Raw genomic sequence first — 72,089 nt, 5'->3', positions numbered from 1 at the left:
ATGACAGCCCAATCAAAAACAGACTGAACAACATGTCTTGTTTGGAAGGGTTTCCATGAGAAAGCCTCTTCTCTCTAAAGAGAACATGGCAGCACAGTGTAGGTCTGCAAAGTTGCATCTGAATAAACCACCAGACTTGTGGAACAATGACCTTTGGACAGACGAGACCAAACTCAGCACATCAGCACAAACACCTCATAGCAAACTGACAGCCACAGCGGTGGAGGGGTGATGATCTGGGATTGTTCTGCAGCCACAGGACCTGGTCAACCATGAACTCCTCTGCTTATCAAAGCACTCTAGAGTCAAATGTGAGACCGTCTGTCTGACAACTACAGCTTGGCCCAAAATGGGTCATGCAACAGGACAATGATCCCAAGCTCATCAGCAAATCTACAACAGAACGTCTGAAAAAGAAAAGAATTGCGGTGCTGCAACAGCCCAAGGTCCAGACTGAAATGCTGCGGTGTGACCTTCAGAGAGCTGTGCATTAACGAATCCACAGCTTGATTAACTGAAGCAACACTGTAAATAAGGGCGGGCCAAAAATCCTCCACAAGCATCGTGTGAGAGACTGATAGTCACAAAAACCATGACTTCAAGTTACTGCTGCTAAAGGTGGTTCAACAAGCTACTGAATCATGGGCTGAACTTAGTTTTTCACACACTGCTTCTGCAGTTTGGATGTGTTTGTGTTAAATAAATAATGACACAGTGTAATATGTCATGTGTCGTTCAGGTTGTATTTAAATAACCTGGTAAGGACCAGATGGTTTTTATTACGTCCTGATCTATAAAACCTGAGTACTGACAGCGTGTTGAGGTTCTTTTTACTATGGGTGTATTTATTTTGTGAGAATAAACCACAAAGCAAATCTGAGCTCTCTCTCACTGAGTTTCTCATCACACTGACAGACAAACTCCACAGTGTTGAACTGCAGTTTGTGATGGTAGCTGTTGTTCTGCTCTGCAGCCTCTGTGAGGTTGGTGCAGCAGCACATGAAGCAGCTCTCCACCTTCTGCAGCTTCTGCTTCGAGTGACCCTAAAGCTTGAAGCAGATCTTCAGAGCAGAACAAGGACCACCAGCTGCAGTCCAACACAGTGGAGCTGGAGTGTGGTGAACAACGGGATGAGAGACTCTGGGGATCACCACAACAGCAACGGGAACAGCTACTGGGACAGCATTTCCAAACCAGTAAGAACTGGAATCAAAATGTTTGAAAAAAAATGACATCTAATGAGAATATGAAATGTGGAATTATAACAGTAATGAAGATGACATTACAGATCAAATACTGTTCAACAAAAATGATGTACTGTATGATAAATTGTGGGTTTGAGCTGAATCTTGATTATTAAGATCTGAGTAGAATTCATCACAAAACCTTTGGTAAATGCCTTCCTGATGTTTTTTTGTGCTATGCATGGTTTTTCTCCAAAGTACACAGATTCTTGAGGAATATTAAACCAGGTCTGTGAAAAAGAAATCTCAGTCAACGAGACAAAAACAAAAAAGGGCAACACAGTCCAAAACACAAAACAGCTCAGGAAGTCGCTGGCCCATGGAAACAAAACAAAAAACAGTGGCACATAGCCAGAAAAAAATAAAACATCCAAAAAAAGAAAACAAAGGACGAGGCACTACAGGAGGCCGAAAGAAGTCCACGGCACAACAAAACAGTTCTGGAGGCCGACCGCGGTCCCAGTGGCGTCGGCGACAATGAGGCGGAGCAGGAGGCCGACCGTGGTCCCAGCAGCGGCGGAGGCAGACTGGCTCAGGGCACTCGGAAGGCTCAGGGTACTTAAAAGGCCCACTATGAGCAGCATGGCATGCAGCTGTCTCCTCTGACGACTGGGGCTGCTGAGTCCTAGGATACTCGAAAAGGGCTGGGGAACTCGAAAGAGCCAGGGAACTCAAAAGGTTTATGCTGCTGAGCAGGGCGCACAGCCATCTCCTCCAACAACTGGGGCTGAGGTGTGGGCAGCTTTATGGCAAGTTCTGGCAGGGGTGGCTCTGAGGTGGCTGAGGGACTGAAGCAGAGGGACCAGAGGGGACCGAGGCAGAGGAACCAGAGGGACCAGAGGGGACCAGAGCAGAGGGACCAGAGGGGACTGAGGGAACCAAAGGGATCGAAACAGAGGGGCGTTGGGAAGCTAAAGGGACTGAAGGGAGTGAACCTAAAGGGACTGAGACCACTGAAGCTGCAGGGAGAACCAAAACTAAAGGAGCTGAGGGAGCAGAAGCGGGAGCTAAGGGGACTAAGGGGACCCGAGGGACCGAGACTAAGGGGACCGAAGGGACCTGAGGGACTAAAGCGGGAGCTGAGGGGAACGACAGGGCTAAAGAGCTAACTGATGGGACTGAGGAAACTGAAGGAGCTGAGAGAGCAGAGGGGACCAAAGGAGTTGAGGAACCAGAGGCTAAAGGGGCTGAAGCTGACAGCACTAAAGGGACCAAAGCTAAGGGAACTGGAGCTGAGGGCACTAAAGGGACCAAAGCTAAGGGAACTGGAGCTGAGGGCGCTAAAGGGACAGATACTGAGGGGACCAATACTGAGGGCACTAAAGCTAAGGGAGCTGAGGGAACTGAAACTTGGGAAGCTAAGGGTGCAGAGGGAACAGAGCTGAAAGAGCTGAAGGAGCAAAGGGGACTGAGGGGCTCGAAGGAACTGGAGATAGAGGGACTGAAGGGACCGGAGTGGAAGGGACTAAAGGGCAAACCGAGGGGACAGGAGCTGAGGCTACGGAGGGAGCTGAGGAGACCAGAGGGAGCAAGGCTAGTAAGGGAGCTAAATCTGGCACTGAGGGGACTAAAGCTAAAGGGGCCGAAGGTGCTGAGGGAGCTGAAGCTGAAAGAACTAATGGAACTGGGGCTAGGGGAACTGAAGGGACCGAAGCTGCAGCTGGGGGGACCAACTGAGGCTGAAGGGGAACTAAAGGGAAAGAGGGAGCTGGGTGGACTGAGGGAGCTGGAGCAGAGGGACCTGGAGGGACTGAAGGAGCTGAAGAGCTAACAGAGGGTACAGAGGGAACTGAAGGAGCTAAGGTGATTGAAGGGATTGAGGGAACTAAAGGGACCTGAGCAGAGGGGAGCGAAGCTACAGGGGGACCTGAGGGAACTAAAGGGACCAAAACTGAAGGGCCTGAAGAGGATGGAGCACTAGGGACTGACACTGAGGGCACTGAAGGCACTAAAGCACTAAATGGGCTGAGGGCACTGAAGGCACTAAAGGGGCCGAGGGCACTGAGGGGACCTGAGTGACTAAAGGGGCTGAGGGCACTGAGGAGACCTGAGTGACTAAAGGGACCAGAGGAACTGAAGCTGAGGAAGGTGAAGGTACAGAGGGAGCAGGGGCTTAAGGAGCTGAGGGTGCAGAGGGCTCAGAAGTGCTGACTGAAGGCGAGGCTGAGGGAACCTGGGGCTCTAAAGCAGGTGGACTTGAAGCTGAGGGAGCTAAGGGGGCAAAGGGAACTGGGTGGACTGAGGGAGCAGGAGCTGTGGGCACTGAGGGGACCGGACCGGGGACTGAGGCTAAAGGGCAGGCAGAGGGAGCTGGAGCTGGGGCTAAGGGGACTGAGAACGCTGAGGCGGGGGGCGAAGCTGAAGGCTCTGAAGCAGGGGCTGCAGCGGGTGAAGCTGAAGGCTCGGAAGCTGGGGCTGCAGTGGGCGAAGCTGAAGGCTTGGAAGCGCTGGCTGAAGAGGCTGTGGTGCAGACTGAAGACGGGGGCTGGGTGCTCCTCACTCGAGGAGCAGGGACGGGTGCCGGAGAGAGCTTGTCTCTGGCTACTCTCACCCGTGGAGCAGGAATGAGTGCAGGTTCTGGGTATCCAACAGGAGTGTTGCACAAAGTCTTGTAGTCCAGAGCAGCAGACTCAGGAAGACCATTAGCAAGAGGTTCACAATAATTAAGCTGTCCAACAGTCTTAACAGGGGGAGCCAACAAATCAGGGAGAATTATTCCAAAAACAAAATCCTTGATTAACCCAGGCAAGTAAGCCAAAAAAACCAGGGTGTTTCGAAACCAGTCTATGAACAATGTGCTTCACTGTTTCCTGCTCCTCCACATTGGACAGCTCAAGCCACTACTCAAAAACAAGGTGACTGAATCAATGAAATCCTGCCTCGTTTTCTTGTCAGTACAGTCAGTCCTAGAAGTATTCACAATGTTGTTGTCTTTAGCTGCCTTTGCAGCAGAAAAGGTATAATTTGAATATTCAGCTTGTTTGGAAAACTCAGTGGCCACTTTATTGGGTACAGAGTCTGGAAACATTGTCTCTGAGTTAACTGACATAGCGAAAACGTCACTCACTACACTCCCGGTGCTGGCACACATGGGCGAGAAAGCAATGGTGATCTATGGCTGCACCAATCGTGCAGCGGCACCAGGCCTGGGCTGTGTAGAATCCAAAAAGGTGGCTGGTGATGGCTGTCGTTCTTGCCACTGAGAGCCACGCTTCCATCTGCCAGAAAAGACAGGAAGCGCCGCGGTGTCACGCTCTTCATCCACATCCCATTGTCGAGCCAAGCATGTGGCGGGCGAAGAGCAGGCTGGTGGTGGTGATGTAGGCAGCGTATTCCACTGCGGTGGGGAGGAGAAATACCCGCTCACTCGGATCTCTGTAACGTCAGAAGGAGAGGTGGCAGCTGTCATAGCAGGCAGCCGCTGTGGCAAAGCTTGAGCTCGTGACGGAGGTGGGGAGCGGCGATGCCGAGGCTTGTTCCTCCAGCCGGGCCCTCCCAGGGCGAGGTGCATGCCGACATATTGTGACTGGCATTCAGGGATGAGCCAGGGCTTCCACCTCATTCTTTTACTCAGGTAATAGTCCGTTACCTCTTGTCGTTCACGACAATCATAGTTTGCTGGGTCCATTTCCGGTTGCGTCGTACTGTCACCGTCAGGGGCTGTGTGGAGGAAGGTGTGGACCCAAACCCAGGACGTGGGAGACAGAATAAACTAAAGACTGCTTTATTCACAGGAGACTTAATTAACACAAAAGCAAAAACCCGAAATCTCCACCAGGGCAGTAATGAACATGAAGCCTGGGAGAAAGTAGAAAACAAAAACCAAACTAGAAAACACACAGCTAGGGGAAACACTGAAGGTAACAAAGATGATGACGCAACAAAGAACAGAGAAAAACTAAGGGCTTAAATACACACAAGGAAATCAGGGAGAGTGGACACAACAGGAAACAACAGGTGAAACAAATGAACCTAATAACAAAGGGGAAGCAAAACTAAACACAAAGCACAGGGAACACGAGACTGTCAAAATAAAACAGGAAGTGACTCAAGGGAACAGATGCAGACCTGACACTGAACACCAGGAAACCCAAGGAACTAGAAAATCAAACATAACCAAACCCCACAACAAAAGAAAAACCCAGAACAGATAAATAAAATCAAAACCAAAAACACACAGGGTCCAACGGACCCCTGACCATGACAAGTGCATCTGGAAGACGACCTGACCTGGAGTACCAACACCACCAGCATTGACAAAAAGGTGAAGGAGAGACTGCATTTCCTGAGGGTTCTCAGGAGCAACCACCGACCCAGAATATGCTGGTGTCCTTCTACTGTTGCTCTGTAGAGAGCATTTTGACCTACAGTCTGTGTGTAAGCAGCAGACAGAAAAACACTCCAGAGAGTCATTAATACATCTCAAAATGTCATAGGCTGTCCTCTGCCCTCCCTGCAGGAATAATTCAATGCTCGCTAGCAGAGGAGGGCACAGAACATCCTCCAGACGCCGCCCAGACGCATCAGGACAATGACGGCCAAAACAAATAGACTGATAGACTATGCCAGAACCATCTGTGAACTGAAATCTGTACTGTTAAATGGAACATGATGTGGGGTGGTAGTGTTGTGTGTGTGTTGGGGCTGGTCTCTTATGATTTTATCATGCATTTTGTTATAGCTATTTTATTACTCATACTTTCTATTGTTTATTGTTGAGGCTTCTGGAAGGACTGCATTTTGAATTTCATTGTGTAACTTGTGTACAATGACAATAAAGATTCTATTCTATTCAGGGAGATTCTTCCCTGTAGGAACATTTGTGTGATACTTCCAAATGCAGTGAATGTGAAAGGCAGTCTTGGAGCTCCAAGTTCTTTGTCATATCTCCAGTGTTTTGTTCAAAAAAAAAAAACTTTCAAAATGTACTTTCAAATTGAAGTGTTATCTACTGCTGGTGTGTATATGTTAAGTAAAGAGCATTTGTATGATTTTTTTTTTTCACCAAAACGTCTTAGCTTGCAACTTACTGTAATTTTTCAGGTCTGAAACTGTAGGTTTTATACCCTATTCACATGAATGGTTTAATGAGCAAGTTCAGAAAATAAATACAAAGGTAAGGTGTAGAAGACAGGCATGTGAATATGTGTACATTAATATAGTTTACATTGCTGAAACTTGTTTTTCATGTAGAACGCTATTGGAGTTAATTTAAACTACAGAAACATCCAGTTTACTCTTACAGTATAAATAAATCATTAAATAAATTGATCAAAATGATTTTTTTTTTATATTTTACATTTTCTTGTGCTTCCACAGATACAATATACTGACATGAAAAATGTTCTGAACGACAGTTGAAAACATTTGATTATGTGAAATGCAAAGTATTTTGTGCATTGGGCAGCACGGTGGCATGGTTTTTAGCACTGCTGCCCCACAGCTAGAATGACATCTAGAAGGTCTGGGTTTGATTCCACCTTGGCTCGGGCCTCCCGCTGTGTGAAGTTTGTTCTTCCCTTGTCTGTGTGGGTTTCCTCCCACAGTCCAAAGACATGTAGTTACTTGGGTCAGATTAATTGGTCACTCTAAATTGCCCATAGGTGTGAATGTGAGTATGAATGGTTGTTTGTCTCTCTAAGTTGGCCTTGCAACAGGCTGGCAACCTGTACAGGGTGTACCCTGCCTCTTGCCCTATGACAGCTGATATAGGCTCCAGCCCCCGCCTTGAATAATTGCAACTTAATATTCAGCTTTAGTACAAGAAATTGTTTTGGCCTGAGAAAGAAGCCTTTTTAGGTGTTTAGAAATCTTCCTCATTTTGAGCCCATATATAAATGGATTAAACAAAGGATGATAGAGAACTACTTGTAAAGTCATTATTATACGTGCAGTTTTTGGAAAATCTGATTCCACTCGAGCCATGATTATATCATATACAAAAAACACAGTGAGACTGATTAAAACTAATAGGTGGGGTAAACAGGTCTCTGCAGCTTTCTTCCTAATTTCTCTACAACTTTGATAAGAAACTATAAATATTTTTGTGTATGTGAAAACTATGAAGAGCATAGGAAGTATTGCAAGATCGAGTAAAGCAACCACACCAAATACAGTAATTAATCTTGATCTTACACACTGGAGAGTGTAAACTGCATTGTTACAAAATATTCCTTTTACATTTAAGTCACACAGTTTAGCTTCAGCACTCGCTATTGTTTGGACTGCAGTATGGCAAGAAGGTACAAGCCAAGCTATGACCAGGAAAATACTCACAGTGGTTTTTGTCATGATGGTTTGATATTGCAGAGGTTTGCATATAGCCACATATCTGTCATAGGCCATACCTGCCAAGAGAAAAAACTCTGAACTGCCTAGAGTGTAAAACATAAAAAACTGAAAGAGACAGGCTGAATATGATGTGACTTGTTTTTCAGATAAAAAGTCAATCAGAAGTTTGGGGTAAATATTTGTACTGTAAAGAATACAGTTCAATAGCAAAGCTGCAATGAAAATGTACATAGGCTCATGAAGGTTTTTATGAATCCAAATGAGATAAACAATCGTAGAATTACTGCAAATTATTAGAATATATAATATACACATAACAAAAAAATAAATATATCTGTACTTGTGAACTTCTACATACCAGTCCAGAGTTACATATGTAACATTTAACTCTTTCTCCATTATTGTTTTTAAAGACAAAACATTTGATCATAAAACAAACTGCATAACCAGTATAAATAAAAACAACAAAAAAAACAAACAAAATTATACCAACATGCAGCCTATGCTGTGTTTCCTATTCCTAAAGTTCTCTGAACTTGAAGTCTATCTTGGAGTACATTCATCAACCAAATGCACACAGTGAATCTGAGTCTGTCAAAGGTTTTTATCAAGTTTCTTCCTCCTCCAGGGAGGAGGAGGTCTGAAACAGCATTGTTCAGCTTCTTGTAACTGAGGCTTTAGGACTCTATAATTATTCCTTTGTGGTCACCATGTTTTGTCATAACTTCTGTTATATTTCAACACTGAAATTTCAGTTGCCTGGGAAAATTATATTGTTTGAGTGTGGTTCCATAATGTCTTGAGTGTATTCAGGTTTTATTCCCATGAGGAGCTCTTCTCTTTGATTATGTCAGTTTATTGTCCATTACAGGTTGTGTGGCCTTGTGCCTTGGGTACTTTCTTTTCAAAGTACAGTAGATACACTTGATCCTCAAAACATTTTTTCTCTTTCAAAATTTTACAAGTGCATGCATGCATTCAACACATAATTTCTACTTCTTAATGGTGTCATTGCTGGTTATCAAATCAAGTTCCTGTTTCTCATAATTTTGAAAATAACTTAGTAAATAATTTAGTAAATATTTTACAGTATTTTTTTTTTTGATCCATCAGTTTCCTAGCCCAAACTGATTTTCACCTGTGGGAGATAATAAAGCAATTTTCTGTTAAAATCTGTATTCTGTACTCTCTTTGGGCTTTTTCCTTTTCATTATAAAGGTGAACTGCAGGTCAAGCTTGATTTAGGCTATTTATGGAAGAATTCAAAGTATATATAAAATGTCCCAGCCTGAGTGAATGAAGATTTATACGTACTTGATCAATGTCACAACTGAATTGATCAATCTGTCTTTATTAGTTGGCTATGTACCAAAGGCCTTCAAGGTGGCAGTAATTAAACTGTTACTTAAAAAGCCATCACTTAACTAATTATAGGCCAATCTTCAACCTTCCTTTTCTCTCAAAAAATCTTGAAAGAGTAGTTGTAAAAGAGCTAAATGATCATCTGCAGCCTTCAACTGATCCAAAATGCTGCAGCTAGAGTACTGACAGGGACTATAAAGAGAGCATATTTCGCCCATATTGGCTTTTCTTCACTGGCTCCCTGTTAAATAAAAAATAGAATTTAAAATTCTTATTCTCACATACAAAGTCTTGAATAATCAGTGAGTGTTTCTTTTCACTGACCTCTTTTTACTTTGGTTATACAGTCATCCTTCACTATATCGCAGTTTACTTATTGTGGCTTCATTTGATCTTATTTAATGAATAGTGCAAATTGTATTCTTACAAAATACTGATTTCAATTTAAAGTCAGTTTAGCTTCAGAACTGGCTCAGATTCCAGTATTAGAAGCAGATAAAATACCCACTTTGGATTTTCTATTGATGGTTGGATATTGCAGAGGTTTATCTGCATATCTGTCACAGGCCAAGGCTGCCATAAAAAAATAAATAAATAAATAAAAATAAAAAACACACAAAGAGACATGATGAATAAGACGGGCCTTTTTTAAAAAGGTCTGAAGCTTTGGGTAAATAGTTGTAGTGTAAATAAAACCATTCAATAGCAAAGCTACAATAAAAATGTACATAGGCTCATGAAGGTTTTAAGAACCAAAATGATGTACATTAGTAGAATAATGAAGAATATTGGAATATACTCTGAACATAATATAAAAATAAACATACCTGTACTTTTTAATTTCTACATGTCCATCAAGGGTTATACTGAGGTTATTCACCTAACATCATTTGTACTTTGCTTGGCATGATACAGCCAGGAGATAGGAGATAGTTTGTATTTGTTGACTAGTTGACCATAGTTCCTGGAGGATGTTTCCTCCAGATTCAAATCAGATTCAAAGAAGGTACTCATCAACTTGCCAATTGGTAGAACTTGAAAAAGTGCGACACAAAGTAGAAATGGAGAAAGTTCACCTTTAAAGTTAATGTTGTGCCCCAACACTCCAGCCACCATGTTTCATAGGACATAACTTTTACTTTGAAAGCGGACCTTCACCATTTCCAGTTCATGTCACACTTGTCACAGTTTCATTACAGCTGAGAGAATAGTTGGACAATGTTTGTAATCAAGTCCATCACTTGATTACATCACTCCATCACAATATGCTGGTGACCAAAGCAATCACAAGGAGGTTTTTGCCAGTGGTTTGGGAATACACATTTTTTTTCCTACTGAGCTAAGTAGTCAATTCAAAAGTAGTCAATAAAGGCCAACTGCCCCCTCGACCCCAGAGAGCTAACTGGATTCTATATATCAATAAATCATGTTGTGTTTCTCCTAGATGTAATAATCTCTTCTTATTGAAATGTGTGCATGCAGCACTCTCTTGGGAAGTTTTCGCAAAACTGTCCACACACCCACAATCTTACATACAATTATGTGTACAGTGATCAGTTGAAAAACAATGCCAGTCTGTGTCACCGTGGTAGTGTTGCAATTGCAACATCTCCAGTGTAACTCAGATGTTAACCAGAAGGGCCTCTATCAATGATTCTCGTGCTTGAAACATAACATAAGTGGTCTCACTGTGCTTTATATGCCCACCTTCCCAACAATCTTGAACCCAGCTTGTTGACAAAGAAATATTTACAAAACCTTAAACAGATTTTTAAAACTGCAGCATTTTGCTTAACAGAATTGGATCTACCAGCTATTCTAGCATGTAAATAAACTCTTACAATTAAGATTAGATAATGTTTTATTTGTCACATGCACAGTTATACACAGTACAATGCACAGTGAAATGTATTTTTAATACCTTATGAAGATCATAACATGTTATTATCAGAAATGACAACATTAAGATAGTAAATGTGACGTTACTTATAATACATTAAAAAAAACCTTGGGCTTGACAGAAAAACCTCTGCAGGTGCTTAGTGATTTCTTTCATTTTAAGTCCATATATAAGTGGATTGAATAGGGGATGATACAAAACAGCTAGTAAAGTTATTATTGGAAAATCTGGAAAATCTGATCTAATTCGAACTATAATGATGTCATATGCACAAAAACAGGAGAAGCTAATTAAAACCAACAGGTGTGGTAAACATGTCTGAGTGGCTTTATTCCTAACATCTTTACAACTTTTATAGGATATTATGAGGATTCTGGTGTATGTAAAAAGTATAAACAGCAGAGGGAAAAGTGCAAATGTTATCAGAGCAATAATACCATAAATAGACTGCACTCTTGAATTAGCACATTGGAGCGTGTAAATTAGATTATTGCAAACAATTCCATTTAAAGTCAATTTACATAGTCCCATATCAGCACTTAGTATTACTGGAACTGCAGTCTGACAAGCAGGCACAAACCACGCTAAACCAAGGGAAATAGTCACAGTAGTTTTTGTCATAATGGTTGGATATTGCAGAGGTTTACATATAGACACATATCTGTCATAAGCCATGGCTGACAAAAGTAAGAATTCTGAAACGCTTAACGAGTAGTATAGAAAAAATTGGAAGAGACAGGCAGAATATGATATGATTTGTTTTTCCAACAACATGTCTGTTAATAACTTTGGATGGATAGCAGTACTAAAAAAAACAGAGTTCAGAAGTAAAGCAGCAATCAAAATGTACATGGGCTCATGGTTGTCTTTGTGTATCCAAATAAGGCACACAATAGTGGAATTGAAACAGATTATCAAAATATATACAGTAAAGAATATTAAAAAATATAGATATCTGAACTTGTGGACTTCCACGTACCCTCCAAGAGTTACATATGTCATATTAATTTCACCATCCATTGGTTTTGTCTAAAGGTTCAGTAGTAAAATGGGCAGAATACATAATCAACATGGATAAAAGTTTTAACTTGAATTTTCCACTTTTACATGACTAATACACAACCTGTTCTCAGTGTCCTTTTTGTTCACAGACAGTAGGTCTTAAAATGTTCTTGCTGTTCATCTGCAACATTCAGAAAGTAGGTTGAGCCTGTGGAAGGTCTTTATTTGATTGCTTTATTCTCTATGGGACTAATTTAACTGGTGACCAAAACAAATTCTAAGGTGGAAACAACTACATGACACCCTGGATGCCTGAAGTGACTGTGTCACATTATCTATCATTAAACTTTATTATACCATTTTCATCATAGGATGGGATGATACTTTCTGCACCAGTGTCTTCTTTTTTTCAATCATATTGGTTAGCCTGTGGTCCCAACAACCTGCTGAGTATTCTTGGTTTCTGGTTACTGAGTGTTTAATTTTTCTTTTTCTGCTCTCCTGCATCTGCAATGTTTAATGCAGACGGTTGCCTAACCAGGGTCTGATTCTGTCAGACATCTTTCTCCAGGGTGTTTTTCTCTGCTGTTACCAGGAATGAGGAATAATTCATTAATTCTTTCATTTTTTTATAGTTGTGTAGATATTATTGTAAAGGTGCATGTACAGTGGTATGAGGGAGCTGCCTCCTGGGCGCCTCTTGGGTGAGGTGTTCTGAGCATGTCCTACTTGGAGGAGGGGGGTAGACCCAGGACATGCTGGAGAGATTATATCTCTCAGCTGGCCTGGGAACACTTTGGGGTCCCCCCGGATGAACTGGTGGAGGTGGCGGGGGAGGGGGAGTTCTGGGCTTCTCTGTTTAGGCTGCTGCCCCCATGAACCGGCCCCGGATAAGCAGAAGAAAATGGATGGATAGATAGATCATATGATTTGTCTGATGATCCTTAATGATCCTGGAAAACAGATGGAAATGAATTTATGAAATTTCTGCACATCTGAGAAGAATGAATAATAATTCCAATACAGATATTGGTAAGACAATGGTGTATATTAGTATGTATATATATAATATATATTCATACATTTTTTTTTTTTTTTTGGCCACAGCGGCTTTATTAACAGTAAAGAGTGACAGGAAATTGGGATGAGAGATACAAGGGAAGATATGCGTGAAACACCAACAGGCTGGGACACAAAGCCTGCGATGTCCACGCCGCTATGCGGCCTATGTATGTGGTCACCTGCTCAACCTCTGAGCCACACCAGCGCCCCATCTGTGTTCAAAATATAAGTCTTATTCTCTTCTTTTCTAGGTTGTCACATGAAACTTGTGCACGGAAATCATTACAACCAATGACAGCAGAAACATTTACTTGACTCATTAAACATTTAATACTTTTTGTTTGTTTGTTTGCTTTAATGAGCAATGTAAGTAATGTAACCAATTTTACAGACACTACTTTTATTTCTGTTTTTGAAGGGTACTCTCTAAAGATCATGTTTCTGAGAGTTAATACCAAGCAGAAGTTTATTTGCTCTCTAAGGCCTAAAGACATAATGACCTGTTGACCACCTTATAATGTTGACAGTTACATTTCAATGTACAGTGGGTACAAAAAGTATTCAGACCCCTTCACTCTTTGTTTCATTGCAGCCATTTGCTAAAATCAAAAAAGTTCATTTTATTTCTCATTAATGTACACTCAGAACCCCATCTTGACAGAAAAAAAACTGAAATGTAGAGATTTTTGCAAATTTATTAAAAAAGAAAAACTGAAGTATCACATGGTCATAAGTATTCAGACCCTTTCCTGTGACACTCATATTTAACTCACATGCTGTCCATTTCTTCTGATCCTCCTTGAGATGGTTCTACTCCTTCATTGGAGTCCAGCTGTGTTTAATTAAACTGATTGGACTTGATTAGAAAAGGCACACACCTGTCTATATAAGACCTCACAGCTCACAGTGCATGTCAAAGCAAATCGTCTCTGGAGCTTGCAAAAAGGCGACTGGACTTCTTTTTGTTTCTTGAAGACGTTTCACCTCTCATCCGAAAGGCTTCTTCAGTTCTCAACCAAATGGTGGAGAGACCCAGGTATTTAAACCCCTGTGGGCGTAGTCCCCTGGAGGTGGTTATGACCCTCTATTGATCATGTGCGTGAACACATGTGCCCAGGTGTGAAGGGGGCGTGGGTCATATTTAATCAGTGGTTTCAGTTGAAACCAATTTAGGACTCCGCTCCATTGTTTCCTGTGGCCTATTGAGGTCACTGGAACAAAGGTGTGAATGGGGGTTGAGACGTCTGGGAAGGGAGCTCAGGACAGCACTGTAAGCGGGGGAAAGTTGGTGACGTAATCCACCTCCTCTGTTCAATGATGGTTGTTCACAGTGGACATAGATGGCTTCTTTCACTCCTCTTTCAAACCATCTGTTTTCCCTGTCCAAAATGTGAACATTGGCATCCTCAAAAGAGTGCCCTTTTTCCTTCAGATGCAGATGTACTGCTGAATCTTGTCCTGTCGAGGTGGCTCTTCTATGTTGTGCCATTCGTTTGTGAAGAGGCTGTTTGGTTTCACCAATGTAGAGGTCCGAGCACTCTTCACTGCACTGAACAGCATACACTACATCGCTGATCTTGTGTTTGGCGGGTTTGTCCTTGGGATGAACCAGTTTTTGTCTTAGGGTGTGACTTGGTTTGAAGTATACTGAGATGTCATGCTTGGAGAAAATTCTTCTGAGTTTCTCTGACAAGCCTGCCACATATGGGATGACAATGTTGTTCCTCTTGTCCTTCCCATTCTCTGTAGTTTGTGTTTGGCCTTCATTCCTGTGCATCTTAGCTGATTTGATGAAGGCCCAGTTGGGGTAACCGCATGTTTTGAGGGCTTTCTTAATGTGTGTGTGTTCCTTATGCTTCCCTTCTGCCTTAGAGGGAACACTTTCCGCACGGTGTTGTAGGGTCCTGATCACCCCAAGTTTGTGTTCCAGAGGGTGGTGGGAGTCAAAGAGGAGATACTGGTCTGTGTGTGTGGGCTTCCGGTAAACTTCAATGTTGAGGCTTCCATCTTCCTCGATAAGCACCGCACAGTCCAGGAATGGTAACTTGTTATCTCTGGTGTCCTCCCTGGTAAAACGTATGTATTTATCCACTGAGTTAATGTGACGAGTGAAGGCTTCTACTTCTTGGGTTTTGATTTTGACCCAGGTGTCATCTACATATCTGTACCAGTGGCTAGGTGCCATCCCTTTGAAAGAACCAAGAGCTTTACTTTCCACTTCCTCCATGTAAAGGTTGGCTACAATGGGAGACACTGGGGAGCCCATGGCACATCCATGCTTCTGTCTGTAGAATCCATCATTGTATTTAAAATATGTTGTGGTAAGGCAGAGATCTAAAAGTGCACAAATCTGATCTGGGGTGAAGCTGGTTCTGTTCAGTAAGGAATCGTCTTCCTGTAGTCGTCTTCTGACGGTCTCCACTGCCTCAGTTGTAGGTATGCAAGTGAAAAGTGAAACCACATCAAAGGACACCATGGTTTCATCTGGATCCAGTACAAGATTCTGGACCTTGTTAGTAAAATCTGTAGAGTTTTCAATGTGGTGGGGTGTGATGCCAACAAGCGGTGATAAGATGGTGGCGAGGTGTTTGGAAATGTTGTAGGTGACCGAGTTTATACTGCTGATAATGGGTCGAAGTGGGACTCCTTCTTTGTGGATCTTTGGGAGTCCATAAATGCATGGAGTGACTTCTCCAGGGTACAGGCGGTAGTAAGTGGGGCGGTCAATGGCTTTTTCCTTTTCAAGTTGTTGCAGGCAGCAAACAACTTTTTTCTTGTAGTTGCTTGTGGGATCACGTCTCAAGACCTCATAAGTATTGTTGTCACTGAGGAGTGTAGTAATTTTGTTGTGGTAATCCGATGAATTCAGCACAACCGTGCACCTCCCCTTGTCGGCTGGCAGTATGGTGATGTTTTGATCCTTGCTTAGGGCTGTGATGGCCTTCTTCTCCTGAATGGTGAGGTTGGATGGAGGAAGTCTTGCACTGGAAAGAGTGGCTGAAACTCTTTCAGCCACTCATTTCCAAACACCTCGCCACCATCTTATCACCGCTTGTTGGCATCACACCCCACCACATTGAAAACTCTACAGATTTTACTAACAAGGTCCAGAATCTTGTACTGGATCCAGATGAAACCATGGTGTCCTTTGATGTGGTTTCACTTTTCACTTGCATACCTACAACTGAGGCAGTGGAGACCGTCAGAAGACGACTACAGGAAGACGATTCCTTACTGAACAGAACCAGCTTCACCCCAGATCAGATTTGTGCACTTTTAGATCTCTGCCTTACCACAACATATTTTAAATACAATGATGGATTCTACAGACAGAAGCATGGATGTGCCATGGGCTCCCCAGTGTCTCCCATTGTAGCCAACCTTTACATGGAGGAAGTGGAAAGTAAAGCTCTTGGTTCTTTCAAAGGGATGGCACCTAGCCACTGGTACAGATATGTAGATGACACCTGGGTCAAAATCAAAACCCAAGAAGTAGAAGCCTTCACTCGTCACATTAACTCAGTGGATAAATACATACGTTTTACCAGGGAGGACACCAGAGATAACAAGTTACCATTCCTGGACTGTGCGGTGCTTATCGAGGAAGATGGAAGCCTCAACATTGAAGTTTACCGGAAGCCCACACACACAGACCAGTATCTCCTCTTTGACTCCCACCACCCTCTGGAACACAAACTTGGGGTGATCAGGACCCTACAACACCATGCGGAAAGTGTTCCCTCTAAGGCAGAAGGGAAGCATAAGGAACACACACACATTAAGAAAGCCCTCAAAACATGCGGTTACCCCAACTGGGCCTTCATCAAATCAGCTAAGATGCACAGGAATGAAGGCCAAACACAAACTACAGAGAATGGGAAGGACAAGAGGAACAACATTGTCATCCCATATGTGGCAGGCTTGTCAGAGAAACTCAGAAGAATTTTCTCCAAGCATGACATCTCAGTATACTTCAAACCAAGTCACACCCTAAGACAAAAACTGGTTCATCCCAAGGACAAACCCGCCAAACACAAGATCAGCGATGTAGTGTATGCTGTTCAGTGCAGTGAAGAGTGCTCGGACCTCTACATTGGTGAAACCAAACAGCCTCTTCACAAACGAATGGCACAACATAGAAGAGCCACCTCGACAGGACAAGATTCAGCAGTACATCTGCATCTGAAGGAAAAAGGGCACTCTTTTGAGGATGCCAATGTTCACATTTTGGACAGGGAAAACAGATGGTTTGAAAGAGGAGTGAAAGAAGCCATCTATGTCCACTGTGAACAACCATCATTGAACAGAGGAGGTGGATTACGTCACCAACTTTCCCCCGCTTACAGTGCTGTCCTGAGCTCCCTTCCCAGACGTCTCAACCCCCATTCACACCTTTGTTCCAGTGACCTCAATAGGCCACAGGAAACAATGGAGCGGAGTCCTAAATTGGTTTCAACTGAAACCACTGATTAAATATGACCCACGCCCCCTTCACACCTGGGCACATGTGTTCACGCACATGATCAATAGAGGGTCATAACCACCTCCAGGGGACTACGCCCACAGGGGTTTAAATACCTGGGTCTCTCCACCATTTGGTTGAGAACTGAAGAAGCCTTTCGGATGAGAGGTGAAACGTCTTCAAGAAACAAAAAGAAGTCCAGTCGCCTTTTTGCAAGCTCCAGAGACTACTATGACCTGGATGACTGAGAATCTACACAGACATATTGCCTTGCACTTTGGGAGGAACACCCTTCAATTGGTGCGGGAGTATGAAAGGGACTCAAGAAAGCTAGCGGACTACAGGAACCACCTTCGTTTCAACTTGAGATGCAGACAGTCCAGACTGGTTCCCAAGAGTTTGCACCTTGGGTCCACAGTAAAAGGACATAGAGCTGACCAAATTCTATGGAGAGCACAGAACCACCTTTTAAGTGAAAGGATAAGACAGGTCCATTTCACCATAGATGCACTCCAGAACAAAATCCACCAGACGCAGCAGAAACTCTCATCACTCTTACCTCACACCATCGCAGAAGAAGTTTCTACATTTGTGGACAAAGCCCAGCTCGCACAACACATCAAAGGCAAGGAAAGACAACTACGTAAATTTCAAACTCTGCAAACCAAGGCATACCATTCATCTGTTAACAAACAGGACGACACGACAAGCAATGGAAACCAAGGAAAGTGGGTGAAGAACCTATCAGATAGGGTCCTCACCAAACCAGAAGAAAATGTGCTAGCCAAAGGACTCAACTTTGCCATAGCCCCACAACAGCTTCCTATAGTAGACCTCATCACAGCAACAGAAACCGCTATAAGAAATAACAAACTTTCTCATCCTGTAGCAGAACAGATCAGGATGAAAGTTTCAGCCACTCTTTCCAGTGCAAGACTTCCTCCATCCAACCTCACCATTCAGGAGAAGAAGGCCATCACAGCCCTAAGCAAGGATCAAAACATCACCATACTGCCAGCCGACAAGGGGAGGTGCACGGTTGTGCTGAATTCATCGGATTACCACAACAAAATTACTACACTCCTCAGTGACAACAATACTTATGAGGTCTTGAGACGTGATCCCACAAGCAACTACAAGAAAAAAGTTGTTTGCTGCCTGCAACAACTTGAAAAGGAAAAAGCCATTGACCGCCCCACTTACTACCGCCTGTACCCTGGAGAAGTCACTCCATGCATTTATGGACTCCCAAAGATCCACAAAGAAGGAGTCCCACTTCGACCCATTATCAGCAGTATAAACTCGGTCACCTACAACATTTCCAAACACCTCGCCACCATCTTATCACCGCTTGTTGGCATCACACCCCACCACATTGAAAACTCTACAGATTTTACTAACAAGGTCCAGAATCTTGTACTGGATCCAGATGAAACCATGGTGTCCTTTGATGTGGTTTCACTTTTCACTTGCATACCTACAACTGAGGCAGTGGAGACCGTCAGAAGACGACTACAGGAAGACGATTCCTTACTGAACAGAACCAGCTTCACCCCAGATCAGATTTGTGCACTTTTAGATCTCTGCCTTACCACAACATATTTTAAATACAATGATGGATTCTACAGACAGAAGCATGGATGTGCCATGGGCTCCCCAGTGTCTCCCATTGTAGCCAACCTTTACATGGAGGAAGTGGAAAGTAAAGCTCTTGGTTCTTTCAAAGGGATGGCACCTAGCCACTGGTACAGATATGTAGATGACACCTGGGTCAAAATCAAAACCCAAGAAGTAGAAGCCTTCACTCGTCACATTAACTCAGTGGATAAATACATACGTTTTACCAGGGAGGACACCAGAGATAACAAGTTACCATTCCTGGACTGTGCGGTGCTTATCGAGGAAGATGGAAGCCTCAACATTGAAGTTTACCGGAAGCCCACACACACAGACCAGTATCTCCTCTTTGACTCCCACCACCCTCTGGAACACAAACTTGGGGTGATCAGGACCCTACAACACCGTGCGGAAAGTGTTCCCTCTAAGGCAGAAGGGAAGCATAAGGAACACACACACATTAAGAAAGCCCTCAAAACATGCGGTTACCCCAACTGGGCCTTCATCAAATCAGCTAAGATGCACAGGAATGAAGGCCAAACACAAACTACAGAGAATGGGAAGGACAAGAGGAACAACATTGTCATCCCATATGTGGCAGGCTTGTCAGAGAAACTCAGAAGAATTTTCTCCAAGCATGACATCTCAGTATACTTCAAACCAAGTCACACCCTAAGACAAAAACTGGTTCATCCCAAGGACAAACCCGCCAAACACAAGATCAGCGATGTAGTGTATGCTGTTCAGTGCAGTGAAGAGTGCTCGGACCTCTACATTGGTGAAACCAAACAGCCTCTTCACAAACGAATGGCACAACATAGAAGAGCCACCTCGACAGGACAAGATTCAGCAGTACATCTGCATCTGAAGGAAAAAGGGCACTCTTTTGAGGATGCCAATGTTCACATTTTGGACAGGGAAAACAGATGGTTTGAAAGAGGAGTGAAAGAAGCCATCTATGTCCACTGTGAACAACCATCATTGAACAGAGGAGGTGGATTACGTCACCAACTTTCCCCCGCTTACAGTGCTGTCCTGAGCTCCCTTCCCAGACGTCTCAACCCCCATTCACACCTTTGTTCCAGTGACCTCAATAGGCCACAGGAAACAATGGAGCGGAGTCCTAAATTGGTTTCAACTGAAACCACTGATTAAATATGACCCACGCCCCCTTCACACCTGGGCACATGTGTTCACGCACATGATCAATAGAGGGTCATAACCACCTCCAGCGGACTACGCCCACAGGGGTTTAAATACCTGGGTCTCTCCACCATTTGGTTGAGAACTGAAGAAGCCTTTCGGATGAGAGGTGAAACGTCTTCAAGAAACAAAAAGAAGTCCAGTCGCCTTTTTGCAAGCTCCAGAGACTACTATGACCTGGATGACTGAGAATCTACACAGTCAAAGCAAATGAGAATCATGAGGTTGAAGGAACTGCCCGAGGAGCTCAGAGACAGAATTGTGGCGAGGCACAGATGTGACCAAGTTTACAAAAGAATTTTTGCAGCACTCAAGGTTCCTAAGAGCTCAGTGGCCTCCATAATCCTTAAATGGAAGAAGTTTGGGATGACCAGAACTCTTCCTAGACCTGGCCGTCCAGCCAAACTGAGCAATCGTGGGAGAAGAGCCTTGGTGAGAGAGGTAAAGAAGAACCCAAAGATCACCGTGGCTGAGCTCCAGAGATGCAGTAGAGAGATGAGAGAAAATTCCACAAAGTCAACCATCACTGCAGCCCTCCACCAGTCAGGGCTTTATGGCAGAGTGGTCCGATGGAAGGTTCTCCTCAGTGCAAGATATATGAAAGCCTGCATAGAGTTTGCCAGAAAACACATGAAGGACTCCCAGACTATGAGAAATAAGATTCTCTGGTCTGATGAGAGGAAGATTGAACTTTCTGGTGTTAATTCTAAGCAGTATGTGTGGAGAACACCACGCACTGCTCATCACCAGCCCAATATAATCCCAACAATGAAACATGGTTGTGGCAGCATCGTGCTATGGGGGTGTTTTTCAGCTGCAGGACGCCTGGTTGCAATTGAAGGAAAGATGAATGCGGCCAAGTACAGAGATATCCTGGAAGAAAACCTCTTCCAGAGTGCTCAGGACCTCAGACTGGGCCGAAGGTTCACCTTCCAACAAGACAATGACCCTAAGCACACAGCTAAAATAACAAAGGAGTGGCTTCAGAACAACTCTGTGACCATTCTTGACTGGCCCAGTCAGAGCCCTGACCTAAGCCCAATTGAGCATCTCTGGAGAGACCTGAAAATCGCTGTCCACCAACGTTCACCATCCAACCTGACAGAACTGGAGAGGACCTGCAAGGAAGAATGGCAGAGGATCCCCAAATCCAGGTGTGAAAAACTTGTTGCATCATTCCCAAGAAGACTCATGGCTGTAAGAGCTCAAACGGGTGTTTCTTTTTTTTTTTTTTTTTTTTTTTTGCCTGTCATGTCTGGCAGATCTTGCAAACAGAACTGTGATCTGAATGCATTGTTGTGCCAAACATATTTGCTATTTCAAGATGAGCTCTATAGGTTCTCTATAGGCTCCTCTTGTTACTGTGTAATCCTTTATTTTATTTGAATTATTTTTAACATGCTATTTATCAAATTGTGCCAGAAATGACAGGCTTAAGAAATAGAAAAGAGAAGAGAAAGAAAAGAGAAAGGGAAAGAGGAAGAAGAAGAAAGGGAAAAAAAAGGAGAAAAAATAGAAAAAAGAAACAGGAAAGAGTGCAAGTAAGTAAACCAAATAGTTAGCCACTTGTTAAACTTAAGATATTGACAATATCTGCAAAATTAAAGATTGTGTGGGGAAAAAAAATAAATAAATAAATAAAAATAAAAGAAGAATAGTTATACAAACCAACCATTTTGTGTCATTATGTGGGTATATGTGTTTGTGTCATGAAATGTACTTACCAATGAAGGCAGAAAGCCGCAGCCCCGCCCATCAGAACCCAGAGGCAGGCAAAGAGAATCCCAGGAAGCCCAGGCCACCAGCAGCCCATCAAGACCTACGAAGACCCGCGGCCACTCATTCCAAAGACAACCGTACACCCCTCCCAGCAGACGGAGGACGGAGGTCTCAGATGGAGTCCCAGCAGCCAAGGAGCAAGGGCACCAGAGCATTCGAGGCAACGAGAAGCCAGCCTCCCCCCAGCGGCCAGCCCCCCGCATGGCCGGCAGCAGGGCCCCAGGGCCCCCGGCACCCAAGGGCCGCCCGAGCCCCCACAGGGCCCCCCCCCACGCCGAAGAAGCCAACGCAGCCCCGCGCCGTAGCCCCCAGGGGAGCAGGTCACCACCCACATCAGAACATCCGGCCCCACCCAGGAACCAGGAGGTACCCACACCCCAGGGGGGCAGGGGGGGAGAGGCAACCAGCAAGGAGCGGTCAGGAGGCAAGCCACCGGCCCAGACCCAGGTCCAGCCAAACATACAACCACACGCACACCGGCAAGCACACCCATGTACACATTTATACACAAACACACTCTCCCACACACATATAAACATAGATACACCATATTCACTCGCCCACCCATACTCACGAAGACTGTGACAAATACAAAGACACACATTCATCCATAGCTACCCACTCTCTGAAGATGGGAGCGGAAACCACCCCAGGGCCAACAGTGACCCCAAGATGCCGCCAGCCCGGTCCCCAAGGAACCACCCGACCCCGACCCCGGGCGAGGCATAAGAAATCGGGGTGTGAGATGGCCCACCCCCCTCTCCCCCCGCCCAACTTATAAGTGTATGTGTTTATGTTGTGAATGAATGAGTTGTATAGGGTGCAGTTAAAATTGAGGGGGCAGTTGTGCCACAAGCACCAACTGCTGGACGTCAGTGCTCGCCCACACTGCCCCCCCAAAAACCCTCCATGTCTAAAATGCAAATAAAATTTGGGGACAGACAGAAATGAGGATCTGAATGGGGCCACCTCAGCGGCCGCCCCTCATCAACCTCTGTGTAACATGCCTGCCCCAAAGGTCCTATATGTATCGTGTAGTATGTGTGCATGTGTTGTGAATTATAATGTCTATAGTGCAATTAAAAAGGAGATGCAAGTGGCCGCGTGACTCTGCACGCAGCCTCTCAACCCTACACCCTATGTGTGTGTGTGTGTGTGTGGGGGGGGGTAAGACCAGGAAGGTGGAAAAAAAAAAAAAAAAAAAAACCCACCCAACCTGGAAGAAAAACGGGTGTTTCTACTCAATATTGAGCAAAAGGTCTGAATATTTATGACCATGTGATATTTCAGTTTTTCTTTTTTAATAAATTTGCAACGTCTTTATTTCTACTTTTTTCTGTCAAGATGGGGTGCTGAGTGTACATTAATGAGAAATAAAATGAACATTTTTGATTTTAGCAAATGGCTGCAATGAAACAAAGAGTGAAAAATTTAAAGTGGTCTGAATACTTTCCATACCCACTGTAGCCACTCATTATGGAAGTAAATGAAGCAAAAAAATTCTCTGGTGTCAAGACCCAAAGGTATGATGAGTATTTGCTGTAGAAACATTAGATCAGTGCCACAGATCTTTCTAATTACAGAGATAAACGGATGAACATCCCACGAGTCTTACTTATTGTAGCCACTGAATAATAATTAGCTGTTTAGAGACTGGCTGTAGTCAGGCCACTCCTCTGAGGCTTGGCCTGTTGTTAGACAGTGCAGGTGACCCAAATGCAATGCACATCATAGAGTGGGAATTTTAGGAAGAACGTTTTCATTCGTCACACACACACACACACTGAAACAGCTGAACACATTTAGGGCTTTTAAACTTCAAATTTGATCATTCCTGTGTGATATAAATCCAGCTTGCATCTTTATCTTAAGCACACATTAAAGAATACCTGAGAGAACCCTGTTCAGAAGATAAACATCCAAAAAAAAAAAGTAATGGTAATTTTTGGGCTCTGGAGAACATACAGGTGAAAAAAACCCAAGCAGCAAAATGCTTGTTGACCAGTGATATAAGAATCCAAGACTGATTAACCCTAAATAGTCATTCTAAAACACTATTGCCAAAAGTATTGGCTTGTCTGCCTTCTCACATATACAAACTTAGCAACTTCCGATGCTTAATCCATAGGGTTTAATATGCCAATTCCTTGTGCAAATTGGCATATTCCTTGTATCTGTTTCCCTGTTCAGTTATCAGGTTTCTCTTCATTCTTTATTTTAATATTTATTTACGCTTAGTTCCACTTCCCCCTCACCTAGTTTTCCCCAATTGGTTGCACCTGTGTTGTTCCTCAGCTGTGCTGCCAGATGTTTCCTCTTCCAGTGTGTACACTGCTCAAAAAAATAAAGGGAACACTTAAACAACACAATATAACAATAAAGGAGTGGTTCTGCAGGTGGGGACCACAGACCACTTCTCAGTACCTATGCTTTCTGGCTGATGTTTTGGTCACTTTTGAATGTTGGTGGTGCTTTCACACTCGTGGTAGCATGAGACGGACTCTACAACCCACACAAGTGGCTGAGGTAGTGCAGCTCATCCAGGATGGCACATCAATGCTAGCTGTAGCAAGAAGGTTTGCTGTGTCTGTCAGCGTAGTGTCCAGAGGCTGGAGGTGCTACCTGGAGACAGGCCAGTACACCAGGAGACGTGGAGGAGGCCGTACGAGGGCAACAACCCAGCAGCAGGACCGCTACCTCTGCCTTTGTGCAAGGACGAACAGGAGGAGCACTGCCAGAGCCCTGCAAAATGACCTCCAGCAGGCCACAAATGAGCATGTGTCTACACAGACGGTTAGCAACCGACTCCATGAGGATGGAGTGAGGGCCCAATGTCCACAAATGGGGGTTGTGCTCACAGCCCAACACCATGCAGGATGCTTGGTATTTGCCAGAGAACACCAGGATTGGCAAATTCGCCACTGGCATCCTGTGCTCTTCACAGATGAAAGCAGATTCACTCTGAGCACATGTAACAGACGTGACAGAGTCTGGAGACACCGTGGAGAGCGATCTGCTGCCTGCAACATTCTTCAGCATGACCGGTTTGGCAGTGGGTCAGTAATGGTGTGGGGTGGCATTTCTCTGGAGGACAGCACAGCCCTCCATGTGCTCGCCAGAGGTAGCACGACTGCCATTAGGTACCAAGATGAGATCCTCAGACCCCTTGTGAGACCATATGCTGGTCCGGTTGGCCCTGGGTTCCTCCTAATATAGGACAATGCTAGACCTCATGTGGCTGGAGTGTGTCAGCAGTTCCTGCAAGATGAAGGCATTGAAGCTATGGACTGGCCCGCCCGTTCCCCAGACCTGAATCCGATTGAGCACATCTGGGACATCATGTCTCGCTCCATCCACCAACATCACGTTGCACCACAGACTGTCCAGGAGTTGGCGGATGCTTTAGTCCAGGTCTGGGAGGAGATCCCTCAGGATACCATCTGCCACCTTATCAGGAGCATGCCCAGGCATTGTAAGGGGGTCATACAGGCACGTGGAGGCCACACACAATACTGAGCCTCATTTTGACGAGTTTTAAGGACATTACATCAAAGTTGGATCAGCCTGTAGTGTGTTTTTCCACTTTAATTTTGTGTGTGACTCCAAATCCAGGCCTCCATTGGTTAATAAATTTGATTTCCATTGATGATTTTTGTGTGATTTTGTTGTCAGCACATTCAACTTTGTACAGAACAAAGTATTCAATGAGAATATTTCATTCATTCAGATCTAGGATGTGCTATTTGAGTGTTCCCTTTATTTTTTTGAGCAGTGTATTTAAACCCTGAAATTTCTTTAGTTCTTTGTCAAGTTGTCCCTTATGCTGTATGCTTATTAGATCTGTGTGTTTCCCTAGATTCTAAGTTTTGTATTCTTGGTTCTGGCTCAGCTCATATTTATTCAATGCAATCCAATTTGTTCATGTAAATGAGGAGTCTTCTTCATGCATTAAGTTTAATTATGGATAGTGATGGTGAGATGAAGCTATATGAAGCTTTGAAGCTTTCCATCCAATCAGCAAACCCATGGGTCAAAGCTCCATGGTGCTTCATTTGCTCTATTGTGCCATCAAGTGGACAGTAAATGTAAAACAGGCACAGTGAGCGTAATCTACTAATGGTGAGATGAAGCTTCATGAAGCACTTATGCTTTCCAGTCAATTGGTGAACCCATGGGTCAAAACTGCGCCATCAAGAGGACAGTCAATGTAAAACAGACTGATTATAATCACACCAATGCTTTGGTGCCTGAAGCTTTGAACAGAATAAAAGATTTTTGTGATGACAATAAATAAATCCTGAGCTAATATGGTGTCTGTCTTTATGATATAATGTTGGGGTCAAGAGGGAAAGTGGAAATAAATTGGGGAGAGAGTTGTGATGTGAATGTGATTGTGTTACCATACTTGGTTGGTAAGTGTGCTCACTAGAGACATTTTACATATTCGTTTTTATTTAGAAATAACAGCTTTGCTGCAGTGCTGGGCGTTGTCTTTTGTTTGAAACGATTTCATCTGCTTCAGAAAATACCCTTTCACAGGGAACAGATGAAGCTGGGGTAATAATTTATTACTATGCACACACATTATTAGGAGAGATCAGCTGAAAATGTTCCCAAAGAAGGAAAATTTCCTCATTCTGGCTGGTTCCATCACCAAAAACAAAGCAGCTCAAATAGATTGCAAACCAATTCGCAACAGTCGCCAATACCACAAACTGTGAGGCAGGATCCACTGTGTTTCGCTGCCTGTTATATTTCAAATCGCACACCAAATCCATGAATCGTTTCCTGAATGACTCACGTGGTACGGCCAGCTTGCGAGGCTTCGCACTTCACGACACAAGACTCGATACGCTTTTCACAAGTCTCCCTCAATTACTCGATACACGCTTCGAAGCCTCGACACAGAAGGACACATCACTAGCTTAATGTGAAAAAAGTATTTCTTATCCAGTTACTCAAGTAATCGATGGAATAATCAATAGAATACTCGATTGCTAAAATAATCAATAGTTGCAGCCCTAATGAAATTTGCAACATACCATAAGCCAATGCATCACCTTCTCACATAGGAGCAACAGGATTCAGGTGATAGAGCGATTGTTGTAAGTAAGTAAAGTTTATTTATATAGCGCTTTACACAGACAAAAAGTCACAAAGTGCTGTACAATAATTAAAACACAATATAAAAAAACAGATAAAACACCATGTTAAAACATATTACCATATTAAAAGAAAAAGAATAAAAATAAAGTCAACAGAAAGCCTTGTTAAACAGAAAAGTTTTCAACTGTTTTTTTAAAAGATGCCACAGAGTCAGCTAAATGGCGATGGAGTGGTAAAGTTCCAGAGCTTTGGCACCACTGCCTGAAAAGCTCTGCCCCCCTGGTCCTTAGTCTTGTATGTGGGACAACTAAAAGTTTTTGTTTTTGTTTTGTGAGAGACTGTTGAATTATGTAAAATTGATCCAGGCATTTAAAAACAATTTTTAAAAATAATAATACAAAAAAGATGGGATTTGTATCATTATCGGCAGCTATCCAAATGTAAAATATCGGTATTTGTATCGGACATAAAAAAGTGGTATCGTGCCATCCCTAATATATATGAGTTAAGCCAAAAAAAAAGGTCCATTCTACAGACTTATGCAGTGACCCAAACCCTTAGACACTTTGATCATTTTATTCACAAATGTAAACAGGAAAATAAAAGGCCTCCTTTGTTTAAAAGTGTTTCTTCAGCTTTTTTCATCCCTGATGACTTTTTGCTTGTACTACTAAGCTTATAGTACCTCCATAGATTTAAAAAAAATAAAAAATATATGGGAAAATTTGTTTACATGTTACTGGAGAACTTAATGAGATCCATAGAGGATGGAAGGTTTTCTGATAAAATGAAGCCACAGACTCAGTCACTCACCTTTGTACTCCAGTGCAGCGAATAAATTACTACAATTCTCTAAGTCTTGTCTTTTCATTTCATTTATACCTGTTGTGTGATTTAATTCCATCGCTGATAAAATTTTGGTTCATTTTATGGATGTTGAATTAAACATAACATTAATAACTCTTGGTGGGTTTGTAGAATTGCACAGATACAGATATCTTTATTTTGTCATCATATTCACACTTTATATTCTGATACTCTGCTGTAATTCCACTATAGTGTGCATTATCTGGACTCACACAAACCTTCATGAGCCAATGTACATTTTCATTGCAGCTTTATTAATCAACTCTGTTCTTTACAGCACAACTATTTATCCTAAGCTTTTATCTGATGTTTTGTCTGAAAAACAGGTTATATCATATCCACTCTGTCTCTTCCAAGCTTTTTCATATTACACCTCGGCTGGTTCAGAGTTTTTACTGTTGGCAGCCATGGCCTATGACAGGTATATGTCTATATGCAAACCCCTGCAATATCCAGTTATCATGAATAAAATAACTGTACATGTCTGTTTGGTTTTAGCTTGGCTTGTATCTGCTTTTGAGACTGCAGTGTTAGCTGTGTTGTATTCTAATGTAAAACTCTGTAGGTTTACTCTGGCAGGAATTTTTTGTAACAATTCATTTTACAAGCTTCAGTGTGTTCCCTCAGTAGCAATATCTATATATGGTGTAGTCACGGTGATAAATATTGGCCTTCTGCCTCTGCTTTTCATACTTTTTTCATACATCAGGATTCTTAGGATATCTTACCAAAGTTGTAGAGAAGTGAGGAAAAAAGCTGCAAAGACTTGTTTACCCCACTTGCTGGTGTTAATCAACTTTTCCTTTTTTATTGTTTTTGATGTAATTATAGTTAGACAGGAATTCGATTTATCAACATCTCTTCCTTTGATATTAACTTTTCAGTCGATTTTATTTCGTCCTCTTTTAAATCCAATTATATATGGACTCAAAATGAGTGAAATTTCTAAACATCTCAAGATATTGTTTTGTATAGTTAAAAAACAGTGATATTACTGCATTAGTCATAGTACAATCATTTCATCTGTAATTGTATTGCAAATGAGACATGATGTATCATCTGATTTCATATGCTATGACATTTTTATAAGGTATTGTTAATGTCTGTTCCTCTTTTGATCAAGTGTGTAATGGCCATAGAGCAAAGATAAATTAACTGTTGCTGTTAATGTCTCAAGCCTAAAGGGCTTGTTTGTCTTCATTTAACAATTTCTTTCTTTGTTTCCATTTAGCACAGCTGATTATTTGTCACTGTTGATTTTTAAACACATTGAAAATGAATAAAATGAATCAAATGCCACTGATCTGTTGTTAGCAAGTTACTTTATTGATAGGGAACAGCATTGCTCATTCTGTCACTGACATGGAAATGTTAATGACAAGGAAAACAATGGATACAATCTTTATATTATAGAATAGAAAAAGAAATTCTCTATTGCACATTTACATGCAATGAAATTCTGTTAAACAGCTCTCCCTTCTTTTACAGCAGCATATAAAAAGTAAACAAGAACAAAAAACAAAACAAAAAAAACCCCAAGAACATAGAGACAAATATTAACGTAAATAAATATAAATACCAACAAAAAAAAAAAAAGAAAAGAAAATATAGGCCTAAATGTCTATAAAGTGTGAATGCAGGTAAGGTGCAGACTGTGAAGTGCAAAGTCCAGTGTAATGCAAAGTCTCAAGTCCATGCTCTGGCTTACAGCAGAGCTTTTACGACACTGAGGAGGAAGCTGTGTTTATAAGGACCTGTTTACATGAAAATGTTTTCAGATGTAAATGGCAAAGTTTTGATGCATTTCGGCCTCCTGTTTATACAGAATCTTGAAGGGGGCCTAAGCAATATTTGATTTTACTGCACTGCAGTGGTTTGAATCATATTTATCTAATAGACAAGGTTCTGTACTAGGACAATTTTATTTGCATTTTAAATGCTTCCCTTAGGCAGTATTATTTGAAAGCATTGCATAAGTTTTCATTGTTATGCAGAGGATACTCAGCTTTATCTATCCATGAAGCCAGATAACGCACATCAAATTAGTTAAACTGCAGGAATGTCTGAAAGATGTAAAGGCCTGGATGATGAAACTGAAGTTCTTGTGCTCGGCCCCACAAATCTTAGAAACATAGTGTTGAACCAGATACTTACTCTGGATGGCATTACCTTGGCTATTTATCAATAGAGTGATAAATATTGGAGTCATTTTTGACCAGGATATGTCCTTCGATGCACATATTAAACACATATGTAGGACTGCTTTTTTGCATTTGTGCAATATTTATAAAATTAGAAACATCCTGTCTCAGAGTTCAATTCAATTCAATTCAATTTTATTTATATAGCGCCAAATCACAACAAACAGCTCCCAAAGTTAATGGAGCTGGTGAGCACTCTATTTGTTGGCAACGAAACTGACCACTAAAGACTGAAAATGACAGTCTCTCTGAGTTTGTCTGACTGTGGCTCACAGCAGCCCCACTGATAACATATTCTAGTCTCTTTAATAGTGGCAGGCCCTGATCATCCTGTTCCACTACCGCGTGGCAGGTCAGGTAAGTGGTCATTCAACAAAACTCTCTTCATCGTCTCTGCCTAGCTTAATAGCACAGAGTCCTTCAATTGGTCCCAAGCTGGTAGCAATGAGGTAAGCTTCATTAGCTGTGACCTGGTGTAGGTTTTTCTTTATACTCCAGACCAGTCATCTTCTCTCGCCGGCCGACATTCTGCTTGTCTGAGACACCTGGGTTGGCAGTGCTGTACTCTGTAGGATTGTGCACCCTCTTCACTGGTTACCTCTCCTCTTGGTCAAACATTGGAACACCCCTTTGTTTCGAGAGCAGGCAGTTATAGCCCTGAATTTCAGCATCTCTGGATCAGTGCTGGCCATTCCATGAATGGCCTGCTGATCCCGGACAAGCCCCCATAATCTGTTACAGGCCCTGAGGGGTGAAGTCACCATACCAGTAATGCAGTCTGACAGAATATAGCAATTGGGAAGAGCTATGATCATGATGGAGTGCTGCCATTCATGTCCAGATTGCGACTGAGGTAAACAGGAATTCCCCAGAAAGAGCATCCTGATTGGCAACTAGTCCCACAACAAAGGTTCCACTTTGTTCTTAATAGCTCTGTACCCTTAAAAGCACATGACAATGTAACATTAAAATATCTACCATGAAAGATTACATTAAATAGTCCTTTTAAATTCAAGTGAATTCAATTTTATTTATGTAGTGCAAAATCACAACAAACCCTCACCTTAAATACAGCTACTGAATAACAAAGTAACTAAAAATATTGGGGTGACACATTTTTAGGTTCACCACAAAAACACAAGATGTAACAAATCTGTTAGATATGATGTTCTGAGCAATTATTAACTCTTCTTAATTGGCTCCTTGTTAAATCGAGAATTTAATTTAAATAATTCTTCTCACATACAAGGTCTTAATCAGGCCCCATCTTCACTTAAAGATTTCATAGTACCATGTTACCCCAGTAGAGCACGTCTCTCTCAGACTGTTGGCATACTTGTGGTTCCGTCCGTATTCAAAGTAGAATGGGAGGCAAAGAAAGAAAGAAGGAAAGCCTACATACATCAGCTTGTAATAATTTGTTTTACTTAGAGCCTGCCAGACCTAAAATGACCTTTAGTGTATATTCACAGAGCAAAGGGCTGTTATATGGTACATTCTTAGATGGCATCATCCATCAGGATGGAAGAAGTAAAAGTTCCAGTCCATGGTGGTTCAATATCTGTAAGACTGTTTTAAACAAATTTAAACTGTCAAATGATCCTTAGCATAGTAGATGGGTTACTAAAGCCTATAGCCTATAGAATATTCTGATTCTATTACTCTCCAGAGGTTGACGAAGGTCACATAAATGTCTCTTTTGGTCAGTAGTTCATTGAAATCCATGGAGGGTGTAACTGTGTTATAAAAACACATGGCAAGCTCAGACCATGCTCCAGCTGAACTGTGGATAGCAGCTCATACATGTAATTCAAAGCCAGATAACTGAGGATCATTTCAAATATAGGTAATATTCTAACACAAGCAGACTGCACTCTGTATTTATGTATTCTGATGTTTAACTCACATTTCTGACAATTCTAATGGATGATAAACTAAATTTAACTTACATAACTCTTGATGGGTATGTAGAGGTGGAGAAGTACAGATATGTATATTTTGTGATTATTTTTACACTATATGTTCTAATAGTTTGCTTTAATGCTATCATTATTTGTCTGATTGTGATTCATCAAAGCCTTCATGAGCCCATGTATATTTTTATTGCAGCTTTGCTGATTAATTCTACTTTTTACAGCACAACTATCTACCCAAAGCTTTTGCTTGATGTTTTATCTGAAAAACAGATCATATCACACACAATGTGTCACTTTCAATTTTTTTTATTTTACACTTCAGGGGGGTCACAGTTTTTACTGTTGGCAGCCATGGCCTATGACAGATATGTGTCTATATGTAAACCTTTGCAATATCCAGCTATCATGAAAAAAACTACACTCTGTGTGTTCTTGGTCTTATCTTGGATTGTGCCTGCTTGTGAAGTTGCAGGAACATCAACACTAAGTGCTACCTCAAGACTGTGTACCTTTACTCTGCAAGGAATATTTTGCAATAATTCAGTTTACAAACTTCATTGTGTGAGTTCAAGAGTTCTGTCTGTTTATGGTGTGATTGTTTTGCTCAATGTTGCATTTTTTCCTATGCTCTACATAGTTTTCACTTACACAAAAATTCTTGTAATATCCTATCAAAAGTGTGGAGAAGTCAGGAAAAAAGCTGCACAGACCTGTTTCCCTCACCTACTGGTTTTATTCAACTATTCATTGTTCTGTACATATGATATTCTTGTAGTTCGACTGGAATCTGATATTTCAAAGACTGTACGTTCAATACTGACTTTGCAAGTCGTTTTGTATCATCCACTATTTAATCCAATCATATATGGACTAAAAATGAAAGAAATTTCAAGACAACTCAAGAGGTTGTTCTGCCGAGTAAAGTGAAAAAATGATAGGTTGGTTCATCTTTGAAATAAATACTTACAGTAAAACAAATACTTAATAATGGATTTATCCCATCAGATATTCACCACATAATTATATCAAACCTCATAATACTGAGGTTTGCTACAGTATTAAATGTGAAGACATGCTATCATGTCTGTTAAATTCACTTAATAGGCCCTCGCTTTGTCGGCGTTTTGATTCCTGGGCCTATTTTGCTAACCATCAGTTTAGCAAGATGCAGTTACAAAAAATGCAAAGATGGGAGAGAAACTCCAGTTGTGATTTTGCACTATATAAATAAAACTGAATTGAATTACTATATTTAAAAAAAACAGTGGAAGCATGGGTTTTATGTTTGTGTTTCTTTCTGAAAACAGTGGCAATTCAGATCAGTGAGTGAAGGCTGAAACAGAATCACAGGCTTTTGATATGACAAATCGGTTACAAATGAGTGGAAACTGTGTTGTCTTGTAGAGTGAATTTCAGCTGGCATGCAGGATTTATCCAGAGGAGAGATGAATTATTACCGACTATTTCACTGAATGAACCTGAAATTTGTGTGTAACAGCTGATCTGTACTATATGTAGAAGAACATAAACATGTTTATCATTAAATCTGAAGCTGTCTCTGTGTTATTGATGAGAGTGTGACTGCACTGAAATGTATGCATCGCTCTTGTGTTTTCTCAGCTGTGTGAGGCTGTAGGTGCTTATCGGTCAAAGTCAAGTCAAAGCTATTTGTTGTAAGATTCAGAGAAACTCACACACTAACAGTATTTAAAGCTACATATTAACAGAAATTTCAGTCTTGTATGTAACAGTTCTGACAGAAGTACAAAAAAAATAAAATGTCTCTGACCAAATAATCGGGAACAGAAACAAATTGATGAGGGTGGTCTGAGGGCCTGGCATCCTCTAGTGGCCTCTGCACTGTGGAGCCCGATTAATATTAGCCATAGAATACCAGAGCTGGCAGGTCCACCACTGGCACCTTGTGCTTTTCACCCATGAGAGCAGGTCCAGAAAGTGTACAGAGAAGCCGTGGAATGGCATATCCACAGAAGGACGCACAGACCTCTAGAAGCTAGGCAACAGGACCCAGACTGCCATTAGGGCTCAAGTTGCAATTCTTGGACCCATTGTCAGACTCTACACTGGTGCAGCAGTTCGTGGGTTCCTCCTGGTGCATGACAGTGCCTGGGCTAAGGTGCAGCCAGTTCCTGGAGGATGAAGGAATTGATACCATTGACTGGCCCGATGCTCGCCTTTCCTAAATCCAACAGATTATCTTTGGGACATTATGTTTCCATCCATACGATGCCACCAGGCTGTACCTCAGACTGTCCAGATGATGCTCTGGTCCAGATCCCCCCGAGGACACAATCCATTGTCTCATTAGGAGCATGCCCCGACATTGTCAGGCATGCATACAACCACTTAATACCATTTTGAGTTTCTGTGATCAAAGTTTGAACAGAAGAAATGGACTTGCCTATAAACTCTGCCCGCCTACTCTCCAAGCTATAGTGATGCAAACTAGAAAGGGAGAAGGTTCACCATCAAAGGAAAAATTGTGCCTTAAACTGCATTCTGGTAACAGTGCTGGGGCACAACGCTTACTGCCAGCCTTTTTAACCACTGCCAATCAAGCAAAGAATATTCATTTTTCCCTAGTAACCAATGATATAACTCTTGATGGGCATGTAGAAATGAAGAAGTCCGGGTTTGTTTATTTTTATATTATGTTCACAGTATATTCTAATAATTTTCTATAATTCTACTATGGTACAGTACCAGTCAAAAGTTTGGACACAGATATGAATGGGTGAGTGTGTCCAAAATTTTGACTGGTACTGTATATCATCTGGGTTCATAAAAACCTTCATAAGCCTATGCACATTTTCATTGCAGCCCTGATCGTTAACTGTGTTTACTCAAAACTTCAGATCTAGTATTTCCTGGAGGGAGACAGCTGAAACTATTGGAATGATATGAGGGAATGAAAAGTGAACAAAAAAGAGCGAGGACCAAGGAGGGGGGAAACTAGCATTTTTTTTGTTTCTGTCGCCTGGCACCACATTTAAAACACCAGCACATGACCACAAGGTAATTAACACACATAATGCAGCTCACACAAGCATAAATGCTGGTAGGTTGCATACCAAGGCCTCGCATAGACCCAGCAGAGAAGTCTAATTAGTATCTAACCAAGCTAGCTCTCTGAGCAGCTCTGACAGAACCAGCAGCGCAGCCATGCCACCTTTTGGCATGGCTGCGGTTGATTCACTCGGTACAACACATATAGTATGGGATATCATGCCGTCGCATGTCCTGCTGAAGACACATCTATTCATGTCTTTAAGGCAGATGACCTGTGATGACATATATGCGGCTCCACATGCACATAATATATACTCTGTCATCACAGTCATCCCTCAGTTCCTACGCTCTTCACCTCACTAAGAACACCTCTGCTGAGGCGGCTAGCTAGCTACTGCTAGTTAGCTCTGTTGTCTGCCGGCTCGAAGTTAGCTTAACTGCCCCTGTTGGTGTTAGCCCAGTTGGTGTGTGGGCTGTCCGTGGAGTGCTAATTTTGAGTTTCTCTTGTGCATCATTTTTCACTTTGAGTTTTTGGTATCAATACCAAACCAAAGCAGGCAAAACAGAATCTTCTGTTTGCTCCTGTCCTCAGGGGTGCGGTTTCTCTTTGCACGACAAGGACCAGCACGAAACGTGCCCCCGTCTGTCTAGGAATTGTGCACGCTAGTAAAGCAATGACTGAGCCAAAAGCCTGTGTATTTTGTCACCAGCTCCGGTGCTGGACGCTGGAGAGATGGGTGACTTTCGTAGAGAAAGTGCTGGGAAGGACAGCTGTCACACAGCATGACCCTCTACCCTCCGAATCTGGTGCCCTGGCTTTGTCTGGGTCCAAAGGCGAGGAGTATCTGGTCGGTGTCCCCTAGCTGGGCAGACCACATGGATTACGGTGATGGGTTTGCCAAAAGCAAGTCAGAACAGTTCAAGAGCGCTGGCAAGCTTCAGACTGAGCTAGCTTACCAGGATGACGATGACCTGCTGGACATCGGCCTGGACTTGCATGGTCTGTCAGAGGAAGAGCAGGAGAGCCTCTCATTGACCTGGTTTGCCACTGCGCCAGCCAGCCATGACAATGTGTCTTTTTTTTTTTTCGCTGTTTCGCTTTGCAGCGGACTAGCTGCAGGTGGAATGGCCCTCTCCTTCGCCAGCTCAGAAACCATCATGGTTCGTGAGTTTTTTCCTCCTGCACGAGCCCGTGGCGGTCAAAAACTGCCTCCCAATTTTCCCAGACTTTGTCTCCGAGCTAACCGCTTCATGGAGCAAATCACTATCTACCCGTGTCACTGTGCCTGGCTATGGACAGTATCTGGAGTTCGACGGTACAGAAGAGGCCGGCTTAGCCAACCCTCCTCCAATGGAGCCATCCCTCTCGGCTTACCTGGCCCCATCCCATAACCATGATGTGTGTGGCCCATCAAATTTTGCAGATTCTTTGTATCTCACCTGGACAAGATTTATCGGGCTCAGGCGGGCACTGCCTGCAACCATGAGCTCCGTCACTATGCTCCAGACGTACCAGGCAATGTGCCTGGCAGAACTCGGGCCACTGGTTCCCCCAGACGGTACACTGGCGTCTCTCCTTCATGAGGTCAGAGTCACCACGGATTACATTCTTCATGCATCCTGCTGTGCAGTGCTCTCCATGAGCTTGAACAATAGTGGTGCAGGGGCATATGTGGCTGACACTCTCTGATGTCCCAGGTAGGGACAGGGCTGTTTATTTGCTGTTGGGCTATTTGGGCAATCACTCAAAGCCATTAAGGCTAAATTTGAACTGAGGAAGAAGCAGACAGAGGCTCTGCTCGATATCATACCCAGATGTGATACCAAACCTAAGCTAGCAGCTAGCTCTCACCGGTCCACCATTTCTCTGCCCACTGGGAAGACAGCAGCACCCACCGTTGCTTTGGGTGCGCAAGTAGCAAGAAGCCTCAGTCCTCCTAGCTGTGGGATTGAGTACAGAGGGGCTCCAGCAGCAGGGAGATATGTCTCCCCCCCATTTGCTGCTGCCCAAATGGTGTTGCCCAAGTTTTGTTCAGGTAGTCAGTCCCAGAAGGCGCTGTACTCTAGTAACACTGTCTCCCAAGCACAAACTCCCTGCACACAAAAATGTTTTTTGTTGCCTCAGGTTGTTATTCCCAGTGTGGATGTGTTAAATTTTCAGGTGACCACATCAAGTGTTCCTGCTGTGTTTCAGTGTTGTGCCCCAATAAAGGTGCCTCCAACAAACTATGTGAATGTACGTGTTCCCATCTTATGATCAATAAAAAATGCATATTCTCAAGCAATTGTAAATCCTCAACCTGCAGGCCAAATGAACCAGCTCAGGTAGCTGATCCCTTTCCCCACAGACACACCGGGGGGGGGGGGGGGGGGGGGGGACAACGCCTCAAGTGCAAGTGAGCCAACTGGCTTCTCACCTCCCTCAGTGGCACGTTTGCACCGCCTCTCTGTAGGTGGTGAGAACCATTGCGGCTGGTTACTGGTTGCAGTTCCAGGCCAGGCCACCTCACTTCCATGGTATAATAAGTCCTACCAAAATAAACAAACAGTGGCGATACTAAGGGAGGAAATAAACAGGCTGCTGCAGGAAAAAGCAGTATGAGTGGTCCCCACTTCTGAGACAGAAAGGTTAGTACAGCCTCTGAGAGAGGGGAGTCCGCTTTTTAGTCTAGCTAGATGACTGGGCTCTTGTAGTGAGCTCCAGAGACCAGGTGGCGACACGGCTCTCGCTGGTTCTGTCATACATTCAACCACAGAGATTTTCAGTGAATCTTCAAAAAGCTCACTGACACAGAGTCAGCACATCCCTTTTTTTGATCTGGAAATATGCTCACTCTCTGGCTGCGCACACTTGACGGAGCACAGAGTGGCTGCGTTTCACCACTGCCTCGCTCAGTTTCAGTTGGGACGCAGACTGCATGTCCAATCTTACAGTTGTGTGGCATGATGGCATCTATGATTGCCATAGTGCCACTTAGGCTGTTAAAGATAAGAGCATTTCAGAGGTGGACACTCTCTCACTGCCTGTGTGCCTCGTATTGCGGCACCTCCGGAAGAGGCTGACAATAACTCCATCTTTCATCTTAGCGTTTCGCCCTTGGAGGGAGCTCGGGCTGCTCCACCAGGGCTCTTAGATTGGGAGGGTGTCATTTCGCAAGGTGGTGTCCACAGATGCTTCCCTGAGGGGGTGGGGGGGGTGCTGTGTGACATAGCATTGGTGAGCGGGCTCTGGACTGTGGCACAGCGTGAGCTGCAGATCAATCGCTTACAGCTGCTAGCCGCATTTTTAGGTCTCAAACATTTTGGTTTGAGACCTAAAGTGCTAGGGCTTCATCCACTAGAGGCTTGTATACTTACAAATGGTGAGCCTTTGAGCAGTGATGCCAGGACCAGCACATTATCCCATTCCAGCACTCTATTGTGGATGTTTTGGCATTCCTGCAGGGTCTGTTGATAAGGGTCTGTCTTTTTCTAAAATGAAGGTCTATTTAGCAGCTATAGCTGCCTGTCATATTGGCTTTGATATGGTGATACCAGGTACGCATCTTCTTGCCACATGCTTATTGAAAGGGGCTCGCTGACCAAGACCTGTGGTTAGGTCCAGCGTCCCCTCGTGGGACTTGACTTTGGTGCTGGATGCCCTTTGTGGTCCCCTTTTTGAACCCATCGAGTCTGTAGATATGAGTTTTTTTTTAATACAAGACTGCGCTTCTTCTTGCTTTGGCCTCTGCAAAGTGAGTGAGTGACCTTCATGCATTGTCTGTGCATCCTTCATGCACACAGTTCTCTTCTGATGGCCTCAGGGTCGCACTACACCCAAATGCCAAATATCTACCAAAGGTTATTCTTGCAGCTTATAGCTCTATGGAATTTGAACTTCAGAGCTTTTGCCCCCCCTTCTTTTGCATCCGAGGAGGAGAGGAGGTTGCATTCTCTGTGTTTGGTGCATCTGCTAAGGGCCTACATTGACCGCACTCAGAATGTGCGTTTATTTGACCAGTTGAGATTCAGTTGACCAGGCTCTCCCACTGGATTACGGAGGCCATCTCCTTGGCAAATGGCACTAAATTTGTCACTTTGCCTCAGGGTGTGAGAGCACATTCCACCAGGGGAATGGCAACCTCATGGGCCCTTTTTAAAGGGATTCCTGTGAGTGATATTTTCGCTGCAGCTAATTGGTCATCACCACACACTTTTGTTCAGTTTTGATCATTTGGATGTGACAGCCCCATTCTTTCCTTTCTGCTGGGTCTGCCTTGCACTAGGGTGCTGGTGATCGGACTCCATCTCGGTGGCTGCTCCAGGGCGTGTATATATATGTCCCATACTACTGTATATGTGTTGTACCAAGTGAATTGACTGAAAGGGAATGAACAGTTATGTCTATAACTTCTGTTCCCGGAAGGAGAGGAATGAGGTACAATACTAGGATGCCCAGCGCAGCTGGGCTCGGTCAAGAGCGACTATTGAACTGTGTGATGACTGTGATGACAGAGTATATATGTGTGGGCAGAGGCGCACATATCATCTGCCTTAAAGGTGTGAATAGAGGTGTCCTTCAGCAGAACACGCCAGGGCATGATATACCATATGTGTTGTACCTCGTGTCTCTCCTTCAGGGAACAGAAGTTATAGACATAACTGTTCATTTTCACAGAGAAAATAACTGCAGGCTAATTAATGCACTGCAGGTATTAGGATGCACTGATAAATTTGTTGCACTTTGATTTTTGCACCTGACAAAGTATGAAAAACTAAATAACTAAATACTAAAACTAATGAAACTAAATTAAAGCTAAGCATTAAACAAAAAAAACAAAAACTAATAAAAATGAGCAAAACCAGTCTAAAAACGAACCAAGACTAACTGAACTAGAGGGGAAAAGTTACAACAAAATAAAACTGAACTGTAATGTAAACTCCAAAACTGTTATAACCTTAGTTCAGAAACACTAGTACTGATGTTCAGTATGGTTTAGTGCAGGGGTGGGCAAACTACGATTTTTTTAATCCAGCTCACCAAAGATCGGTACAAAATTGCCCAAATCAAATCATATCATAATTGTGACTGATGTTGCGGATTCTGAGAATTGCTAAAACAAAACTAGCACCAGACTCCGATGCACTGGCAAAAACAACACTGTTCCCACTAAAAGTAACACCGTAATCACTTTTTTATGTTTACGTTTGATTTGTATGCATCTGGTGGGGGCCCGGCCTGTCTGTCAAATTTCAAAAAGTCAATGTGGCCCTAGAGCCAGAAAGTTTGCCCACCCCTGGTTTATTGGGTACAGTGTGTTTAATATTATGTTAATAGCTATGCAGTCAGGCTTTAAAGGAACAACTGTTTTAACAATATTTTTTATTGTTTTACTGAATCATGTAAAGTACTTTGAATTGCCTTTCTGGAAAATGCTATATAAAAATGCTGTATACCTAACTAAAATATCCTTTTTGTACTGTACACACAGCTGTCACTTCATCTGAACCCCCATTTTAGTTATTGTAACAAATTGTAACACGTGTCTTATTTACAGAGAATAGTGGAGAATATGGATCAGGCCCTAATGTGAACACTACAACACCACCTCTCCTTATGAGCAACATTCTATGATACTTGAAGGTGCCGTAACAGAGTTGAAAGTCATTTCTTTACTGCATACAAACTCATAACAGCAAATATCCAGTGGTATGTGTTGAAGAGTGTATGTAAGATACACATGCAGTCTCCCTGATATATCTGCAGTAAAAATATGCAGAGATTAGTTAGCATATACTCACTTCATAGCTGAGCCACAGGGATATGGAGCCATGATGTTCCCAATCTGCAAGAAGTGACTAACTCTTCCCTGCAGAGGAACATCTTGCATGCAGCAGCTTATTTAAACCTTCATAGGCTACTGTGTAGTGTCTGCAATTGGTAAATCTATGGTTTCTAGTTGAGGAGTGATGAACTGTTCTGTTTATTTGGAAAAAGAAATGCCTGTTTAGTTTGAAAAAAAAAAAAGTAGGAATATAGGGAAAGTTCTGATGTGTTGGTGTTAGGTCAATAAACAATAACAGTCAAGAAAATCCTACTGTAATTCATTTTTCTCAATTGGGATGACAAAAATAATAACATATAACAAATGTGTTAGATATGATTTTCTGAGCAATATTCATATGTAAAATGAAGAATATATTCAAATAATATAAATATATATTGTAATCTGTTATAGAAAGGTTGCTTCATAAAGTGTCTTACGGCATGATGATGTTCACCCAAACTTTATCTACATATCCCCACATTTTTATTGATTGCTTTGCTGTGCTATTTTCTACACTTTAAGCATTTTTATATGGGCTTGTTTCAATAATTTGATTGATAATCAGCAGCCACTCAGCTGTACTGGGAAGATTAAATATTTGTGCTGTCCATTAAAATATGTAGCGTAACAAACTGAACAGGCAGAAACAAAACAAACATAAAATGTGCACACTAAACCTCAACAAATGTGTGCAGGCTGTCAGTCATAAGACTGCTGTTCAGTACACCATGGACTGTCAAATGTACAATTATATAGAGTTGTGGGATTTGAATAAACTATTTGTATAAACCATAAAGATGCTGGCACTCACAGTGCCCTAGTTTTATCAAGATTTATCAAGATTGGTCCAATGAAGGTGTTTTTTGTTGGTCCTCAAATCCATGAATTGCTTATTGCTTGACAATAAGTTCAAAAAGAAACTGAAGCCGAGTGAATCAGCAGCATAAAAACCATTCGAGGAGGTTGTCCAGAATTTCACAGAGGAGAGAATTCTGCAGATGATCAGTTAGTTGTTTTATGATGTACCCTGTAAGTACGATTAAGTTCTGCATAATTTCTGGGACTGAAATCATATGTTCTGGGATTAAGGCTTTAATTTCCAGGACTAAGCCCTTAAGTTATGGGATGAAGGCCCAGAACTTAACGTGCATGTACCCTGTACATGCATGTTCAGGTATTTTACAGAGATATACCACATAAGTAAATTTAAGTTCTGCGTAATTTTCAGGACTAAAGCCGTAAGTTCCGAAACTTAGGCTGTAAGTACACTGTAATTATGTGTAAGTACAGGTATTTTATAGGGATGTACAGCTTTAGTCCATCCATCCATCCATTCTCTTCCGCTTATCCTGTTCAGGGTCACAGGGGGGCTGGAGCCTATCCCAGCTGACACAGGGCGAGAGACAGGGTAGCCTGTCGCAGGACCAACACAGAGAGACAGACAACCATTCACACCTAGGCAGCAGTGCTAACCACCACACCACCGTGCTGCATACAGCTTTAGTCCCAGAATTTAATTAGTAGCCTTAGGCCATATTATAAAGTGTTACCAATAATATCTTGAATTACACCATCACAGCTTTTGTGCAGTCAGATTTATACCTTATTTCTATGAGTTGTCCTTTGCTTTGGTGTCCATTACAGGTACTGTGGTCTTATGCACTGTGTCCAAACTTTTTACTGGTACTGTACATCATTTTTTAGTGTTCACAAGTTACAATCATGTACTTTATCAGCAATTAAAGAAAAACTTCCATAGCCAACATACCAAAAAAGATCATAAAAATGAAAGAAAGAAAATTTACACGCTTACATACACCCAGCTTGTAATAAGTTTTTTTTTTTTTACTTAGAGCCTGCCTGACCTAAAAAGACTTTTGATGTATATTCACAGTGAACAGTGAGCTGTTCTGTGTTACGTTCCTAGATTGCAACATTCACCGGGATGGAAGAACTAAAGGTTCTAGTCCATGGTGGTTCAATAGCTGTAAGATTGTTTTAAACAAAGTTAAACTGTCAAATAATTCTTAGCATAGTAGATGGGATACTCATGTCATGGTTGCTGTGGCAGGCAGGAAAGGCAGACCCCAAAAGCAGGACTCATAAACGAAGTGAGAGAATGAACTTAAGGATTTTATTGAGTATAAGGACTGGATGAACTGGGCTGGTCTGAGGCCAGAATTAAAACTGGGGAGAACAAGGAATGGAGACACACACAGCTGGAACATAGACAATGACACGACAAAGAACAGAAGAAAACTGAGGGTTTAAATACACATTAGGTAATCAGGGCAAGAGGAAACAGCAGGGCACAATAGGTGAAGCAAATGAAACTAATAACAGGGGAAGCAAAACTAAACATAAAGCACAAGGAACACAAGACTGTCAAAATAATACAGGAAGTGACTAAACAAAGAACATGCAGACTTGACACAGGGAACTGGAACACGGACACTGGACAGAGACGCAGACCTGACACAGGGAAACACAAGGGACCAGAATAAACTGAGGAATACAAAAGAGAACTAATAAACATAATAAGAGAAATAACTGAAACAAAACCAAGAAAACACAAAACACTGGGCCACCGGCCCAGGACCATGACAACTAAAGCCTATAGCCTATAGAATATTCTGATTCTATTACTTTGTATAATAGTAATAATTACAGAATCAAGATTTAGCCAAAACAACTCTCCAGAGGTTGACGAAGGTCACATAAATGTCCCCTTTGTTCAGTAGTTCATTGAAATCCGTGGAGGGTGAAACTGTGTTATAAAAACACATGGCAAGCTCAGACCATGCTCCAGCTGAACTGTGGATAGCAGCTCATACATGTAATTCAAAGCCAGATAACTGAGGATCATTTCAAATATAGGTAATATTCTAACACAAGCAGACTGCACTCTGTATTTATGTATTCTGATGTTTAACTCACATTTCTGACAATCCTAATGGATGATAAACTAAATTTAACTTACATAACTCTTGATGGGTATGTAGAGGTGGAGAAGTACAGATATGTATATTTTGTGATTATTTTTACACTATATGTTCTAATAGTTTGCTTTAATGCTCTCATTATTTGTCTGATTGTGATTCATCAAAGCCTTCATGAGCCCATGTATATTTTTATTGCAGCTTTGCTGATTAATTCTATTTTTTACAGCACAACTATCTACCCAAAGCTTTTGCTTGATGTTTTATCTGAAAAACAGATCATATCATACACAATGTGTCACGTTCAGTTATTTTTATTTTACACTTCAGGGGGGTCACAATTTTTACTGTTGGCAGCCATGGCCTATGACAGATATGTGTCTATATGCAAACCTTTGCAATATCCAGCTATCATGAGAAAAAATACAGTTTGTGTGTTCTTGGTCTTATCTTGGATTGTGCCTGCTTGTCAGGTTGCAGGATCATCAGTACTAAGTGCTACTACAAGAGTGTGTAACTTTACTCTGCAAGGAATATTTTGCAATAATTCAGTTTACAAACTTCATTGTGTGAGTTCAAGAGTTCTGTCTGTTTATGGTGTGATTATTTTGCTCAATGTTGCATTTTTTCCTATGCTCTACATAGTTTTCACTTACACAAAGATTCTTATAATATCCTATCAAAGGTGTGGAAGACTCAGAAAAAAAGCTGCACAGACCTGTTTCCCTCACCTGCTGGTTTTACTCAACTATTCATTGTTCTGTACATATGATATTCTTGTAGTTCGACTGGAATCTGATATTTCAAAGACTGTACGTTCAATACTGACTTTACAAGTCGTTTTGTATACTCCACTATTTAATCCAATCATATATGGACTAAAAATGAAAGAAATTTCAAAACAACTCAAGAGGTTGTTCTGCCAAGTAAAGTGAAAAAATTATAGGTTGGTTCATCTTTGAAATAAATACTTACAGTAATAATGTATTTATCCCACCAGATATTCACTGCATAATACTGATTATACCAAACCTCATTCATGTGAATGAGAGAGTGTGTGTCCGTAATTCTACTATGGTACAGTACCAGTCAAACGTTTGGACACAAATATGAATGGGTGAGTGTGTCCAAAATTTTGACTGGTAGTGTCCATCATCAGGGTTCATTAAAAACCTTCATGAGCCTATGCACATTTTCATTGCAGCTCTGCTAGTCAACTGTCTTTACCCAAAACTTCAGATAGATTTTTATTTATTTATTTAATTATTTTTATCTGAAAAACAAATCATATGTCATTCAGCAATTCTCTTTCAGTTTTTCAGGTTCTTTTTTTTGTTTTTGTTTTGTTTTTTTTAATGGCAGCCATGGCCTGTGACAGATATGTAGCTATATGTAAACATCTGCAATATCCATCCATCATTAAAACACTGTATTATCCTGGTTGTAGCTTATTGGAGTCCAACTGAAAGGGAGTGCTGAAATTAAAATGTGATTTTAAATTAAAATCAGTATTTTGTAACAATACAATTCACTGTGTTACATCAAGATTAGTTTTTGTATTTGTATTTGGTAAATTTACTTATTTAGATATTATAATACTTCCTATTCTATTCATAGATTTTACATACGCAAAAATATTTATAATCGTGATGCATTTTGAATTGCTGATTCACTGAAGTTAAAAAAAACCTTATTAAACATTAAGTCATCAAACTGATTTGGTCCCTATTTTTACATTAATGTCATGGTATATTTACTGGTTGCTATTGCTTTGGGTCCATGTTTATCATAAGACAGAAATGGCAGTGTATAATGAAGCTTATGCATCAGTTCAATAAAGTAGATCTGTAATCATTCATCGCTTTGCTTTCCTGGGTATTAGGCTACTAGTGTTTTTCACAGCACTTCTGCTTTCCCACACTGTCAAACATAAAATTGACATCATTGTTCTAGTCCAAAAATCTTTCTTCCTGCCTTCTTCAAGCCAATTAGCCTCCACTCTTTGTACTTTAAATTTCACTTTATGCCTGTCATTCTCCCTTGTAGGCTCAATATCTATTCACAACATGTCCTCCAATCCAGTGTTAATTTCACTGACAAAATATATTTTGCATAGTTTTCGTCAACGACCCTGTTATCTAATAGACTCCAAGTTGTTCATGTAAATGGGGACTCTTCTTTACACACTAAGATTAATTATGGAGTTCCACAGGGTTCTAGGACCAATTTTATTTACATTACACATGCTTTCCTTAGACAGTATTATTAAAAAGCATTGCCTACATTTTCATTATTATGCAGCTGATACCCAGCTTTATCAATGAAGCCAGATGACACACATCAATTAATTAAACTGCAGGAATGTCTTAAAGACATTAAGGCCTGGATGACCTCTAATTTCCAGCTTCTAAATTCAGATAAAACTGAAGTTCTTGTACTCGGCCCCACAAATCTTAGAAACATGGTGTCAAACCAGATACTTACTCTGGATAGCATTACCTTGGCCTCCAGTAACACAGTGAGAAATCTTGGAGTCATTTTTGATCAGGATATGTCCTTCAATGAGCATATTAAACAAATATGTAGGACTGCTTTCTTGCATTTGCGCAATATTTCTAAAATAAGAAACATCCTGCCTCAGACTGATGCTGAAAAGCTAATTCATGCATTTATTACTTCTAGGGTGGACTATTGCAATTCGTTACTATCAAGATGTCCTAAAAGCTCCCTGAAAAGCCTTCAGCTGATCCAAAATGCTGCAGCTAGAGTACTGACAGGGACTAGAAAGAGAGAGCATATTTCTCCCATATTGGCTTCTCTTCATTGGCTCCCTGTTTAATCCAGAATTGAATTTAAAATCCATCTCCTCACCGACAAGGTCTTGAATAACCAGGCCCCATCTTATCTTAAAGAACTCATAGTACTGTATCACCCCAATAGAACACTTCGCTCTCAGAGTGCTGGCTTACTTGTGGTTCCAAGGATACTTAAAGTAGAACAGGAGGCAGAGCCTTCAGCTTTCAGGCCCCTCTTCTGTGGTTTGGATTTGGGAGATAGGCACCTACTCTATTTTTAAGATTCGGATAAAAACTTACATTTTTGGTCAAGCCTATAGTTAGGGCTGGATCAGGTGACCCTGAATTGTCCTTTATTTATGCTGCTATATACCTAGGCTGCTGGGGGGTTCCCATAATGCACTATTTCTGTTAATTCACCTCTTTTTACTCTGTTTATACATCACTCTGAATTCAGTCATTAATTATTATTAATCTCAGGCTTTCTTCAATAGCATGTCTTTTGTCCTGTCTCTCTCCCCTCAGCCCAACCAGTCATGGCAGATAACTCCACCTACCTGAGCCTGGTTCCACTGGAGATTTCTTCCTGTTAAAAGGGAGTTTTTTTCCTTCCCACAGTGCTTGCTCATAAGGGGTCGTTTTGACTGTTGGGTTTTCTCTGTAATTACTGTAGAGTCTTTACCTCACAATATAAAGTGCTTTGAGGTGACTGTTTGCTGTCATTTGGTGCTCTATAAATAAAATTGAATTGAATTGAATTGAATTGAGTGGAATTAGAATGTGTCACCGCTTTGCAAGAGTCTTTGAGAAGATCCAAAATCTTACCCACTGATAAGAGGACATTGGTTAGGAGGTTCAGGAACAACCCAGGAACCACCGAGGTCAAATCTTGCCATTAATTGGAAACTGCTGGAACACCAGCGTCACCGTTGCCGGGGATCAGTCCTCCACCCTTGGCCACAGCCTGACATACATTGTGCCCAACATAAGTCAGTTTTAGATTGCCATGGACTGAGAAAGTGCCAACCAAAATCCACACCTTCAAGCATGACTGATATTGCATGACTAGGTAATGTGTTAGGAATGAAAGGATGCAACATTGTTTTATGGAAAGAAAAATTATCAACATACAGAGAGCTGAAATCTAAGATAGCTCCATGCTGGACAACCTTGGGGCATGCTGCTAATGAGACGATAGATGATGTTATTGGGGGTCTCCTCTCAGATCTGGACAAGGGTATTACTGAGATCTTGGACAGTCTGAGGTTCAAACTGGCAGCGTCGGATGGAATGACACATAATGTTCCAGAGTTGTTTTGCCTCCTCTGAGTTGTTTTCTATCCATCCGTCCATCCATCCTTTTTCTTCTGTTTTCACAAGGGCAGCAGCCTAAGCAGAGAAACACAGACCTTCCTATCCCCAGCCACCTCTCCCAGCTTAATCTGTCTGTCAATCTCCCATTCCCTTCTCCCATCACTCGTGAACAAGACCTCGAGATACCTGAACTCCTCCACCTAGGGCAAGAACTCATCCCTGAGCCAGAGTGGACACTCCACCCTTTTCCCGCTGAGGACCATGGCCTCAGACTTAGAGGTGCTAACTCTCATCCCAGTCACTTCATACTCAACTGAGAACCATTCCACTGCATACTGGAGGCCACCACCTGATGAAGCCAGCAGTACTGCATAATCTGCAAAGAGCAGAGATGAGATTCTAAGGCCACCAAGGCAGAAGCCTTCCACCACTTGGCTATGCCTAGAAATTCTGTCAATAAAAGTTTTGAACAGAATTGGTGACAAAGGGCAGCCCTGTGAAGTCCGACACCCACAGGAAACATCCATCCATCCATCCATCCATTTTCTTCCGCTTATCCGGGGCCGGGTCGCGGGGGCAGAAGCCTAAGCAGAGAAGCCCAAGCTTCCCTCTCCCCAGCCACCTCCTCCAGCCCATCCGGAGGGACCCCAAGGCGTTCCCAGGCCAGCCGAGATACACAATCTCTCCAGCGTGTCCTGGGTCTACCACGGGGCCTCCTCCCGGTGGGACATGCCCGGAACACCTCACCCAGGAGGCGGCCAGGAGGCATCCTAATCAGATGCCCGAGCCACCTCAACTGGCTCCTTTCGATGTGGAGGAGCAGCGGCTCTACTCCGAGCCCCTCCCGGATGGCCGCACTCCTCACCTTATCTCTAAGGGAGAGGCCAGCCACCCTTCGAAGGAAACTCATTTCTGCCGCTTGTATTCGCGATCTTATTCTTTCGGTCACTACCCAAAGCTCGTGACCATAGGTGAGGGTAGGAACGTAGATCGACCGGTAAATCGAGAGCCTCGCTTTTACGCTAAGCTCCCTCTTCACCACGACGGACCGGTGCAGCGTCCGCATCACTGCAGAAGCAGCCCCGATCCGCCTGTCGATCTCCCGTTCCCTTCTCCCATCACTCGTGAACAAGACCCCGAGATACTTAAACTCCTCCACTTGAGGCAAGAACTCGTTCCTGAGCCGGAGATGGCACTCCACCCTTTTCTGGCTGAGGACCATGGCCTCAGACTTAGAGGTGCTGATTCTCATGCCAGCCGCTTCACACTCGGCTGCGAACCGTTCCACTGCGAGCTGGAGGCCCCCCCGTGATGAAGCCAACAGAACCGCATCATCTGCAAAAAGCAGAGATGTGACTCTGAGGCCACCAAGGAAGAAGCCTTCCGCCACCTGGCTACGCCTAGAAATTCTGTCCATAAAAATTATGAACAGAATCGGTGACAAAGGGCAGCCCTGACGGAGTCCAACACCCACAGGAAACAAATCCGACTTATTACCGGCTATACGGACCAAGCTCTCACTGTGGTTGTACAAGGACTGAATGGCCCGCAACAATGGGCCAGACACCCCATACTCCCGCAGAACCTCCCAAAGAACACCCCGAGGAACACGGTCGAATGCCTTCTCCAAGTCCACAAAGCACATGTAGACTGGTTGGGCAAACTCCCACGCACACTCGAATATCCTTGAGAGGATAAAGAGCTGGTCCAGCGTTCCGCGACCAGGACGAAAACCGCATTGTTCCTCCTGAATCCGAGGTTCGACTAACGGACGCACCCTCCTTTCCAGCACCCTGGCATAGACCTTACCGGGGAGGCTGAGGAGTGTGATCCCCCAAAAGTTGGAGCACACCCTCCGGTCTCCCTTCTTAAAGATGGGGACCACCACCCCGGTCTGCCAATCCAATGGCACTGCCCCAGATCTCCACGCGATGTTGCAGAGGCGTGTCAACCAAGACAGTCCTACAACATCCAGAGCCTTCAGGAACTCAGGGCGAATCTCGTCCACCCCAGGGGCTCTGCCACCAAGGAGTTGTTTAACTACCTCAGTGACCTCACCCCCAGTGATGGTCAAGTCATCCCCCTCATCCCCAGACTCTGCTTCCACTACAGAAGGCGTGTCAGTGGGATTCAGAAGGTCCTCGAAGTATTCCTTCCACCGTCCGACTATAGCCTCAGTTGAAGTCAGCAGCACCCCCCCCCCCCCGCACTATAAACAGTGTGAGTGAAGCACTGCTTTCCCCTCCTGAGTCGCCTGACGGTTTGCCAGAATCGCTTCGATGCCGTCCGAAAGTCTTTTTCCATAGCCTCACCGAACTCCTCCCACACCCGAGTTTTTGCTTTGGCCACTACCCGAGCTGCCTGTCGTGGTGGTAACCCCCGAACCAGATGGTGGTCACCGGAGGTGAAGGGAGCCATCAAGCTGAAGAAAGAGTCCTATCGGGCTTGGTTAGCCTGTGGGACTCCGGAGGCAGCTGACAGGTATCGACAGGCCAAGCGGAATGCAGCTCGGGTAGTGGCCACAGGAAACATGTCCAACTTATTGGTGGCAATATGGACCAAGCTCTTGCTGCAGTTGTACAGGGACTGAATGGCCCACAGCAACAGGCCAGACACCCCATATACTCCTGCAGCACCTCCAAGTCCACACTCACACTTGACTATCCTCAAGAGGAAAAAGAGCTGGTCCAGCATTCCATGAACAGAATGAAAACTGCATTGTTCTTCTTGAATCCAAGGTTCAACTAATGGACGGACCCTCCTTTCCAGCACCCTGGCATAGACCTTACTTGAAAGGCTGAGGAGTGTGATCCCTGATACTTGGAGCACGACCTCCGGTCTTCTTTCATAACGATGGGGACCACCACCTTGGTCTGCCAATCCAGTGGCACTACCCAAGATCTCCAAGATGTTGCAGAGGTGTGTCAATCAAGACAGCCCTATAACATCAAGAGCCTTCATGAACGCAGGCTGAATCTTGTCCACCCCAGGCATCCTGCCACCAAGGAGTTGTTTAATCGCCTCAGTAACCTCACCCCAGTGATGGGCGAGTCATCTCCTTCATCTCCATACTCTGCTTCCACTACAGAAGGCATGTTAGTGGGATTAAGGAAGTCCTCAAAGTATTTCTTCCACTGCCCGACTATAGCCCGCTTTCCCCTCTGAGGCCGTCTGAAAGTCTTTTTCCATGGCCTCACCAAACTCCTCCCACACCCGAGTTTTTGCAGCCTCAACAATGGAGGTAGGGAACATGTTCCATTCTAATTCAATGTCCTCAGCCTCCCTTGGAAAGCTGTTGAAGTTCTGGCGGAGATAAGAGTTGAAGATCTCACGGACTGGGGCTTCTGCCAGGTGATCCCAGCACACCCTAACTATGCATTTAGGTGCATCAGGTCTGTCCAGCATCCTCCCCCGTCACTTGATAAAACTTACCACTAGGTGATGATCAGTTGACAGCTCAACTCCTCTCTTCACCCGAGTGTCTAGAAGATACGGCCGCAGATCTGATGATGTAATTACAAAATCGATCATCAACTTGCGACCTAGGGTGTCCTGGTGCCATGTGCACTTGTGGACATCCTTATGTTTGAACATGGTACTTGTTATGGACAAATTGTGGTTTGCACAGAAGTTCAATAACAAAACACCATTCGGGTTTAGATCAGTCAGGCCATTCCTCCAATCACACCCCTCCAGGTCTCACTGCCTTTGCCCACTCGAGCATCAGTGTTTCAGAGTAGAATGATAGAGTCACCAGATGGAGCACTCTTGAGCACCCCACCCAGCGACTCCCAGAAGGATGAAGTCTGAACTGTCATTTGGCACATAAGCACAAACAACAGTCAGGACCCGTTCCCCAGCCCGAAGGCACAGGGAAGCAACCCTCTCATACACTAGTGAAAATTCCAACATGCAGACAGTAAGCCAAGGGGATAGAATACCCACACCAGTTCACCACTTCTCCCCGAGGGCAACTCCAGAGTAGAACAGTCCCTCTCGAGGGGGGCTGGTTCCAGAACCTAGGTCATGCGTTGAGGTGAGCCCGGCTATATCTAGCCAGTATATCTCAACCTCGTACACTGTCTCAGGCTCCTTTCCTACCAGACAGGCAACTTTCCATGTCCCAATAGCCAGACTGGATAGCCAGGGATCAGTCCTCCACCCTTGGTCACAGCCTGACACACATTGCGCCCAACATAAGTATTTCTTCATAGTTTGAATGACTTTAGCATTAAAATAAAGGCATTAAAGATAATTTTTAAATAATGAAAAACCACTCAATTAGAAGGTATGTCCAAACTTTTGACTGGTACTGTACATACATATGTAACTACATGAATATAGCAAGAAATTACCAGATGTAATTATGTGAATTGTGCCAAGCAACTTTGTTATAAAAGCCAGGTTATGATTGAAGAAGAGCGGGCTAGAAAATGGCTTCGAATTAAAGGTTGTTTTATGTGTCTATCATGCTTGTACAGTTGACTGACAATAAAGCTACATATTCACCAGGGGTCACCACAGGAGGCAGTTCTGCATGTTTGATTCAGCAGGGATCTTTCACTAATAGGTGAAGGCGTTAACACTACGCTATGGAGCCACTCTGTACAGTTGTCAGAACCAGGAACGTTTGTACATGACAACAGCTTTATTGTCAATTCTGTCACACTGAAATGCACAGAATGCAATAAATGGATATAATGCTAGCCACATTACCTCTTTACTTCGAATCCATATTGGTTTTTCCACTGTATTAGAATTATAAGTAATCCACTGGGTCCTCAAGTACTCTGCCTGGAGTGCACAATATAGACAAACATAGTGCTGAAATATGGAGTTTGATGGTGAACAGTTTAATGTGTCACATGGCAGAAGCAAGAATGCAACCCTTTACTACCACCAAGAATTTAAGGATTTCCTTCAGACCATGGGCAGTATACCTTTAAATAAATTTTCTGCTTAAATCTTTTCAGAACAGTTTTGGCACACATTTTTCCTTTGGTGCAAACTAGTTTTTTTTCTATGTAGCGCAAGTATTTTTCAATGTAGGAGTGCTTTCAAATGCAGTGAATATGAAATATAAATCTTCATCTGAAAGGCACCTGATCACATCACAGCTGTCTTGGAGCTTGATAAAGGACTGGAACATTCAGAGGTTCTCTATTCTATTTTCAGTGTTTCAAAATAAAAAATTAAAAACTTGAAAAATTTACTTTCAGCTTTGGCGGTTGAGGACGTGGAAGACATATACGTATTTGGCCACTTGGTAACGGGATCTCTTCTGTTTGGGCTTGGAGGATACCTGATTTACCGGGAAATTAAGAAAATCTGGGCAGCAGTTTGACATTTGCTGAGGCTGCACAACCAAATGGACGGGCTGTGCAGAGCCGTACAGACTCAGACTCAAAGCCTGTTGGACCTGAGCTGCAAGCTGGATGCGTAGTCTAGCTGAGAACATGCTCGCAGTTGAAAGGGATTAGATGTGGAGATAAAGTTCGGTTCCTGCACGGCGACAACGGTAAATGAATTTGGATTACTGGATTTTTTGCTGAATGGGTTCCCCAGTGAAATTGAAGGCTGTTGGAAAATAACAAGCAGCCTGTTCCAAAACAACATCTGCATTATCAGGAATTCGGCTCCCTAGCCAGCCTTGAGATTGGTAATCTTATCTCTCCGGGACAATGTGTGATGGATGCTCTTCCCCTCAGCCCTCTCTGTGAATTGTGTGAGCTGGATCTGGTGTACCATGGCCACTGATGAACTTCCATCACTATCAGTGAACTCTTTTGGCTAGGAGCTGGCATCTGGCTCCACAATGCCCTGACCCTCTGGTCTCTATCTGCTTCTCCCCACCGTCCCTAACCTATTGCTATCCCAGCTTTAAATGTGCAAATATGCTTTGCTTAAGGTGTTTTTTTTGGACCCTGGTACGGTGCTCAAGATGAATTTTTTCTAACCTAACCTGTTGTGTCTGTTTCCTTTCTTTCGGGGATTGATTGTACCGGCAGCGCCCGTAGTGGCAGCGGCTGCAGACACCCATCTCCCCTATGTTAGTCTTGTCTGTTCTCCTCCGGATGATTGTTCTGAACAGAATTTCATTATATATAATAACAAAATGACTTTATGTAATTCGTTGTATAATGATTAATTTCATTGTATGTATAATGACAATAAAGTTCTATTTTTCTATTATCTATTATTACTGTAGAAAGCAGTAGAAAGCCAAAATTTGCATAAATATAAAGATCTTTTCTCCATTATAGTTGGACATTGCAGATGTTTACATATAGATACATGCCTCTCAGACAGCATGGCGCGTAAAGAACAATAACTAAACTAATGAATGAAACAGGCTACATCAGATCTGTGTCTGGAAGCAGCACTCAAATCAAACTAACAACTAAAAGAAACCTATGTAGTGTACATGGAGCTTTTGCTGAAACCAAATGAGTAATATTAGAATTCCTGCAGATTAACATATATCCAGTGTAAACATGAGTAAAAAATCTATCACATCTTAGAGAAGACTAGTTCCTCTAGTGGAGTTCATTACAGAAACATTCGGTCTGCTCTTGCAGTATAAATACAATATTAGAATGTGTATCTTATCATCCATAAACACTTTATTAATAACCACCAACTAAATAATACCAATGTAATCTCTTAAAAGCAGGGTTACAGTTTACTAATTACATTGTTGAAAGTATCTTTTTTTTACATTTCATATTTTCTTGTACTTTCTTGTACAACATGAAAAATGTTCTGAATGAGAGTTGGGATTTGATTATGTGAGATAAAAAGTGTTTTGAATAACTGCAGCAAACTGATTACAGAATAAATTAATGTACCTTAGCATTCAGTTTTAAAACAAGAGCTCATGTTGCCCTGAGAAAGAAGCCTTTTTAGGTGTTTAGAAATTTCCTTCATCTTGAGACCGTATATGAATGGATTAAACAAAGGATGATAGAGCACTATTTGTAAATTCATTATTATACGTGCAGTTTTTGGAAAATTTGATTCCACTCGAGCTATACTGACATCATATATAAAAAAAACAGAGTAGCTGATTAAAACTAACAGGTGGGGTAAACAGGTCTCTGCAGCTTTCTTCCTAATTTCTTTGCAACTTCGATAAGAAACTATAAATATTTTTGTGTATGTGAAAACTACGAAGAGCATAGGAAGTATTACAAGATTTAATAAACAAACCACTCCAAATATAGTAATTAATCTTGATCTTACACACTGAAGAGTGTAAACTGCATTGTTACAAAATATTCCTTTTACATTAAAGTCACACAGTTTAGCTTCAGCACTCGCTATTGCAAGGACAGCTGTATGGCAAGAAGGTGCGACCCAAGCTATGACCAGGAAAATGCACACAGTGTTTTTTCTCATTATAGTTTGATATTGCAGAGGTTTGCATATAGCCACATATCTGTCATAAGCCATGGCTGCCAAGAGAAGGAACTCTGAACTGCCTAGAGTGTAAAACATAAAAAACTGAAAGAGACAGGCTGAATATGATGTGACTTGTTTTTCAGATAAAAAGTCAATCAGAAGTTTGGGGTAAATATTTGTAGTGTAAAGAACACAGTTCAGGAGCAAAGCTGCAATGAAAATGTACATAGGCTCATGAAGATTTTTATGAATCCAGATGAGATAAACAATAGTAGAATTACTGCAGATTATTAGAATATAAAATGTAAACATAATAAAAAAATAAACATATCTGTACTTGTTAACTTCTACATACCAGTCCAGAGTTATATAGGTAACATTTAACTCTTTCTCCATTATTGTTTTCAAAGACAAAACATTTGATCATAAAACAAATTGCATAAAAATTATAAATAAAAACATCAAACAAACAAAACAACCAACAAACAGGATATAGCAACATACAATCTGTGTTATGTCCTGTTTGTAAAGTTCTCTGAACTTGAAGTCTATCTTGGAGTACATTCATCAACCAAATGCACACAGTGAGTCTGAGTCTGTGGAAGGCTTATATCAGGTTGCTTCATCCATCAGGGAAAAGGAGGTCTGAAACAGCATTGTTCAGCCTCCTGTAACTGATGCATCCTTTTTGTTCACTGTGAATATTCACCATGATTTGAAATAACCTCTGTTTTATTTGAACACTGAAATTTCAGTAGCCTAGAAAGGTTAGATTGTTTGAGTGTAGTTCTAAAATGTCTTCAGTGCATTCAGGTGGTCGTATGTACATTGTTTTCAATCTACTCTAGGTACACTTGATCCTCTAAACATATTTACTAGAGCAAAATTTCACAAGACCATGTATCCATTCAGCACATGCTTTCTAATAGTGTCATTGCTTGTTAAAGAAGCATGTTCTTGTAATTTTGAAAATAACTTATGGATCTAACTGTAAATGGCTGTCTGTTTGATGCAGTAGTTTTCTAACTTAAGCTCATTTCCTCCTAGAGAGGACAATAAGCCCGCTGTGAATGAAGATATACATATTTAATAAGTATCACAACTGAATACACTGCATCAGGAACACAATAAATTTGTGAAAAACAAATACATTTTTGTGTGCATTATACAGAAGTGCTTTGCAAAAAATATCATATTGATCAAGTTTAGTTTGAGTCATAATTGGTGTGTGCATGTCAGTCTATTAACCACATCCTGTCATGTTCTGCTGCGGCAGCCAAGGCAGAGGACACCTATGCAAGATTCTCGAGGCTTGAACTGTGTTAAACTTAAGATTTATTAAACACTCAGAATAACAAAACTGGATGGGAGCCAGCTACACAAGAAAACATGAAGACTTGAAATATGAAGCATACAGCAGTAACCAACATTCGGGGCTAGGCAGAGGACACCTAGGTAATCAGGGCAAGTGGAAACAACAGGGAACAACAGGTGAAACAAATTAAACTAATAACACAGGGGAAGCAAACCTAAACACAATGTACAGGGAACACAAGACTGTCAAATTAAAATAGGAAGTAACCAAACTAGGAGGACTGGGACACAGAGACACAGGAAGACAAGGACCAAGGAAAACAGAATGAAAGGCAATAACTAAACCCAAAGACGGAATACAAAACTACAAAAAACTGAGAACCTAAATAGAGAGTAAAAATAAGAAACACAACCCCAAAAAATACAACAAAAACATAACTACACGAAAAAGGACTCAAAACAGTTGGCCAATGGCCCAGGAACATGACAGTACCCCTGCTGTGCAGGCAGGAGCTGCAGAGCAGGGCGCACAGCTGTCTCCTCCGACAACTGAGGCTGCTGTGCAGGCAGGGGTGAAGACTCAGTGGATGGATGGGGTGACGCAGATGGTGGCGAGGTAGATGACTCAGGCGGCGGACAAGTTGTAGATGGGGTGAAGCTGAAGGCTCAGAAGCTGATGATGAAGCATAGGCTGGAGCTCCAGGCTCTGATGCTGAAGCGCAGACTGAAGCTGCAGGCTCTGATGCTGAAGCGCTGACTAAAGGCTCTGATGCTGAAGACTGTGGCGACTTGTGATGTGACAGAGTTGCAGACTCAGAAGATTGCGGTGACTGCGGGGTGCAATCGGCAGGACACGTACCTGTCTCCACTGACAGTAGGGTTGGTTAAGAGCGCCCCCTGTCACCCTGTGAGGCTGAGAACTTGAACAGTCCTTGGTAGCCCCCATCCGCAGAAACAAAACGGGTGCAGAAGCAGGCCAGTCTACGGCTGCACCTTCCCCGCAGAACTGAAACAGGTGCAGGGTGTCTCACAGGAGCATTGCTCTCAGTCTTTTCAGTGCCCATCATCTCAAAACACTCAGTCTCATCATACGGCAATTTATTCTCAGTCTCTAAAACCACAGTCTCAGGATTAATAAGCAGTTCAACAGTCTTAACAAGGGGAGCAAGCAAATGAGGGAGAATTATTTCCGCAACAAAATCCATAATTAACTCAGGCAAGGAATCCAAAAGTCCAGAATGAACAGACACCAGTCTATGTGCTTAATGGCCTCCCGACACTCCTCATCAGGCAGCTCAATCCATTGTTCACAAAGCACAGTAACAGAGTCAATAATATCCTGCTGTGAAAACAGTCTCAGAAGACGTACTCAATATGTCATTATTTCCAGCAGGCTTAGAGACCACAGTCTCTTCCATTGCCGTTTTATTAGCACCAGTCTTAGAATGTTCAATTTTTGCATTACTATAAGTAGCAAGGTTCTCACAGGGAAACATAACACTCATGCATAGTTCAGAGTAATCACAGAGCAACAAGCTGGAGTCAGACACTCTGATTTTTCCTTGTGGGGTTGGTGTAGCGAGCTGTACAATCAGATGGCACAGCTGATGACCACAAGATATGATCAGATTAGAAACTTAGTTCTATTTGTGATGTGATGCATATGTAATAGTAACTTGTTGTAAACTGGTTGGATGTGCTTGGGAAATGAGACTTTTATTGTACAAAATACAGGTGCTGGTCATAAAATTAGAATCTCACAAAAAAGTTGATTTATTTCAGTAATTCCATTCAGAACGTGAAACTTGTATATTATTATTCATTCATTACACACAGACTGATATATTTCAAATGTCTGTTTCTTTTAATTTTGATGATTATAACTAATGAAAACCCCAAATTCAGTATCTCAGAAAATTAGGATATTACTCAAGACCAACACAAAAAAAGGATTTTTAGAAATGTTGGCCAACTGAAAAGTATGAGCGAGTACAGCACTCAGTACTTAATTTTGGCTCCTTTTGCCTGGATTTCTGCAGTAATGCAGCATGGCATGGAGTCTATCAGTCCATATACCATGGTATATACCATGGTCCTTAAAGCAGGTACTGGTAGCTTTGGCACTGTGTGCAGGTGCCAGGTCCTGTTGGAAAATGAAATCTGCATCTCCATAAAGTTGGTCAGCAGCAGGAAGCATGAAGTGCTCTAAAACGTCCTGGTAGACGGCTGCGCTGACCTTGGACCTCAGAAAGCACAGTGGACTGCGACAGCTGAAACCCATGTCTGCATACGTCTGTGCGTGGTAGTTCTTGAAGCACTGACTCCAGCTGCAGTCCACTCTCTGTGGATCTCCCCCACATTTTTGAATGGGTTTTGTTTCACAATCCTCTCCAGGGTGCAGTTATCACTATTGCTAGGACACTTTTTTCTACCACATCTTTTCCTTCTGGTCACGAGCTTTGGGTAGTGACCGAAAGAATAAGATCGCGAATACAAGCGGCAGAAATGAGTTTCCTTCGAAGGGTGGCTGGCCTCTCCCTTAGAGATAAGGTGAAGAGTGCGGCCATCCGGGAGGGGCTCGGAGTAGAGCCGCTGCTCCTCCACATCGAAAGGAGCCAGTTGAGGTGGCTCGGGCATCTGATTAGGATGCCTCCTGGCCGCCTCCTGGGTGAGGTGTTCCGGGCATGTCCCACCGGGAAGAGGCCCCGTGGTAGACCCAGGACACGCTGGAGAGATTATGTATCTCGGCTGGCCTGGGAACGCCTTGGGGTCCCTCCGGATGAGCTGGAGGAGGTGGCTGGGGAGAGGGAAGCTTGGGCTTCTCTGCTTAGGCTTCTGCCCCCGCGACCCGGCCCAGGATAAGCGGAAGAAAATGGATGGATGGATGGATCTTTTCCTTCCCTTCGCCTCTCTATTAATGTGCTTGGACACAGAGCTCTGTGAACAGCCAGCCTCTTTAGCAATGACCTTTTGTGTCTTTCCCTCCTTGTGCAAGGTGTCAAAGGTCATCTTTTGGACAACTGTCAAGTCAGCAGTCTTCCCCATGATTGTGTAGCCTACAGAACTAGACTGAGAGACCATTTAAAGGCCTTTGCAGGTGTTTTGAGTTAATTGGTTGATTAGAGTCTGGCACCAGGTGTCTTCAATATTGAACCTTTTCAAAATCTTCTAATTTTCTGAGATACTGAATTTGGGGTTTTCATTAGTTGTCGGTTATAATCATCAAAATTAAAAGACATAAACATTTAAAATATATCAGTCTGTGTGTAATGAATGAATATAATATACAAGTTTCACTTTTCGAATGGAATTACTGAAATAAATCAACTTTTTCATGATATTCTAAGTTTATGACCAGCACCTGTATGTAACTGTACATTTGACTGTTCAGCTGAGTACCCAGAATACATTTTATGACTTGCACCCTGTGCAAGTTTGTTGATGTTTAGTGTGTTCGACATTTTATATGCTATGAATTTTAATGGTCAGAGCAAATTCTTAATCTTCTTAATCAGCCAAGCATCCACTCATTATTGATCACATTATTGAAATAAGCCACTATAAAAATGCTTAAAGTCTAGAAAATAATGCAGCAGAGCTGACGATAACAATGTGGGGATAAGAAGATTTGGATTTGGGTGCATAGCAAGAGATTTGGGTGAACATCATCATGCCATGAGATCCAAGCAGCCCATAATGTTAATAATAGATATTTGAGTTATTTTAATATATGCTTCTTTTTGCATATTTATATAGATCAAAACTTGCATCTATCAGATGCTGTAAAATTTATGTCATCACAATTGAGAAAAAGTAAATATGATTTTCTTGACAGTTATTGTTTATTGATTTAACACCAACACAATGATGAATGGGTGAATGTGTCCAAACTTTTGACTGGTACTGTACATGTCATTGACAGAATGAACAATCCTGTTCTCCATCAAAGAAGTCAACTGGTTGATACACACACACAACATTTGGCATTTGATACATTTTACTAAATTCATTTTATGTGTTTAAAATCCACAGTGCTAAAAAATAACCTGTGCCAAATGGAAAAAGAAAGAAAAATGTTAAATGCAGGCATACAAGCTGATTAGACTCCAAACATTACCAGCAACTGTGGTGGAAAAAATAAGTTGAGCTCTGAAACCAAACTGATTTTTTGATGATTTATTGAAAGTAAAGAATTAACCTTTGCAAAGGGATCAATACAGCACGAACAGCCTTCGCACCGGCATTGACCAAAGTACAGAAGTAACACACATTCCTTTATACTATTGTGTTGATACAATCTTGTTCCACTATCCATGGGGAGTTCAGATTCCCACCACCAAGTAGCACCTGCATGATAACAAGTGCGCCATGGCCTTGGACACAGCCTACAGTCAAGTTGTTTTTCTCATCTTCACACACTTGGTCTTTGTGCTAGAAAATTACAATTATATACCAAAGAAGTACACAGAGGTTATTTGAGTTGAAAAACAAATTTTCCATTACACAACAGTTTAAGAAGTTGTTTATTTTTGCTCTATGGCCAGTACACACTTGATCAATAGAAGAACAGACATTAACATTACCTTATATAAATGTCATAGTATATGAAATCAGATGATACGTCATGTCTCGTTTGCAGTAAAATTACAATTGAAATGATCATACATCGACTAATAGTGTAATAATATCAGTGTTTTTTAACTAGGCATAACAATATCTTGAGATGTTTGGAAATTTCACTCATTTTGAGTCCATATATAATTGGATTTAAAAGAGGATGAAATAAAATCGATTGAAAGCTTAATATCAAACGAAGAGTTTTTGATAAATCAGATTCCAGTCTCATTATAATTGCATCAAAACCAATAAAACAGGAGAAGTTGATTAACACCAGCAAGTGGGGTAAACAGGTCTTTGCAGCTTTTTTCCTCACTTCTCTACAACTTTGGTAAGATATCCTAAGAATCCTGATGTATGAAAAAAGTATGAAAAGCAGAGGCAGAAGGCCAATATTTATTAGCGTGACTACACCATATATAGATATTGCTACTGAGGGCACACACTGAAGCTTGTAAAATGAATTGTTACAAAAAATTACTGTCAGGGTAAAGCTACAGAGTTTTACATTGGAATACAACACAATTGACACTGCAATCTCAAAAGCAGGTATAACCCAAGCTAAAACCAGAAAGACATGTACAGTTATTTTATTCATGATAACTGGATATTGCAGGGGTTTGCATATAGACACATACCTGTCATAGGCCATGGCTGCCAACAGTAAAAACTCTGAACCAGTCGAGGTGTAATATGAAAAAGCTTGGAAGAGACAGAGTGGATATGATAAAACCTGTTTTTCAGACAAAACATCAGATAAAAGCTTTGGATAAATAGTTGTGCTGTAAAGAACAGAGTTGATTAATAAAGCTGCAATGAAAATGTACATTGGCTCATGAAGGTTTTTGTGAGTCCAGATAATGCACACTATAGTGGAATTACAGCAGAGTATCAGAATATAAAGTGTGAATATGACGACAAAATAAAGATATCTGTATCTGTGCAATTCTACAAACCCACCAAGAGTTAATAATGTTACATTTAATTCAACATCCATTGAATGAACCAAAATGTTATCAGCTGTAGAATTAGATCACATAACAGGTTTCATGAATAACAAATAAAAAGACAAGTCTTAATAATTAATTGGAGTATTCTAGTAATATAAATTCTGCACTGAACTACAAAGGTGAGTGACTGAGTCTGTGGCTTCATTTTATCAGAAAATCTTCCATCCTCTATGGATCTCATTAAGTTCTCCACTAACATGTAAACAACTTCAGCAAACCTGACCAGCTGACATTTAGAGTCCTACATTCTTTACTGTGTTTCCCTATACATTTTTTTTTAATCTATGGAGGTATTATAAGCTTCTTAGCATAGGCAGAAAGTCATCAGGATGAATAAAGCTAAAGAAACACCTTAAACAAAGGAGGCCTTTTACGTACTTCCTTGTTTCCATACATGAATAAGGATGAACAAAGTGCTTTAACTTGAATGATGCGGTGGTTTTGCAAACCTTTTTCTATTTTTTTTTTTTTAATTTAATAAGGGCCTCAGAAAAAAAAATCTTGACAGGTACCCTGGGCAATGTGGCCATGCAACTGAAACATGCAGGAAACTGAAATACCATATACCATTTGTGCAATCTGCTACAGGCTGAGGTATCTGTCAGCCGGTATTCTTTTAATACATCACTGGCCCTTGTAATGTGTGTGTGTGTGTATGTGTGTGTGTGTGTGTGTGTGCGCGTGCGTATGTCTGTGTGCGCATACGTGCAGTATTCATGCACATGTGAGGATGTGCATGTGATCCCTCCGAAATCCAACGTGGTGAGCCCAACTCATCAGACAAGATTTTTTTTTTCATTTTACAAAAAGTAACCAAGAATAAAAGCACCTCAGTGAAAGCCAGCATCCAGACCCCTAAACAAGGACCAAGAGAGTTGCAGAAACCAAACGAGGTAGTGTGGTAAGTCCAAACGTCACAACACAGGATGGCGACAAGAACTTAAGTGTCTGCAACCTGCATCAAAGGCCAAGAAGCAGTGGAAACCCCCTTTCCAAGGCAGAAACATGCAGGAAGGTCTCCATCAGCACCTGGGGCCCTCGCAAAGACCAACAGAGGCTGAGAACACAACCCGGTCCCACCCAGGCAGCACGGGCACCCAGAAAAGGAACCCAAAGCACCACACAAGCTGAGGGACAGTGAACAGACCCAAAGGCTAGGAGGGACACCAGCCAGCACAACCCGGGCACCCAGGCACAGCCCCAACAGCACAGGACGACCCAGCCCACAGGATGGAGTCTATAGATTTATGATTCAAGTCTGTTCCTCGATTTCCCGAGTAGGGAACATCTATAAATTATTATTATAATTTATGCATTTTCCAATTGCCTGATTGGAATTTATTTATTTTTAAGTGTGAGCCTCACCTACCCATGTAAAGTGACTAGTGAGATGCATTAAAATGAAAGGCAGGTGAGAGTGAGGCGGGGGGGGTGGGTGCTGATGCACATTTCTGTAGATGGCCTTATCTGCTATGTGACCTCCCCTTACCAATTCAGCCTGCTCTCAACACCTGTAGTGAGAGATACAGTGCTCTACATAGTCTCTGGAGCTTGAAAAAGGCGACTGGACTTCTTTTTGTTTCTTGAAGACGTTTCACCTCTCATCCGAAAGGCTTCTTCAGTTCTCAACCAAATGGTGGAGAGACCCAGGTATTTAAACCCCTGTGGGCGTAGTCCCCTGGAGGTGGTTATGACCCTCTATTGATCATGTGCTTGAACACATGTGCCCAGGTGTGAAGGGGGCGTGGGTCATATTTAATCATGTGTTCAAGCACATGATCAATAGAGGGTCATAACCACCTCCAGGGGACTACGCCCACAGGGGTTTAAAAACCTGGGTCTCTCCACCATTTGGTTGAGAACTGAAGAAGCCTTTCGGATGAGAGGTGAAACGTCTTCAAGAAACAAAAAGAAGTCCAGTCGCCTTTTTCAAGCTCCAGAGACTACTATGACCTGGATAACTGAGAATCTACACAGACAGTGCTCTACATAAATACAGTTATTATGAATCTTATGTGTATGCTTAGCTAGTGCTATGCATTAAAAGAAGAGTGACATGTGAAGCTAATCCAACCCAGGGGGGGACCAGAGGGCAAAGGCAGAGCCAACAAAAGGTATTTGCTGACAGGAAGAAATCAGGATTCTAGAGTTATATTTAAGGAATTAACAAGTGGAGACTATGGAGGTCATGTTTCAATAAAATGTGTCATCCTGTTTTTTAAGGAGGCAGATACTCTTTCCACTGATATGTGCTCAATCAGGAGATTTAACCAGTGATTAATATTAAGCAGTCGTTTATCTTTCCAGTTAACAAGTATTGTTTTCTTTGCGATGACTAAATCTGTGAGTGTGACTTCAGCTTGTTTGGTTGGAAGATCGATTGAAGTTATTTCACCAAGCAAGCGCAAATGAGGAGATAATGGGATTCTGCAGCTCAAGATAGAGGAAAGTTTTTGTGTGACTTCAAGCCAAATGTTCTGGACAGGTGAGCAAAGCCATAATACGTGAAAATAAGTATCTGTGGTGTTTTAAGTACACTGAGTGCAAATCTCAGACTCTGAGAAACCCATTTTATTCAACATGTGCTGTGTGTTATAGGTTCTGTGCAGAATTTTGTATTGAAGAAGCTGTAAATTGCATTTTTTGTCATTGAAAATGTATGTTTACAAATCTGTGTCCAATAATCAGGTTCTAAAGACAGTGGAAAGTCTTTTTCCCATTTGGAGATGGGTAAACATGTTGAGTCTGTGACTGAAATAATTTATAGAGTTTAGAAAAAAAAACCAAGAGCGACAGCGAAACAGTTCAGGAGGTTGGCTGCAGGGCCAGCGGCAGTGACAAGGCAAAACAGGAGGCCATCCGCTATTCCAGCAGCGGTGACTTCCAGGAAGCTTGGCAGGTAGTTGAGGAAAGAGGCAATAGAACACCTTGGGCTTGGGATGCTCGGACTGAGCTAGAGCCTCTGGACATGGCTCTGGACATGGCACTGGACGAGGCGCAGACTGAGTGGGACCACCAGGACCACCAGGCGCTGGACGAGGCTCAGACAGAGTGGGCCGACCAGGACCAACAGTCACGGGGTACTCAGATGTAGCGGGACCACCAGGCACAGGGTGCTTGGACGGAGCGGGACCACAAGGCGCTGGGCACTCGGATGGAGCGGGACCCTCTGGCTCTGGACACTCAGATGGTGCTTGACCCTCTGACTCTGGACACTTGGACAAAGCAGGACCCTTTGGCTCTGGGCGCTCAGCTGGCTCGGAAGACTCTAGCTGAGGGGCTGCTACAGCTGGTGTGGACTCTGGCTGTGAAGCTGCTGCAGCTGCAGACACTGAAGACTCTGGCTGTTGGTAATATGTGCATATGACGCTTGCTTAGACTAATCATTGTATTTACAATTGTGATAATGGTGTGCACATTTCAAGCAAAAGAATCATGGATAGCGAAGGGTAGGGGTTATTGATATAGATCAGACATCTAGGTCAAAGGAGGGACATTCATATCATGATATGCATCTTAACCACAACCCTGCAGTGTGCAGACTAACTGCACAGTGTAAGATGTAAGGACTCAGTAGTGTCAGAGCTTTTTTTACCTGTGTTAGAAGTGCTTTTCTTTGGAATAGCAGCTTTGCTAGTGAACTGTGTTCTTTACAGTACAAATATTTACCCAGAACTTCTGACTTTTTATCTGAAAAACATATATCATATTCAGCATGTCTCTTTCAGGTTTTTCATAATGTATGCTCTAGTTTGTTTAGAAATCTTTCCTATGACAGATAAGTGCTATATGTAAACCTCTGCAATATCCAACCATCATGAGAAAAAACACTGAATATTTTCCTGGTTTTAGCGTTGTCATGGTCCTGGGCCTTTGGCCTGGTGCTTTATGTTTATTTTTGATATTTTGATATGTGTTATGATGTTTTCCTTGTGTTATGCTCCAAGTTTTGATTCCCCATGGGCTCTTTGATTTTGTATGTTGGTGTGCTTATTGTTTATGCTGTTCATGTACCCTAGCCCTGTTCCTTGTGTTTTGTTACTTCCTGTTTTGTTTTGGTATGTCTTTGGTCCTTGTGCTTTAGGTTTAGTTTTGCTTCCTGCTTCCTTCCCTCCCAGCTGTTTCCCATTAGCCCTGCTCCTGGTGTGTATATATTGTCTAGGTTCTCATCAGTTCTTCGTCAGGTCGTTACATGTTTGACGTATATATTTCAATGTAGCTACCCATTATGGAGGCAAATTAATTAAAAATTCTCTGGTGTCAAGAATCAAATGTATACTGAGTGTTTGTTGATATGCAATATGTTACATTAATGTCACAGAGGTAAATGAAAGAACATCCCACAAGTCCTGCTCATTGTAGCCACTGAGTCATGATTAGCTGTTTAGAGACTAGATGTAGTCAGGCCACTCTTCTGAGGCTTGTCCTGTTGTTACATGCAGCACAGGTGAGACAAATGCAAGGTCATGAAAGCAAATTACTTCATTTGCTTGGAAATTACACACACTCGTTGCCACATCATGACATTTTTTGGATTGCTAGATACAGCTATATATAATAACCCATAAAATATTTTCAGTTTATCAGTGGTAAAAGATGAAAGTAGCTGCAGATCAAATGCATGAAAATAACATTGATCGAAAGAGTGTTATTTATTACTGGGAAAAGTTTCAGAGCTTTGCAATACAGGTGTCTGCTTTTAATCACATTGTAAACTGATGACTCCTCTTCATTCATTTTCAGAGTTCAATTGCTGAACACATTTACTGCTTTTTAAATTGTAGTGTATTCACTTCACTGATAGCCTCAAATTTTTTCATCTTGATCAGTCTTGTGAACAAATACTGGACCATGTTATGCTAATGTTGTGATGTTACAAATCCAGCTTACATATGTATCTTGAACACATATTGAAGAACACCTGAGAGAACAAAACTCAGAAAATAAATGTCAAAAAAGGGAGTAACCACAATTTTTGTGCACGGAGTGCCACTTCAGAAACTATTATTATCCCTTCACTTTTTGCAAACATTCAGTATAAATAATTTTAAACTGATGCCACTGGCTCTGAATCTGTGAAAGGTTAGAAAGCAATGTCTTAAAAAGTTTGAAGCCAACTGAGTAATCAATCCATCAGTAGGGACCTTTTCTGAGGAGGTGACCAATAACTCATTTTAACAGTGCTTCGAAAGTCCTCTGCAAACATAAAAGAACCTTTCCAAAGACCAGTCATCTCCATATGGCATGGCATTGGGCTGTTGCTTAGCGGTCTGTTTTTTATTCTTTGATATCTTGTTTAATGTATTATGTTGTGTTTTCTATTTTGGTTCTTGGGTTCCTGGTTTATTGTTTAGCTGTGGATTAGTTTGTGTGTCGGTTTCAGTAGGGATTTTGTGTTAATGTGTTTAGTCACTTCCTGTGTTATTTTGGTAGTGATTTTGGTCAGTTCTTTTTCATGTTGTTATCAGTAGCTTCCCCTTGTCAGTGGTGTGTCTGTCTATTTTTGGTTTTGCATGGTGCCTTTAGTTCAGCTTCTGAGATTTTGGACTTTGCTTTTGATTCCCTGCAATAAAGTAATGCAAGCTTATGCCTGTCTCTGGAGTACTGTGTTTGGGTCCAGCCCTACCTGCCACAACGTTCGCTATTACATGGTAACCCTCTGCCCAAAAACCTTCTTTGTAAAAGGCACATGGGAGACCAAAGTGTTTTTTTTTTGTCTTTTTTAAATTAGCTTTGAAATGAATGGAGTGCTGGCAAACACTTACTTGAAATAATTATAGTTCAGAATGGCACCCACCATCCCAACAGTAAAGCTTGATGGTTGCAATTTTATGCTATAACAGGTACTTTTCACCAGTTTTATGTTCCCTATCTCTTCCTAGATGAGTGCAGTATTCATGATGAAACTTTGCATAAACATCACCTGTGAGTGCCAACATCTATATGGCGTTCACAGATATTTAATACAAATCCCACAGTCATATCTAATTGTACATATAAAAGTTCAGCTGTGTACCAAGCGGCAGTTTCATGACTGTTTTCACCCTGTGCAAGTTTGTCAATGTTCAGTGTGTTACGCATTTTGTATGCTATGTATTTTTAATGGTCAGAGCAAATTCTTAATCTTCCCATTGCAGCTGAGCATCCACTGATTATTGATCACATTATTGAAATGAGCCACTATAAAAATGCTTAAAGTCTAGAAAATAATGCAGCAGAGCCGACGATAACAATGTGGGGATAAGAAGATGAGATTTGGGTGAACATCATCATGCCATGAGACACTTAATGAAGCAGCCCATAATGTTAAAGTTATTTTATTAAATAATTTTAATAAAGGCTTCTTTTTACATATTTATATAGCTCAAAAATTGCATCTAACAGATGCTATATAATTTATGTCATTAGAATTAAGAAAAAGTAAACATGATTTTCTTGACAGTTATTGTTTATTAATTTAACACCAACACAATGATGAATGGGTGAATGTGTCCAAACTTTTGACTGGTACTGTACATGTCATTGACAGAATGAACAATCCTGTTCTCCATCAAAGAGGTCAATTGGTTGATACACACGCACAACATTTGGCATTTGATACATTTTATTAAACTCATTTTATGTGTTTAAAATCCACAGTGGTAAAAATAACCTGTGCCAAATAGAAAAGAAAGAAAAATGTTAAATGCAGGCATACAAGCTGATTAGACTCCAAACATTACCAGCAACAGTTTAAAATGTTATGGCCATTACACACTTGATCAATAGAAGAACAGACATTAGCATTTCCTTATAAAAATGTCATAGTATATGAAATCAGATGATACTTCATGTCTCATTTGGAGTACAATTACAATTGAAATGATCATACATCTGCTAATAGTGTAGCAATATCAATGTTTTTTAAACAGACACATCAATATCTTGAGATGTTTAGAAATTTCACTCATTTTGAGTCCATATATAATTGGATTTAAAAGAGGATGAAAAACAATTGACTGAAAAGTTAATATCAAACGAAGAGTTTTTGATAAATCAGATTCCAGTCTCATTATAATTGCATCAAAACCAATAAAACAGGAGAAGTTGATTAACACCAGCAAGTGGGGTAAACAGGTCTTTGCAGCTTTTTTCCTCACTTCTCTACAACTTTGGTAAGATATCCTAAGAATCCTGATGTATGAAAAAAGTATGAAAAGCAGAGGCAGAAGAACAATATTTATCACCGTGACTACACCATATATAGATATTGCTACTGAGGGCACACACTGAAGCTTGTAACATGAATTGTTACAAAAAATTCCTGCCAGAGTAAAGCTACAGAGTTTTACATTATAATACAACACAGCTGACACTGCAATCTCAAAAGCAGGTATAACCCAAGCTAAAGTCAAACAGACATGTATAGTTATTTTATTCATGATAACTGGATATTGCAGGGGTTTGCATATAGACACATACCTGTCATAGGCCATGGCTGCCAACAGTAAAAACTCTGAACCATCCAAGGTGTAATATACAAAAGCTTGGAAGAGACAGAGTGGATACGATATAACCTGTTTTTCAGACAAAACATCAGATAAAAGCTTTGGATAAATAGTTGTGCTGTAAAGAACAGAGTTGATTAATAAAACTGCAATGAAAATGTACATTGGCTTATGAAGGCTTGTGTGAGTCCAGATAATGCACACTATAGTGCAATTACAGCAGAGTATCAGAATATAAAGTGTGAATATGACGACAAAATAAAGATATCTGTATCTGTGCAATTCTACAAACCCACCAAGAGTTAATAATGTTACATTTAATTCAACATCCATCGAATGAACCAAAATGTTATCAGCTGTAGAATTAGATCACGTAACAGGTTTCATGAATAACAAATAAAAAGACAAGTCTTAATAATTAATTTGAGTATTCTAGTAATATAATTTCTGCACTACAAAGATGAGTGACTGAGTCTGTGGCTTCATTTTATCAGAAAATCTTCCATCCTCTATGGATCTCATTAAGTTCTCCACTAACGTGTAAACAACTTCAGCAAACCTGACCAGTTCATATTTACAGTTCTATGTCCATTATTGTGTTTCCCTATACATTTTTTTTAATCTATGGAGGTATTATAAGCTTAATAGTATAGGCAGCAAGTCCTCAGGGTGGATGAAAAAATGCAAAAAAAGAAAATGATTGGGTGGATGGAAGGTATGGTCTGAAAAAGTTTATGTAGACTTTTGCCACAGTGCACAACATTTTTGATTGTAAGGGGTGTGTTTATTACATCTTAGTTTGACCCAAACCAATGATGTTAAATCACTCAATGTTTTTCTCTTGATGATGAGAATTTTTGATGATGATGAGTAGTAGTTAACACATTTGCTTGTCAAATGAAAGGTTGCTGTTTTGATTCCATCTAGAGATACAAATCCCCTTTGAGGTTGCATCAGGAAGGACATCCGGCATAAACCTTTGCCAAATGAAACATGTGGAGCTACCCACTGTGGTGACCCAAGAGGCACCCAGGAGGCATCCTAGTCAGATGCCCGAGTGAGCCACCTCAACTGGCTCCTCTCGATGTGGAGGAGCAGCGGCTCTACTCTGAGCCCCTCCCGGATGGCCGCACTCCTCACCTTATCTCTAAGGGACAGGCCAGCCACCCTTCGGAGGAAGCTCATTTCTGCCACTTGTATTCGCAATCTTATTCTTTCGGTCACTACCCAAAGCTCGTGACCATAGCTGTGGGTAGGGACGTAGATCGACCAGTAAATCAACAGCTTCACTTTTACGCTCAGCTCCCTCTTCACCACGACAGACCGTACAGCATCAGCATCACTGCAGACGCAGCCCCGATCCGTCTGTTGATCTCCTGTTCCCTTCTCCCGTCACACGTGAAGAAGACCTCAAGTCTTCTTCACGTGTGACGGGAGAAGGGATACTTAAACTCCTCCATCTGGGGCAGGAACTCGTCCCTGAGCCAGAGGGCATTCCACCCTTTTCCGGCTGAGGACCATGGCCTCAGACTTAGATGTGCTGATTCTCATGCCCTGGTGAAATCCAACACCCAGAGGAAACAAATGTGACTTATTGCCAGCTATATGGACCAAGCTCTCGCTGCAGTTGTACAGGGACTAAATGGCCGGCAACAACAAGCCAGACACCCCATACTCCCGCAGGACCTCCCACAGGATAACCTGAGGGATGCAGTCGAATGCCTTCTCCAAGTCCACAAAACACATGTAGACTGGTTGGGCAAACTCCCACGCACACTCTAATATCCTCAAGAGGATGAAGAGCTGGTCCAGCATTCCATGACCAGGACAAAAACTGCATTGTTCCTCTTGGATCTGGGGGTTGACTAATGTACAGACCCTCCTTTCCAGCACCCTGACATACACCTTACCGGGGAGTCTGAGGAGTAGGGGCCCCGAAAGTTGGAGTACACACTCCAGCCTCCCTTCTTAAAGATGGGACCATCACCCTGGTCTGCCAGGCCAGTGGCACCACCCCAGATCTCCACACCTCTGCAACATCCAGAGCCTTCAGGAACTCAGGACGAATGTCATCCACCCCAGCAGCCCTGCCACCAAGGAGTTGTTTAGCCACCTCAGTGACCTCACCCCCAGTGATGGGTGAGTCATCCCCCTCATCCCCAGACTCTGTTTCCACCATCTGACAATAGTCTCAGTTGAAGTCAGCAGCACTCCACTCATAGTATAAACCATGTGAGTAGAGCACCGCTTTCCCCTCCTGTGTCACCTGACAGTTTGCCAGAATCGCTTCGATGCTGCCCAAAAGTCTTTTTCCATAGCCTCACTGAACTCACCCGAGTTTTCTCTTTGGCCACTGCCCGAGT

The 72,089-nt window shown here is 42.1% G+C and overlaps 8 protein-coding genes across 8 annotated transcripts; 3 read left to right on the top strand and 5 right to left on the bottom strand.

Moving 5' to 3' along the window:
* Positions 1–6,986: 6,986 nt before the first annotated feature.
* Positions 6,987–7,934, bottom strand: LOC115800171 (olfactory receptor 1500-like). Its single transcript, XM_030757427.1, has one exon. It carries the CDS (start codon positions 7,932–7,934, stop codon positions 6,987–6,989), a length of 948 nt encoding a protein of 315 aa, XP_030613287.1.
* Positions 7,935–10,893: 2,959 nt separating this feature from the next.
* LOC115800170 (olfactory receptor 13C2-like) lies at positions 10,894–11,817 on the bottom strand. Its single transcript, XM_030757426.1, has one exon. It carries the CDS (start codon positions 11,815–11,817, stop codon positions 10,894–10,896), a length of 924 nt encoding a protein of 307 aa, XP_030613286.1.
* Positions 11,818–27,957: 16,140 nt separating this feature from the next.
* LOC115800169 (olfactory receptor 6N2-like) lies at positions 27,958–28,884 on the top strand. Its single transcript, XM_030757425.1, has one exon. It carries the CDS (start codon positions 27,958–27,960, stop codon positions 28,882–28,884), a length of 927 nt encoding a protein of 308 aa, XP_030613285.1.
* A 3,134-nt stretch (positions 28,885–32,018) lies between these two features.
* LOC115801104 (olfactory receptor 6N2-like) lies at positions 32,019–32,939 on the top strand. The gene has a single exon (XM_030758817.1). The coding sequence runs from the start codon at positions 32,019–32,021 to the stop codon at positions 32,937–32,939; it is 921 nt and encodes a 306-aa protein (XP_030614677.1).
* Positions 32,940–43,802: 10,863 nt separating this feature from the next.
* LOC115801160 (olfactory receptor 6N2-like) lies at positions 43,803–44,723 on the top strand. Its single transcript, XM_030758886.1, has one exon. The coding sequence runs from the start codon at positions 43,803–43,805 to the stop codon at positions 44,721–44,723; it is 921 nt and encodes a 306-aa protein (XP_030614746.1).
* Positions 44,724–54,746: 10,023 nt separating this feature from the next.
* LOC115800984 (olfactory receptor 13C2-like) lies at positions 54,747–55,694 on the bottom strand. The gene has a single exon (XM_030758654.1). It carries the CDS (start codon positions 55,692–55,694, stop codon positions 54,747–54,749), a length of 948 nt encoding a protein of 315 aa, XP_030614514.1.
* Positions 55,695–61,299: 5,605 nt separating this feature from the next.
* Positions 61,300–62,226, bottom strand: LOC115800168 (olfactory receptor 6N2-like). Its single transcript, XM_030757424.1, has one exon. It carries the CDS (start codon positions 62,224–62,226, stop codon positions 61,300–61,302), a length of 927 nt encoding a protein of 308 aa, XP_030613284.1.
* A 6,906-nt stretch (positions 62,227–69,132) lies between these two features.
* On the bottom strand, positions 69,133–69,891 carry LOC115800167 (olfactory receptor 6N2-like). The gene has a single exon (XM_030757423.1). The coding sequence runs from the start codon at positions 69,889–69,891 to the stop codon at positions 69,133–69,135; it is 759 nt and encodes a 252-aa protein (XP_030613283.1).
* Between the last annotated feature and the right edge of the window lie 2,198 nt (positions 69,892–72,089).

The sequence above is a fragment of the Archocentrus centrarchus genome, chromosome 21, assembly GCF_007364275.1.
Source record: "Archocentrus centrarchus isolate MPI-CPG fArcCen1 chromosome 21, fArcCen1, whole genome shotgun sequence".
Lineage (NCBI taxonomy): Eukaryota > Metazoa > Chordata > Actinopteri > Cichliformes > Cichlidae > Archocentrus > Archocentrus centrarchus.
This window is presented reverse-complemented; position numbering and strand designations above follow the sequence as displayed.

What these genes read in the sequence shown, in the direction of transcription:
- LOC115800171 (XM_030757427.1), bottom strand. Translation starts at nt 7,934, where the DNA reads ATGGAGAAAGAGTTAAATGTTACATATGTAACTCTGGACTGGTATGTA.
- LOC115800170 (XM_030757426.1), bottom strand. Translation starts at nt 11,817, where the DNA reads ATGGATGGTGAAATTAATATGACATATGTAACTCTTGGAGGGTACGTG.
- LOC115800169 (XM_030757425.1), top strand. Translation starts at nt 27,958, where the DNA reads ATGGATGTTGAATTAAACATAACATTAATAACTCTTGGTGGGTTTGTA.
- LOC115801104 (XM_030758817.1), top strand. Translation starts at nt 32,019, where the DNA reads ATGGATGATAAACTAAATTTAACTTACATAACTCTTGATGGGTATGTA.
- LOC115801160 (XM_030758886.1), top strand. Translation starts at nt 43,803, where the DNA reads ATGGATGATAAACTAAATTTAACTTACATAACTCTTGATGGGTATGTA.
- LOC115800984 (XM_030758654.1), bottom strand. Translation starts at nt 55,694, where the DNA reads ATGGAGAAAGAGTTAAATGTTACCTATATAACTCTGGACTGGTATGTA.
- LOC115800168 (XM_030757424.1), bottom strand. Translation starts at nt 62,226, where the DNA reads ATGGATGTTGAATTAAATGTAACATTATTAACTCTTGGTGGGTTTGTA.
- LOC115800167 (XM_030757423.1), bottom strand. Translation starts at nt 69,891, where the DNA reads ATGTACATTTTCATTGCAGTTTTATTAATCAACTCTGTTCTTTACAGC.